At 43.3% G+C, this 72,089-nt stretch overlaps 2 protein-coding genes across 2 annotated transcripts in view; one reads left to right on the top strand and one right to left on the bottom strand.

Moving 5' to 3' along the window:
- VDAC2 (voltage dependent anion channel 2) overlaps nt 1-6,417 on the top strand; it is an 18,223-nt gene extending 11,806 nt beyond the window's left edge. The window contains exons 9-10 of the mRNA XM_032231736.1: nt 4,056-4,113; nt 5,864-6,417. Coding sequence (XP_032087627.1) covers nt 4,056-4,113; nt 5,864-5,955 — 150 coding nt within the window. The 3' untranslated portion in view covers nt 5,956-6,417. The remainder of the gene's footprint in view (nt 1-4,055; nt 4,114-5,863) is intronic.
- Nucleotides 6,418-19,143: 12,726 nt separating this feature from the next.
- Nucleotides 19,144-35,322, bottom strand: COMTD1 (catechol-O-methyltransferase domain containing 1). Its single transcript, XM_032232264.1, has 7 exons — nt 35,186-35,322; nt 30,384-30,526; nt 28,743-28,848; nt 26,709-26,827; nt 25,987-26,041; nt 23,334-23,467; nt 19,144-19,535 (listed from the first exon to the last, which is right to left on the bottom strand). Exons 1-7 carry the CDS (start codon nt 35,268-35,270, stop codon nt 19,383-19,385), a joined length of 795 nt encoding a protein of 264 aa, XP_032088155.1. The 5' UTR covers nt 35,271-35,322; the 3' UTR covers nt 19,144-19,382.
- Between the last annotated feature and the right edge of the window lie 36,767 nt (nt 35,323-72,089).

Genomic DNA, 72,089 nt, shown 5'->3' with positions numbered 1-72,089 from the left:
ACAGACACACAGATAGGCACAAACACACCCCTTCTGACCCGGAAGGCAGGACGGCAGGGGATGACGCGAGAAGGCAGGCAAGGTCACTGTTGAGAGGAGAGGGAGAGTTAAAGAGCCCCGTCCTTCTGCAGCGTTCAGCATCCGCGCAGCCCCACCGAGCTTGTTTTTCTCCTCCCCGCCACGTCGCTTCCTCCACCAGCACCAGTCCCTTCCCCCTCCCACTCCTTCAACGTCTCCCACCAGCCAGAAGCCTGATCCCCAGAGGCCTCCCTTGGGCCTTCTGCTTTATCAATTGTATCTTCAGCAAATGCTGAACACTGAAAAATATAGGCAGAAGATTACAGATAGTATGAATGTGTCCTGCTTTTAATGTTAAAATGCAAGGTTGTCTTCATCAACTGATTTATTCCTGAGAATGTCAAATAGATAAATATGAATGTGTCTCATAGTTGTGACAACTAGTAATAGTCAGACATTTAATACTTTAATAACCAGGGCCCTGCATATAATCAAAATAGTATTTTCCATATTATTATTTTTTTGGGGGGGCAGCAGCCAAAAACACCAATGCAATCCTAAATTGCATTAACAGGGGGATTCAATCAATATCATGTGAGGTACTAATACCAGTCTATAAAGCCTCAGTAAGACTGCCACACCTAGAATACTGCATCCAGTTTTGGCTATCACACTATAAAAAAGATGTTGAGACTCTAGAAACAGTGCAGAGAAGAGCAACAAGGAAGATTAGGGGACTAGAGGCTAAAATATATGAAGAACGGTTGCAGAAAGAGAAGAGAAGGCCCAGGGTGACATGATAGCAGTGTTCCAATATTTAGGGACTGTCACAGAGGAGAGGGTCAACCCTTTTTCCAAAGCACCTGAAAGTCACACAAGAAATAATGGATGGAAACTGATCAAGGAGCGATTCAGCCTAAGATACCGTAAATGAGAAATGAAAAATTTTCTGACAGTGAAAACAATCAACCAATGGAAGAGCTTGCCTTCAGAGGTTGTGGCCCACAACAAACCTTCTCCACTAACTTGCGAATAGCTCACAGAGGAAAGGAACATTATACAAGTATTTTAATATTGCAGACTTTCAGTATTATGATACTGATATTGTAGAACACATTTAATTAAGCGGGTACCTGGAATAAACATAACTTTGAGTTTCAAATAACATTGATTTCGTTGTTGTCTTGGGTGACAAATGTGAAAAAAATGCAGGTACTCAGGCATGAAAATGTGCTGCTCAAACACTATACTTTTCCACATAGACTGAAAATAAAATTGAGGGAACATTGCTCTGAACCTGCTTAATATTTGTCATGTGGAAATAACATGAATTTCTCTAAAATTATAATCAATATGGATTACGAACATGACTGTTCAAAGCACTTGTGCATCTTTCTAACATTTGGTAAATCTCAGTCACCAATAAAAGTGACATCTAAATGTTAAGCAGGGTCCTTGGTACTGAGTTTAGTTACGTGTTTCATTCTTCAGCTAACTTCAGGGTTAGTGAGTGTGGGGTTTGCTCCTTGTTCATATATAATAGCTTGCACCCTGTCAGTATTGATGAGGGTGTGATTCCTTAATTGTGGCATTTTCTAGTTGATTGTCTGGCATAAATCTCTACTTATGTGAGTGTAGGCTTCTGGAAAGGATGTGTTTTAGTTTTTTGTTGTTAGCTTTTTATTGTCTTTTTTGAATGGTGTGTATACATGGTTAATCCCTATGCATCTATTGATGTCTGATTAAATTAATGGTTAAATATCGGGTGTTTGGCAGCATTGAATTGAGATTTCCTGACATATGGACTCACTTTAGGTATGCCATTATCCTTTGAATTTATATAAATTAAACATACATGATTGCCATTGTAAATTCAAGGTGTAAGAAACTTACACTTTTCTATTCAAGCAATAGAAAAGGAGCTTTTTAAATGTCTGCATCTCCATTTTTAGCTGTGCAAATAATTTTTCCTGTTTTATATAGGAGTCAGGAATTTTGGGCCAGCCATGATGATTAGCCATCAAAAACCTATGGCTGTTTATCCTGACTCTATGAAGCATTTCAAAACTGCAGCCTGTAACTATTTCCAAACCAGGATCTCAGCTGTCCCCTCCTCCTCTCTGAAATTAGAGAACAGTATTCAAGTTAGCTAGCCAGACTGGTAGAAATCTGCAGGCTCTGCCTTGGGCATGTTCTGTTCAACCATCTGTTGAACACTTAACACAAATTCCCCATTCCCTTTACAGAGCAACAGGGGTACCAGTCTTTTTGGCAGTCCATTGTATCTGCTTTCCTCCTGTGACTTGGAGTCCAAAAGAAGAAGCAGAAGTGGTTGTACATAAAGCAGAGTTACGATTGTGGCCAGGTGGTGTTGGGTCAGGAGAGGATCTGGGATTTCCTTCTGCAGTTCAGGTGTTAGGATGAATTTCAAGGTTGCTTTATACAGTATAGAGCCGTGATGGCGAACCTATGTGGCACACAGAGCCATATCTGCCGGCACGTGAGGTGTCACCTCCAGCACGCGCCAGCTGATTTTTGGCCTTCTGGAGGTCTGGGGAAGGCTGTTTTTGCCCTCCCCAGACTCCAGAGGCTTTCCTGGAGCTTGGTGAGGGCGAAAATGGCCTCTCCCAGGCCCCTTTATGTTGGAAACGGATTGTTTCTGAACTTCCGATTGACCCATTGGACCCATTCTTTTGCACTTCCCAGGCTCCAGAGGCTTTCCTGGAGCTGGGGTGGGCAAAAACAGCCTCCCCTGGCCCTCTGGAGGAAATATCAAGCTCAGCTTGGAGGCAAGCAGTGCGCCACGCGTGAGGGGGTGCACGCATGCATTATGGGTGCTGGCACGCAAGCTATTGTGCATACGCCCTTGCATTTTTGGCACCCAATAACAAAAAGTTCGCCATCACTGCTATAGAGTTTGGCTGTCTTGTTCTATTAGCATAGGTTACATAAAGTCAAGATTGAAGGCTTTCTTCCTGAATTTAGAACAACATCCCCTGAACGTTTTTTGGGGACAAATAAGTTTATTTTGATCTACATTGTTTCAAAGAGCCATTATGTTAATGGCTTTTTTAATTGTGTGCTATTAAATCAAATAGCAAACATAAACCACATCCCTCCTGCGATTAGCAACTTAAGGAAACGTAGAGGAAGGACATGAACAGAGTTTTGAACTCTCTTTTAAAAGAAAAGTTATGGTGTATTTTGAAGTGGGAACCATCGGCTACTATTTTGTGCTTGGTTCAGCTCTCTTTTTGGAGGCAGAAGAGGTGTTTGTTGCTTACATTTGTTTGCATTGTGCATTCAAAGACTTTAATTAAAAAAAACTGGCTAATTTTTAGATTGAATCATTCAGAGTGGACTACTAGCTATGTAAAATGAGAGTTTAGGGGATGGAATATTTTGCCCATTTGGAGCTAAATATCACAAACTATTTCCTGTTTTAGAAAATTTGCTTTGGAAAACGATTAAACCATTCCCATGACCACAGGATAAGCACAGTCAGAGGAAAAGCAGAAATTTTCATCCTGGGAATTCTATCCTGGAAACTTTGAATGTTTGTGGCTTGCTGGTCAGCCTGCTTGAGGACTTTTAAGGGCGTCATTGGTGACTTATGTTACTATAAATAGGGGAAGAATCATGCTTCAACCTAATAGTAACTCCCCCATTGATAAAACACCACGAGGCATGCTACTCTCCTGCTAACAAGAACAAAGATATCCATAGAAATGAATGGGAACCTGAGCGCATACATCTCAGAATAGGTTTTTGGCCCAATCCAGATTATATTATTAACAAGCCCAAGAATAACACTGGCTGGAATTGATAAAGAATGGTATTTAACTGGCTCAAAGTTTATGAGATGTAAATACCCAGATCTTCATTCATGCATATCTAAAACAAGCAAATATGTGTGATGTTATATGTGTGCCTTGCAAATATGGTAAATTTCAACCTTTGCCCTGAATTCTGTAGGTTAGTTTAAATATGATAGAATTGAACGAAAGATGTTATTGTGCTTGTCCTTTGCTTTGCAGACAAAAGTGAACAACTCTAGTCTAATTGGAATTGGCTACACCCAGTCCCTGAGGCCAGGTAAATATTTGCTAAAATAAGACTGCACTTTTCACTATTACAGTCTTTTAATTTCTGTGTTCTAAGAAGCTCTGACAAACTGGATGTAGATGCTAACCAATGTGGAGGTGAAATAACTGTTAACTTATACGTAGGCTTAATATGCTTGTTAAATGCATCTCATACTTAAATATACTATATATTGATCCATCTGTTTGAAGGGTCTCCTTGTATTTAAAAAGACAGGCTGTTTATTACCAGAAACTGGGCCATCATTGTGTGAAGACCCAGCAGAGTGGATATTTTTTCTTCTAGGACCTTTTTGCTTTCTATTCTGTATGTCCTTCTATGTTTACACCTAAAACCATTAAAATGGTTGTTTATTGCTACCTAGCTTTTGCTATCTGAGATGATTTCTAGAACTTACGCAGCAGAAAAATTATTTACAGCTCTAGTTCATTATATTTCTGTGCAAGTTGCTCTGCAGGAGAACCCACAGCTGAAAAAACAGGAATGCCCTTCTTCTGTTAGAGAATCTTGCTTTATTTTAGAAGACAAAGGACTTCTGAAGTATCTTGCTCAGTACCTTGTTCCCTCTTGACTGAGAGGAGGAGGGATCTGTTTCCTGCCACACCCCAGAGCCCCCAAAATGGGGTAAATATTGGCAAGAGTATTTATATCTGTGAAAGAGACCAAAGAAAATATTGCAAATATTTGTGTCTCTGCCTTTTCAAGAATTTAAATTTTACATTCCCATTTCTAAACGGCTCATCCCCTTCATACAGATCAATAAATACCATTGCTTCAGAGTTTCCCAAAAATTTTGCATTTTTAATAAATGATTCATGAAACATTTAGAATTTGAAGTGCTCCAATTCATGCTCAGAAATTTGTAAAACTGTGTAAAAGAGCCCATTTCATTTTTCAGCTGCTTTGTTTTGGCCCTTCCTCCTCACTTTTTTGGGGTTGTGTCATGTTTACAAGCCAACACCGAGTCTCCTGAATATTTTGGTCACGTAGTCCCATATACCTCCTTCAGTGAATTGAGGTCATAATTCTTTTGGATAATCTGCCAGGATCCTCAGCAAGTAGTATATAAGGTAAAGGTTCCCCTGGATATGCGTGCTAGTCATTTCTGGCTTTAGAGGTGGTGTTCATCTCCGTTTCAAAGCCAAAGAGCCAGCGCTTTCCAAAGACGTCTCTGTGGTCATGTGGCCAGTATGACTAAACACCAAAGGCTCACGAAACGCTGTTATCTTCCCACCAAAGTGGTCCCTATTTTTCTACTTAACATTTTTTACGTGCTTTTGAACTGTTAGGTTGGCAGAAGCTGGGACAAGTAATGGGAGCTCACTCAGTTACTCGCTCTAGGGATTTGAACCGTTGAACTATTGACCTTTCTGATGGACAAGCTCAACGTCTTAGCCACTGAGCCACCACATCCCTTAAGTAGCATGTAGAGCTTAGTAAATATGTTGGCAAGGGAATATTTTATTGATAACCGCAGAGCTGGCATTCTTTCAAACAATTCTTTTGTATCCTCAAAGCGATACTAAGTTTTGCTTTTTTCCCTCTCTCTCGGGATGCCCCTTGAATGAATGAAAGGAACTTCCAGGCTGATGCAAGGGATGGAAAGAGAAAAAAAACAGCCAAAAAAGGGGAGGCTGGGAGGTTGAAGGGGAGGAATAGACTGACAGGTTTGGGCAGCAGCATCTGCTAAGGGGAAAGTTAAATGTGATGGAGCCTGCTTTTAATTGTGCTTTCTCTGCAGGTGTGAAGCTCACGCTGTCTGCCCTGGTCGATGGGAAGAACATCAATGCCGGTGGACACAAACTTGGTCTTGGCCTGGAATTGGAGGCTTAAAGGCGTGACGAAAACTGCTGCAGAAAATGGGATAGCGGAAGAATATGGCCTTAAAAATGTAACTCCAGTATGACTTGGAGGGGTTTTTTTCCCTCCTCAGTGGGATGCCCTAGAACAAGAGCTGTAATATTTAGGCAGTTCCTTGTTAGCTGGTTTTAGTTAAATTGGTTCTCTATCTAGTTCTCAATTCTGCATTAGTGCAGTAACTACATAATACATTATTTAAATGTATTTAACTGTTGGATGCGGTACCCACAAATAATGAAATAGACTTTATGAAACCTGTACACATGTGTGCATGTTATGTTTCTTTTAACACATGGTAGCCCATTGAAATAACAAATGGATCAATGGATGTTCTGAAAAGCGAGGCCAGCAATTTTGTTAAATCACCTTAAATTAGAATGACTTTTGGTATCCCAAGGCAATTCAGAATTATGAATAAACAAATACACACACATGCTCCTGCCTCCAGATATGTTAAGTTATTGAAATGTAAAGCTGAAACACCCCCCACCCACCTGTGTAAGATTTGCTTGTAAAGCTGCCTGTTGTTCTCATCACACCTTAGGTTTTCAGTGTTCAGGTATTTCTGTTAAGAAGTGCAGTTTGCTTAAGCAGTTCAGGTCCACTCTGGGGGCTCTTGAGGAACTGGGCACTGTTTGACAATGCTACTGTAGGCTTTGGTGGAGTCTTGGATTTAGATTAGGTGTGCACAAGAATTCAACCCAGAGTTCATGTACACAACAAGGGGTGGTAAGTTCATTCTGCTGAAGTTTATACCTTTAAAATAACCATAAGTATTTCTGTGTAGTGCCTAGAGGTTCACATGCATTATCTAGCTTGCTAGCCTGTTGAGACTTCCAAACTGCATATAACCCACAAAGCCAAGAGTGACTCTTAAGCAGTAAATTTGTGGCAAAAGGAAGAACTGATTTGTTGGTGGTTCTTTTAGCCATTCAGTTAACCCACAGCTACAGAATATGGACTCCATCCCTGAATTGATGGTGGGTATGAATGGCTTACCTTGGCCAGAAGTGATCAGGTCTTTCAAGCCTTGATTGCTAGTTTTTCCTCTAATTGTGGGCAGCTGCAGCTGAGTACTGATCTAAATACATGTGAGTTCATCTCCCAACTTTTTATTAACCAGGGTTGAAATCAGGAACAAACCAAATTAGGTCACTATTTAGCTCTGAGCTGCTTCTTTCGACTTCTCTACTCAACCCGAGTTCTGTTCACTATTACCTGAATTTTTGTCTTTATGGTCCATTGCTGTGTTTTAAATTAACCTCTCAGACTTGCACTATAAACTGGCCCTCCATATACTAGTCCTCTGCCATGATAGGAAAAATTCTTGTGTAAATTCCCAATCCTTTTCATCACAATCTTCTTCCCAGGTTTTGCCTTCTGTATTGGAGACTGCTGTGTATTTGCCTAAATGGGAAAAGATGAGAGTACTTCATATTCAGTTGTGTAATGTTCACTGCCACACTACTGACAGGTAGCTAAGCATTATCCCATTACTGCAGGAATGTGAGCTGGGGAGCTGAGAATAGCTAGCTGTTTAGAATTTACATATATGGTTGAGGCAAGCTTTGAACTAGGAACCTCTTTATGGAGTTTGGGAATATATAACTATTTAAAACGGAGCCACTTTGTTTCCATGTTTATTTCTAATGTCAAGGCTTTAAAAAAAGGGGGGGGGATTTCAACTTATGAGCTGAATTTCCCATAGCTGTGTTTGTTTTTCTGATGCCTACATTGACATGTGGTTCAGCAGGCATGAACCTGCTCAGAATGGCTTTGCACCTTACATGAAGTGAAAGCAAATAAATGACAGTTTAGTAACCGTGTGAAAAATGGCTTTTTTACCAGACAACTTTAGAACCAGAAAATCAGCTTCTCAATTGGCGTAGGAAATAATAATACATTAATTTGCCCCAGGGCCTGTGCAAAAGGGCTATTTCAAACTTGCTCAGAAATTGCATCAAGAAGGAAGCTGTAAAAGAAAAAAAATGTCATAGTCGAAATGTTTCTAATGAGGAAACTTGATTTCATGTCTCCCTGGTTTACAAATGGCCACGAAACGAGACACCCAAAGTGAGTTGAGGGGAAACAAGGCTTTTGTGGAGAACGTCCTTAAGGGGAAAAACCTTGATCTGGGGCCAGAGGAAAGAGGTGCAAGTAACAAAGCCTCCATTGCAGTTCATCCCTGTTTCTAAATCTGTTTGCGGGCACTGCCACAATGAAAGGATTTAATTACCATACTTTTCGGAATAGAAGACGCACCGGAGTAGAAGACGCACCAAGATTTTGAAGAGGAAAAAATTTAAAAATATTCGTACTCTGCAGACCTCCCAAGCTCTGCACGCTTCATTTTTTATGAAAAACGGGGCATGCAGAGAGTTTGAGAGACCTGCAAAGTACTCCTGGGGACTGCTCCCCCTAAAATGAGCAAAAAATGGTCCATTTTTTGGGAAAACAGGCTTGTTTTTTTGCCAAAAAAGGCATGCATAGCTTTTAGGAGGCTTGTAGAGTGCTCCTGGGGGCAGGGGGGGGGGAGGAGGCAAAAATGAGCAAAAAATTGTCTGTTTTTTGCTCATTTTTGCTCCCCAGCCCCCAGGAGCGCTCTACAAGCCTCCTAAAGGCTATGCACATCCACTTATATTAAGATGGGGGTTTTGGGGTGCCAAAAATGCTGCATTCAGTTCATAAGACGCACCCAGATTTTTACCCTCTTTTTAGGGGAAAATAGATGAAACAAAATCAAAATAGTTAGCCTAAAAATGGCAATAGTGCTTGCACAAGATTTAGCTACCTTCTTGGGTGTTGCACAAAGGACATTGGCAAAAAAATTGAAAATAAAGGATTATTAAGTCTAAATGCCAACTTGCATAAAAAGGCCCACACAATAAGAGACAGGGAACAGATTCAGTCTCCCAGTTTCCTAATTAATCAGTCTTGGATTCAGGCATTGTAATGGGTGTCCAACCTTGGCATCTTGTGGATTTCAATTCCCAGAATTCCCCAGCCTTAAATTTGCCAAGATCGGATACCTCTATATTATAATAGCAAGAAGGGCAGGGAGGTTGGGTGGTTCGTTTGTCAGGGTATGAGGTTTCCTCGTAGGCTACTGTGGATAACGTCTAGGATGGCAGGATTCTGTGATGGTAGAACTGTGATGGCGAACCTATGACACGCGTGCCACAGGTGGCACATGGAGCCCTCTGCAGGCACGTGCGCCTCCTAGGCAGCTGATTTTCAGGTCTGCCGCACATGCACGGAGGGGAGGGAGGCAGGGCGATCAGGGAGGCCTGCTAGGCCCAAAATGGGCTGCGGGGGAGGGTGTGTCACACATGCACGGGGGGGGCATGTGGGGTGTGTGTGCCCACACATTGCATTATGGATGTGGGTAGTCACAGTTGCACAAGCATTTGGCATGCAACAACAAAAAGGTTAGCCATCACTGGAGTAGGGAGTCGGAGTAGATTGCCTCCAAGGTCCCTTCCAGTTACAGTGAGCATCAATCCGAATTCTTTTGAATCCAGATTGGTGCTCTCCAGCCCTAACAGCCCTATACTGAAATGAGAGGCCATTTTGTCAAAAGTTGAATTCGATCCTTTCCCTAAGTGAAATAAAAGTTATTCCTGAGAGTCACCGAGTCTTTTGTGGAAAAACCAGTTATCAATAACAATTTTTTTAAAAAACCCTAACGGCCATACAGAAGCCAAGTCTGCTTTCAGAGTGGTCGTAGAACAGGACTTCAGACATTTCAGATGTGAGTTTTCTGCTTCAGGGAGAAAAGCTCAGAGACACGCATGGAGCAGGTTATGAAGTGTGGCAAAGAGGTGTCCCTCCATGACACATCTCAAAATTCTTCAATATTTCAACGTTTGAGAGGCTGCCACAAAGAAGAGGGAGTCAACCTATTTTGCAGATCACCAGAAGGCAGGACAAGAAGCAGCAAATGGAAATTAATCAAGAAGAGAAGCAACCTAGAATGAAGGAGAAATTTCCTGACAATTAGAAACAATTCATCATTGGAACAACTTGCCTCCAGAAGTTGTGGGTACTCCAACACTAGAGGTTTTTAAGAAGAGATTGGATTACCATTTGGAATGGCATAGGGCAATGATGGCAAACCTTTCTTGGCTCACGTGCCATAAGAGGGAGCGCAGGGGGGTCGTGCGCCGGCGTGCTGCACCCATAATCCAACGTGCAACCCCCCAGTGCACATGCACGCATGACAGGCACTCCCCCCCATTTTTTGCATGTTTTTTTCGCCCTCCCCAGGCTCCCGAGGCTTTATAGGAACCTAGGGAGGGTGAAAACAACCTTCTCCACTGCCCCCGAGACCCTCCGAAGGCTTCAGGGACCTTCAGGGCTTGTTTGGCCCTGTTGATTACCCTGTTTTCCTGAAAATAAGGCCTCCCTGAATAATAAGCTGTTGTGGCCCAGCAGGAGCCGTTGGAGCTGCCACCAGACTCCGACAGCGAGGGGCCCTATGAGTCAGCTCTGGAGGATGTGGAGGACCCCGGACAAGGTTCCGACTCCGAGCAGGGCGCAGAGAGGCTGGTTGGCCACCAAGAGGTGCCTGAGCCTTGGACCAGTGGAGAGGAGACAAGGGAGAGTGAGCCTGAGTCCAGCAGTGAGTTGTTCCTGGATGCCCGGCATCGAAGAGCTAATAGGCGTAAGGAACAGTTGCGCAGTTACAGGAGGTAATTGCACTTAGCTGGTGGTCATTAGGCTCCTCTCCAGACTATAAAAAGACTACTTGGGCACACGCCCCTCTTTGCAGAAGTCAACGCAGTATTGAATATCGGAGGACATTACTGTGAGCTTGGCAGACTGGATTGCTGCCAAGCCTTATCTGTGTTTATTGCTGCCCAAGCTTGTCTGTGCCGGTTTGCTGCCAAGAACCTGTCTGTCTGTTAATTAAATGCCGTAACTTATCTCTGGCTCGGAGTGTGCTTGGTGTGGAATGAGGGGGGTCAGAACAATAAGCCCTCCCCAAACATAGGGGGAGAGCCTTCCCTTTGGAATGAGCTGCCCCCAGAGCTTTGCATAATTCCCAACCTCCGGTCCTTCCGGCACGCCCTAAAATGTTGGCTTTTCCAGCAAGCTGGCTTGGCCTGAATAAATAAATTATTTAATTGTTAATTGTTAATTTCATTTCTAAATCTCATTGTAAATGTCTATTGTTTTTTTTTAAATATTCTATTTAATCTTTCTTTTAACTTTTGTAATACGTGTTTTTATGTTTACGCTGCCCTGAGTCCTTTGGGAGAAGGACGGCATATAAGTCCAATAAACCTAAACCTAAACCATATTGCAACACAGCAGCAGCCATGAGGTGATCATGCTCACCGCCTCCTGCACTTCAAAAATAATAAGATTTCCCCGAAAATAAGGCCAAGTGCTTATTGCAGGGGTCAACTGAAAATAAGACAGTCTTATTTTGGGGGAAAGACGGTACTTCCCAGCAAATCACCAATTTTGTGAAATTTGGCAGGGCACCAAAATCTCCCCACAAAGTAAGACAATGTTAGGAAGATAGCTTAAGGTCCTCTTGAGTCATAGAGAGCTGTTGCTTCATAAAGGAGAACTGGGATAATAAGATTGTTGACCAATTTGGGTGAGATAGCTACTCCTTTTTTTGAGGGGACTGCTGGCAGAGAAGCAATTGGGAGCTGATTGGGTCAATCGTACCATGGCTTAGCCATCAAAGAACTTGCAGGTAGTCCTCCCTTAAGGACCAGTTGCTTTTAAAGTGTTCAAGGTGTCGTTGCACTCTTCCCCTTAATCTTATTTGGCTTTGGAATTCCAATGGCTGCACATACAGCCGACCCCGTCACATTTTTCTTTGCACAAAAGAAATTAACGGCTGTTTCCTACAGGTAGAGCTGGAAAGAGATTGGAAATACTTTTCTTGCCGTGTTTAAAAATGAGCTGTTACTGGTTGGGACGAGGCCTCCAGGATGTAACAAGCAGAAATAAATAAAAAAGAATAAAGATTTTACCCAATGTGTTCACCTACCCAGAAAAAATTAGCAAATCATATAGCAGTGCCACCTTCAGGTGGTACATGGTACTTGCTTCATTCCATTTGCTAGTGAAGTTGGGCACCTTACGTGATGACACCCTATCCTATAATTCCTGGGGTTATGTTGTGGTCTGCTGGTGGCCTGCGGAGCTGGCAGCAGAGTCGGACAGTGAGGAGGTTGGGAAGGAACCTCCCCAAGACTCGGACGAGGGCTCTGTGTCAGAGGCAGAGAGCGGGCCAAGGTCATCTGGTAGTGATGTGCTGCCTCCGGAGCCTGACATCAGTGAGGCAGAAGAACAGTCTGAGCCTGTTCGCAGTGTGCGCATGCACAGAGCTGCCCGAAGGCAAGAACAGTTAAGACAAAAGAGGCGACCCGGGAGTAAGGCTGGGAGATGATTAACCCCTCCCATGAGACATAGAAGAGGAGCAAATGGACATGAGCTTTTGCAGGAAGCAATTTAGTTCATTCTGCTCAATTCAAACTCTGAGAAGCTCAGTTGGACTCTGTGCTACGTTTGGCCTTGCAAAACTAATTGGCAATTAGGTCTCTGGCAGCGTTTCAAGGGAGATAAAGGTGGGTGCTTATCAACATTACCCTGAAAGACTGTAGCAACACAAGCAGACATCTGTCGGACTCTTCACAGACTGTTTGTGAATCATTATGGGCTGTGAATGACCATAATTCACAGCTGTTTAAATAAAAGAGGGACTAAGAATGTGATGTATGCTTTCTCAGGAAGCCTAGGTGAGAACAGGTTACTTCCCCCAACAGACTAGAACAACATCAAGTGTGACAACAACACCTTGCAAATGAGGGAGCAGCTCCCTTGGAAGGCTAATCCTGTAAAGATTGGGAAAACCAGCAGGATTGGGAGCCCCAGTTCTACCCCATCTGTAGTTTGTAAAGCATCCTAGAAGTACATCAAATGCCCAGGTATCTTGTTCGAACCTTCACGTAATTTATGGACATGCAGGGAAGGGATATCATGAGAGTGCCTTACATTGAGTTATAGGTAGTCCTCATTTTGCAACCCCAATTGGGACCAGTGACTCAGTCCTTACAAGTGGTCACTAAATTAATCATACGACTGCAACTTTTACCCACCTCGGAAGGATGGAAGCCTAAGTCAACCTTGAGTCTGGTGAGATTTGAACTGCTGAACTGCACCTAGCAGTCGGCCGAAGTAGCCTGCAGTACTGCACTCTAACCACTGGGTCACCTCAGCTCCCAAACAGCCAGGTGGACCCAAATGACAGGGAAGGTTTTTGAAAACTGACTCACGAGAAAGCTGCTGATCTTATAGCGTCCCCACCCCCCACATTCTTGTGCCCATCCCAGTGCTGGGATTATTAACAAGAAGCGAATTGATATTTGCATTCTCATTCACTGGAGAGAAAGGGATTAGAAGAGAGCAAGCATGCACCCAATGAGATACACAGCAGGTAAGTGCTGGCCATTTGCCTGGCATGCTACTTAGGAAGCAAAAAAGCTGAACTGATTAGGATCTTGTTGATGTTAGGCAGCAGCTTAGAGCTGACCAGGTACTAATCAACTAATTAAGGTCAGTGAGCTGAGCTTGTTAACTTTCACTGAGTACATTTTAGGGACTTGCTGCTCAGTAGGGACAAGTACCTCAAGAAGAAATGGCTTATTTAGACAATCTGTCTGCTGTTGCTGGTGGGTCAGGCACAGGCCAACATATATGGATCAACTGTCATAGTGAACACATGACTGAGATGCTGCAAAGGTCACACATGTGACGATTGCTGCAAGGCTCCTGTTTTGTTATACCATAACTGCAAATGGATGCTCCCTGGGGTAGTTGCTAAACAAGAACTACCTGTAATGCATTGCAATTCAGAGAATTTTATCAGTGCAAATGTACAAGACCTGGTGATGTGGATGTCCAGTTTTAGGATGGAGCTGATTTGTGCTGCCATAGGACATGGCAAATGATGCTGTAATTCAATAGGGGGGAAATGGCCATAGAGACTCTTTGGGGGCTTTATCCATTTAGAATAGAAGAATAGAATGGAATAGGAATGAAATGGGATGGAATATTAGGGAATATAACAGAGAAAAGAAGAGAGAATAGAATAATGAATAAAGAATAGAATACAATGGAACGGAATAAGGAATAGAACAGAGCAAAATAGAATAAGGAATAGAATGGAATAGAATAAGGAATAAAATGGAACGGAATAGAATAGAATTGGAATGGAATGGAAAATTATAAAAGTAGAAAAGAATACAGAATGTAGAATGGAATGGAACTGAACGAAATAAAATAGAACAGAACAAGGAATAGAGTAGAATAGAATAGAATGGAGTGGAGTGGAGTGTGGAGTGGAGTGGAGTGGAGTAGAGTAGAGTAGAGTAGAGTAGAGTAGAGTAGGCAATATAATAGAATAAAATGGAATGGAATAGAATAAAATTAGGAATGTAATGGCATAGAAAATTTAGAATAGAGTAGAATAGAATAGAATACAGTAGAGTAAAATAGAGTAGGGAATATAATGAAATAAAATAGAATGGAATAGAATTAGGAATAGAACTGAACCAAATTCTTTATTGGCCAAGTGTGATTGGACACACAAGGAATTTGTCTCTGGTGCAGAAGCTCTCAGTGTTATTATTATTTCTTGCTGTTCCATCAGTTTACTGATACGGTACCTATCAATATCAGAGCAGGGGGTTGGACTAGAAGACCTCCAAGGTCCCTTCCAGCTTTATTCTAATTAACACAATCTATGTGCAGCCCTTTGACTCCTCTTGTTAATGGCAAGGAAGTCAGACAGGGATATCCACCCAGGCAAAGTGTAAGGATCACACTTTCTGTTTTTCGATCACCAGAAAAGGGAGGGGAACTCCTGACTTTTTATAACTCTGATTGTACAACTGGGCACAATTGTGCAATTCCTTTTACAACAAGGAAAGTTATTGCCTATTAGTAAGTAATGGTTTAGTTTAGTTTAGTTTAGTTTTAATTTATTTATATGCCGCCCTTTTCCCTGAGGGGACTCAGGGCAGCTCACAACTCAAGGGAGGGGAAATACAAACAAATAACAAAAAAACATAAAACCATACACAGTTAAAAGCACAACAGTCATACCATTCGAGTGGGGCAGCGAGTCGTTAGCCCCAGGCCTGTTGGAACAGCCAGGTTTTAAGGGCTATGCGGAAGGCCTGGAGGGTGGAGAGGGTACGAATCTCCACGGGGAGTTCGTTCCAGAGGGTCGGAGCAGCCACAGAGAAGGCTCTCCTCCGGGTAGTCGCCAGTCGACACTGGCCGGCTGATGGAATTCGGAGGAGGCCTAGTCTGTGGGATCTAATTGGTCTAGTGGAGGTAATTGGCAGTAGGCGGTCTCTCAAGTATCCAGGTCCAATGCCATGAAGGGCTTTGTAGGTGACAACTAGCACCTTGAAGCGTACCCGGAGATCAACAGGCAGCCAGTGCAGCTCACGGAGGATAGGTGTTACGTGGGTGAACCGAGGCGCACCCACAATCGCTCGCGCGGCTGCATTCTGGACAAGCTGAAGTCGCCGAATACTCTTCAAGGGCAGCCCCATGTAGAGCACGTTGCAGTACTCCAGTCTGGAGGTCACAAGGGCACGAGTGACTGTTGTGAGAGCCTCCCGGTTCAGGTAGGGGCGCAACTGGTGCACCAGGCGAACCTGGGCAAATGCCCCCCTGGTCACAGCTGACAAATGATGTTCAAAAGTCAGCTGTGGGTCCAGGAGGACTCCCAAGTTGCGAACCCTGTCTGAGGGGCATACTGTTTGCCCCCCAGCCTGAGAGATGGAACACTTGGCCAATTAGTAGGAGGGAAGCACAGCAGCCACTCGGTCTTATCTGGATTGAGTACAAGCTTGTTAACCCCCATCCAGTCCGTAACAGCCTCGAGGCCCTGGCACATCACGTCAATCGCTTCATTGAGTTGGCACGGGGCGGACAGATACAGCTGTGTATCGTCCGCATACTGGTGGTATTTTATCCCGTGCCGTCGAATGATCTCACCCAGCGGTTTCATGTAAATGTTAAAGAGGAAGGGGGACAGGACCAAACCCTGCGGCACCCCATACGTTAGGGGCCTAGGGGTCTATCTCTGCCCTCTGACCAACACCGACTGCGACCTGTCCGAGAGGTAAGAGGAGAACCACCGTAAGACAGTGCCTCCCACCCCCACCTCCCGCAGTCGTCGCAGAAGGATACCATGGTCGATGGTATCGAAAGCCGCAGAGAGGTCAAGGAGTACTAGGATGGAGGCATGACCTCCATCTCTGGCTCTCCAGAGATCATCGGTCAATGCGACCAAAGAGGTTTCCGTGCTGTAGCCAGGCCTGAAGCCGGACTGGAAGGGATCTAGATAATTGGTTTCTTCCAAGGACCGCTGGAGCTGAAAGGCCACCACCTTCTCGACAACCTTCCCCACAAAGGGGAGGTTGGAGACTGGATGATAGTTGTTTAGGACGGCCGGATCCAAAGATGGCTTCTTCAGGAGGGGTCTCACCACCGCCGCCTTTAATGCAGGGGGAAAGACCCCCTCCCGAAGGGAGGCGGCAACAACCGCCTGGATCCAGCCCCGTGTCACCTCCCTGCTGTTAACAACCAGCCAGGAGGGGCACGGGTCCAGTACACATGTGGAGGCACTTACAGCTCTCATGGCCTTGTCCACGTCCTCAGGGGTAACAGCCTGAAAATCAATCCAGTGATGTCCTACCAGATTATCCCTTAGTGCCTCAGCTGGTTCTGCAGAATTGGAGTCTAGGTCCGCCCGAAGCCGAGCAACTTTATCTGCGAGGAATTGGACGTAGTCCTCAGCTCTGCCTTGCAAAGGATCGCTCGTATCCCTCCTATTTAGGAGGGAACGGGTTATCCTGAACAAGGCGGCTGGGCACGACTCAGTGGAAGCAATCAGAGAGGCAATCTATGTTCTTTTTGTCGTCCTAATTGCCCGGATGTAAACTCTGATGCTAGATGTTAAAAGTGCTCGGTCTGACTTGGACTTACTGGATCTCCATCGGTGCTCTAGGCGTCTCTTTCGGCACTTCATCTCCCGGAGTTCCTCAGTAAACCAAGGGGCCCTCCTGGATCCACTGCCTCGGATCGGCCATAAAGGCGCAATCCGGTTAAGAGCCTCTGTCGCTGGATTCGTTTTCTTGGCTGAGGAGGGTGACATCAATGCTCAGCTTCGGAAAAAAAATTCCCTGTATGTAGAAATTAACCTGTGGTGTAGAGCCTCACCACCCATCATCCCCAAGAACTAGCTGTCACGATTTGGAAGAATATTCAGGCCAATGGGCAGCCTCTGATACCCTACAGGTAAGACATTGGCAGATAATGATTGTTCCTAAATACATCTCTTTTCAACTTAGCTTGGGAAGCAAATCTCTTTCTCCAGGACATGTTGTTGTGGCTGCCAGTGGAGCTGGTGGCAGACTCAGACAGTGAGGAGGTTGGGGAGGAACATGGGCCAGTCCTGGAGTCTGGGGAAGGATCTGATGAAGGCTCTGTGTTGGGGGCAGAGATGGGGCCAGGGCCATTGGACAGTTATCAGCTGCCTTCAGGAGATCAGTGGGGCAGAAGAACAGCTGGAGCCTGTTCCAAATGTGTGCATGTGCAGAGGTGTCAGGAGAAGGGAACAGTTAAGGAACAAGGGCTGACTCAGGAGTAAAGGCACAGTTGGACGGTGAATGGTCCCTCCCATAGGGAATAAAAAGGAGTGAAAGGGGAGGGGAGTTTGCAGGAGACAATTTGTTTAATTAGTGTGAAGATTTGCTCATGACTCTCAGAGGTATTATACTTGCCAAATATTTTCTTGTACAACATTGCATTTGGAAGAGATAGGCCTGGCAGCTCTCCAAGCCTGATAAGGTCTGTGGTTGTAAATTCACCCTTGAAAGACTGTTTGCCGGGACATTGCTGAATGTGAATGAGAGGAATTCACATTAGCTTCATAAAAAGGGATTTTGTCGGGACAAGGAATCTGCTTCGTGATTTTGCGAAGCCTAGGTCAGAACATGACTTCATGTGCGAGCTTGTGTGTGCGTGTGAAAAGATATCCAATTTTAAATAATGCAATTTTTAAAAGTAAGCATATTTTAAAGTTATTTGCATTTAGCTTAAAATAAATAATGTCTTTGCAACTTGCACAGAAATCCCGGGTATCACTTTGATTTTAGCAATGAGAACCTAACAAATTGTGTTTTTTTTTTTTTTTTAAGTACTCGATGTACAAGATGTAACAAAGGGAAAATCATGGAATAGTGACTAGGATGTTGGAATCAGCCTGGGAGAAATATCCAGGTTGGTCGCCTTCACTCAACCATGGAAGTGACTGGGTGACTTTTGATGCCATTACTCTCTTGCAGCCCAACTGAAATATAAACAGGAGCAATCACCCCACACATACTAGCTCAAGTTTCACAAGGAAATGTGAGACAGATATAAGATAACCTTTATTGTCATTTTCTTTTTCTGTGAACACACTGGCACACCTTAAAAAAGGAAATTTGGATGCCCGCTCTCAACAGGAAATAAGCCAAAACATTGAAAAATATGAAAATGGAAATACTGTATATCTATATATAGTAAATTTATTTATTTATACACCATTCCAATCTAGATGACTTAAGGTACCAGATAAAAAGCAGAAAACTGTTGCGTTCTAGTCCTACAAGGGAGGAAGTAGCTCAGTGGCTAAGACACTGAGCTTGTCAATCAGAAGGTTGGCAGTTCAGCGGTTAGAATCCCTAGTGCCGCAAAACAGAGTGAGATCCTTTGACTTGTCCCAGCTTCTGCCAACCTAGCAGTTCGAAAGCACGTAAAAATGCAAGTAGAAAAATAGGGACCACCTTTGGTGGGAAGGTAACAGCGTTCCGTGCACCTTCAGCGTTTAGTCATGCTGGCCAAATGACCACAGAGATGTCTTCAGCTGGCTCTTTAGCTTCAAAACGGAGATGAGCACCGCCTCCTACAGTCAGGAACGACTAGCACGCACATGCAGGGGAACCTTTACCTTTACCTTAGTCCTGCCTTAGCCATGAAAGCCAGCTGGGTGACTTTGGACCAGTCACTCTTATTCTGCCCAACTCACCTCACGGGGCTGTTGTTATGGGGAAAACAGAAGTAGGAATGTCCCTTGGATATGTTTGCCACCTTGAGTTATTTGTAAAAACAATTAAGACAGGATACAAATAAAGCGATGCTTAAAACTGAAAGGACATTTTAGGATTTGGTATTTTTTAAATTTATGTAATGCACAATGCCACCCTAAGCACATTTAAAGAAATAAGGACAAAATAGACAATTTCACATCTCTAAATGATTATCCCTGAGGACTGAGAGTGCTCAGCATATCCTACCTTCCTCCCCCTCCTTAACTATAGCTTAAATCCTAAAGTCATCCCATTTCCAATCAGGATCATGCTTATGTTCACACGAGGATCGTGGAAGATTTTTTCATTTAGCTGATGAATATGTTGGGCTGCGCGATCACTTTTGCCAGGTTTAAGTACTTTTCCCGATACCAAAACCTGTTAGAAAACAGAGAGAAAACCATACAGAGCATGCAAGATTCGTGCCATGTATTACAACACTGTTACATTGGAGACAGCCGTCAGAGAAGGTCTGGAAACCCAAATGTAACTCTTGGCTGAGGCTCATTAAAATAGCTACCTCTTTTCTCAGGACTCAGGCGCTCTACATGGGGCTGCCCCTGAAGAGTGTTCGAAGACTACAGTTGGTCCAGAATGCACCCGCGCGAGCGATAATGGGTGTATCTAGATACACCCGTTACACCTATCCTCCACGAGCTGCACTGGCTCCCCATAGGTCTCCGGACGCGCTTCAAGGTGCTAGTCGTTACTTTTAAAGCCCTACATGGTATAGGACCTGGCTACCTGAGAGACCGCCTCCTGCCATTCACCTCCCAATGACCAATAAGATCGCAGAGGTTGGGCCTCCTTCGGGTGCCGTCGACCGGACAATGCCGGCTGGTGGCCCCCTAAGGGAGGGCCTTCTCTGTAGCTGCACCGGCCCTGTGGAACTATCTACCCGCAGAGATCCGGACCCTTACTACTCTCCCGGCCTTCCGTAAAGCGACCAAGACCTGGCTGTTCCAACAGCCTGGGGCTGTTGATTATATCCAGCCCCACTTAGACTGAATGGATGGTGTATTATTTTAATAATTGTATCTTTTCTTAAATTTTTTAAATGCTTTTATCTTGCTTGTGAGCCGCCCAGAGTCCCAATAGGAGTAGCGGCATACAAATTTTATTAAACTGAAACTGAAACTAAACCGCGAGGATCTCTATGTTCTGCTGCAACCACGCAAACCTGGAAACTGTGCTGGCCGGTTCAGTGAGTTGCAGGCAATTGGGGCCTCTACAACTTGTTCCAAAGGGCTGCCTTGCCCTACCTTCCCATTATGACTTAAGTTTACAATCGGACCTTTGTTTTATGAACCACCCAGGCTAAAGCAAAGATTCCACAGGAAAGTTTATTGCAAAGTCAGTGCGGACTGCACTGCAACCTTAATCCTTCCTGGGGAGAAAGTAATCCATAGCAGAATTTTGCCAAAGGCAAAATTACAGAATAACAAAGCTGAAAGGGATCTTGGAGGTCTTCGAGTCCAATCCTCTGCTTAGGCAGGCAAAACTGTACCATTTCAGGCAAGTGGCTGTTCAGTCTCTTCTTTAAAAAATTCCAGTGTTGGAGCACCCACAACATCTGGAGGAAAGCCATTCCACTCCACTGGTTTATTGTTTTGTCAGGAAATTTCTCCTTATTTGTAAGTTGCTTTTCTCCTTGATTAGTTTTTATCTGTTGCTTCTTGTTCTACCCTCAGCTGCTTTGGAGAATAGTTTGATTCCCTCTTCTTTGTGGCAGTCCCTGAGATATTGGAACCCTGCTATCATGTCTCCCCTAGTCCTTCTTTTCATTAAACTTGTTGTTAGTTATGAAGTTGTGTCCAACCCATCGCAACCCCATGGACAACGTTCCTCCAGGCCTTCCTGTCCTCTACCATCCCCTGCAGTCCATTGAAGCTCACACCGACTGCTTTGGTGATTCCATCCAGCCACCTCATTCTCTGCCATCCCCTTCTTCTTTTGCCCTCCACCTTTCCCAGCATCAGGCTCTTCTCCAGTGAGTCTCTGAGTCTTCATTAAACTAGACATGCCCAATTCCTGCAACCGTTCTTCATTTTAGCCTCCAGCAAAACATCTAGGAAAGCAAATGTAGCATTGTCTGACCTGGACTCTGTGATTCAGGGCAGTAGCCCCCAGCCTGAGCAGAGGGTTGGACTAGAAGCCCTCCCAGGTCCCTTCCAACTCTGTTACTCTGTTCTGTGTCAGGCCTGCAGCCATCTTTTCCTTTGGATCTTTGGCCTGTCATACTTTCTATTATTCTACTATGCATTGTCTATTGTGGGAAAATGAGAGGGGGGATTGTAGGAGTGAGATGTGATGTAGCCATAACAAAATCCTTTCTAGAAAGCCAAGGTCATTTTTTGTCTCTGCACCTCTGCACCTGACTGGAACTGGATGGGTGGAAGCTGCCAGCATGGCAGTGGAAGACTGGACCATATGATGGACTTATGGGTGCGGGGGCAAGATCTTGAACTTTCAACTAGGTGGGGAAAATCAGGAAGCTTTCAGATTCGGGTTTTCCTAGATGTGCCAACATGGCTCTCTTAATAAATTGGAACTTTGAGCAATACTTTGCCTTAGACTCTGATTTAGGGTGCTATTTGGAACCCTGACATTCTGTTCTTTTGAGCAATTGGCCACTTCTGTGGAGAGATCCTTTTTCATGGACTGAAGGGGATCTGTGCTGCCTGCATCCTGCAAATGAAGCTTCACTTGTTTGTGCCCAGTGCCGGTCCATGCACCAAGAATTGAGGACTCCTTGTTATGAAGGCAGTGAAGGGAAAACGGCCTCAATTTTCAAGACTCTGTCACTGTAGCCTCTTTCAATCACCAGTTTTGCTGGTTTGTCTGTTTCCTGACCTGGTCCTGCCTCGAAGGGCTAATACAGCTGCAGTTCAAACTTGTGACCTGTGACACGCATGCTATAGGTTTGGCAGCATTCGTGCAACTGCTGCCAAAAAAGTCAACACAGTTTTAGGCTGCATAAACAGAGGAATAGAATCAAGATCCTGTGAAGAGTTAATACCACTTTATTATGCCTTGGTAAGGCCACACTTGGAATCCTGCATTCAGGTTTGGTCGCCACGATGTAGAAAAGATGTGGAGACTCTAGAAAGAGTGCAGAGAAGAGCAACCAAGATGATTAGGGGACTGGAGGCTAAAACATATGAAGAACGGTTGCAGGAACTGAGTATGTCTAGTTTAATGAAAAGAAGATGACTAATGACTAGACATGATAGCGGTGTTTTGATATTTGAGTGGCTGACATAGAGCGGAGGGGGTGGGGGTCAAGCTATTTTCCAAAGCACCAGGATCGCAATGCTTGCGTTCTGATATCTCAGGGGCTGCCACAAAGAAGAGGGCGATCTCCAAAGCACCTGAAGGGAGGACAAGAAGCAATGGGTGGAAACTAATCAAGGAGAGAAACAACTTAGAAGTAAGGAGAAATTTCCTGACAGTTAGATCAATTAATCAGTGGAACAAGTTTCCTCCAGAAGTTGTGAATGCCCCAACACTGGAAGTTTTTAAGAAGATGTTGGATAACCATTTGTCTTAAGTGGTGTAGGGTTTCCTGCCTAGGTAGGGGGTTGGACTAGAAGACCTCCAAGGTCCCTTCCAACTCTGTTATTCTATTCTATTCTATTCTATTCTATTCTATTCTATTCTATTCTATTCTATTCTATTCTATTCTATTCTATTCTATCACAGGCCTAGAGGTCTGAAAGTTTCTAAAAAAAGGAGATTCAGGGAGAATATTAAAAGGAATTTCTTAAGATTTGTTTTGCTTAGAAAAGTGGAGGACTCCTCCATCCTACTGGATGGATTTACAAATAGGTTTGTTTTAGGGTGGCTTAATGAATCCTTTTACTGAGCATGAAGTTGGACTATTTGACTTTTAGATGATCTAGCATTAACTTAAGATTATTGCCATTTAGAGGATCTTGCAGGTCTGGAAAGAACTGGTTCTTCTGAAGGAGAAGAAAAGTTAGATTCCAAAGGGTAGTTTTGGATTTGGGCCTCAGGCTGAACCTTCTACTTTTTCTTGAGAATATGCTTTATGGCCGATCCCTTCTCCCCTCTGGCCAGTGACCCAAAAGAAGGTTAAAGAAGAAGATAAAACAGGTTCTAATCCAGAAAAACCACCAAGATCTGCTCTGCTCCCACTTTTTCCGAAGTACTTACGTTGTCAAGAACTAATATCTTCCCTTTTTTTATGAGCCGTAAACATTTTTCGTAGTAATCGTTGTAACTCTCTTCGTCTGCATGGATGAAAGCAAGGTCAAAGGTTCCAGCTTCACCATTGGCTAGAAGTTCCTCTACATTAAAAAAAATCAAAATAAGTTTTGGGTTTTTTTAAAATGCAAAAAAATTCCTTCCGTCCACCTTCTCTCTGTCGTTGTACTCTTATCTGCACTGGTTGAAAGGCAATATTGCAGGCCAATTCTGCTGACAGCCTGCAATTCGATTCATTTCCTTCCTCCCTCCCCCATCCATTCATCCATCCATGATGCACAGTGGTTACAATGCAGTATTGCAGGCTAATTCTGCCAACTGACTGCAGTTCGATCCTGACCACTCAAGGTTGACTCAGCCTTCCATCCTTCTGAGATGGGTAAAATGAGGACCCAAATTGTTGGAGGCAATGTGCTGACTCTGTAAACCACCTAGAGAGGGCTGTAAAAGTACTGTGAAGCAGTATATAAGTCTAAGTGCTATTGCATTCGGACAAGTCCAGCCTGCAAAGGGAAGGGGATGAGGAACGATGAGAATCCCGAATTCCAGTTTCCTCTTAAGCCAAACCAACCTTGCTATTCAGACACGATTCTATTTGTGAAACCACAAGTTTTGGGGATGGAGTTCCAATCACTTCCATAGGTGCTTTTTCAGGAGGCAAACTGGACTTTCCTGTTTTTTCTTTTGAAGACGTTTCACTTCTCATCCAAGAAACTTCTTCACCTCTGAAGGATTTATATTCCTTGCAGACGATTGGTCATTTGCAACCTTTTAGAGGCTCATTGAGGTCACTTGGAGGTTTATCTCTGTCCTCGGGATCACCTGACTAGCGCAAATGGTTCCTGTAGTCTGCCATTTTTTCCTCTGGAAATCCATTCCTACTCACACACCATTCCGAGGGTCTTCATCCCAAATTGTATAGCTGTAGAGATTCTCAGTCATCCAGGTCATGGTTGGCCCAAAAGTGCTTTTTCAGGAGGCAACTGGACTTTCTCATTTTGTCTTTTAGTGACTCTGAGGACACAGATAAACCTACAAGTGCTTCAACAACCTTATAAAAGGATGCAAATGACCAGCTGCCTGCAAGGAATATAAATCCTTCCATTCCCCACCATCAGCCAGAGCTGAAGAAGCTTCTTGGATGAGAAGCAAAACATCTTCAAAAGAAAAAACAAAGACAGTCCTGTTGTAAAGGTTCCCCTCACACATATGTGGTAATTGTTCCTGACTCTAGGGGGCAGTGCTCATCTCTGTTTCTAAGCCAAGGAGCCAGCGCTGCCCCAAGATGTCTCTGTAGTCATGTGGCTGGCATGACTCAATGCTGAATGCGCACAGAACACTGTTACCTTCCCACCAAAGGTGGTTCCTATTTTCCTACTTTCATTTTTACATGCTTTTGAACTTCTAGGTTGGCAGAAGCTGGGAACTCACTCCGTTAAGCAGCACTAAGGATTCGAATCACCAAACTGCCGAACTTTCTGATCGACAAGCTCAGCATTTTAGCCACTGAGCCACCCTAGGGGGAACAATATAACCATCTCTCTTTTTTTGGCCTTTCTTGAGGTCTAGAAACATCAAAGGCATTTTTGCAGGGTTGAAATATGATTTCGCGATTTGCTGCTTGCCCTGATGAGTTTTAAATGCCGTTTTCATTTTCCTTGACATGCCGACTCTCCCATGCAACGGCATGAAAGCAAAGCCTTCAGGTGTCCTGCATCTTGGGAGAATTCAGGAAGGGTTGATTGCATCAAAGGGATTAGCAAAAGGGCCTCCATCACTTTCACCAATGTCGAATAATTCCATGCAAGTGAGAAAGGGAACATTTTACCAACATTTTCACGTTGACTATGAAAAAGATGGAATTTGAAAGATTTTGGGCAACAGAACTGAAACTGCTGATCTTTTTAATTGACATGAATTTCAGATTCTCTGATTTTTCTTTAAAAATATGGAACAATTCGTCTCATTACAGATAGTCCTCGACTTACGACAGTTTGCTTAGTGACTGGAGTTACAGCAGCCTTGAAAAAAAGTGACTTAAGAGCATTTTTCATACTTATGACTGTTGCAGCATCCCCATGGACACGTGGTCTAAATTCAGACATTTGGCAATTGACTCATCATTATGATGGTCGCATTGTTCCGGGATCACGCCATTCCCTTTTGTGACCTTCTCTCAAGCTGAGTCAATGGGGGAAACCGGATTTACTTAACAACCGTGTTGCTCACTTAACAAATGCAGTGATTCACTGAACAACTGTGGCAAGGAAGGTCACTTAACGAACATCTCCCTTAGCAACATAACTTTTGTACTCAATTGTGGTCGTAAGTCGAGGACTACCTTAATGATTCAGGAAGTCTCTCCCTCAATTTGTTTATTACTTATTTGTTGCATTTATTTGCCACCCATCTCACAATGATTCGCTTAACAACTGTGCCAAAAAAGGTATAAAATGGGGCAAAACTCATTTAACAAATGTTTTGCTTAGCAACAGGCAGGCAGGGAGCGTGATGGGCCAAAGCAAGGGAGGGTTGATGCCTGAACAGACCCCACCCCCCCAGGCCCCCAACCCTTGCAGTCAGACCTCTTGCTTCCACCTACCTAATGTTTCAATGGCTGGTTTTATCCTTAGATCGATCTTACGTAGCACCCCGGCCTGGAAGGAAAGAAAACAGATCAAAGGTTTCATAAGGAAGGGATTGGCAACGTTTTGAGGTCCCAGATGCTCAGCCTCCCCACATTGTGTGTGCATTTGTGTGTGTGAGGAAGTTGGGGAGGAACTTGGGCCGTTCCTGGAATCTGGGGAAGGCTCTGTGTCAGAAGCAGAGATAGAGCCAGGGCTGTCCGACATTTCCCAGCTGTCTTCGGAGTCGGAGATAAGTGTGGAGGAAGAACAGCTGGGATCTGTTCCAGATGTGCGTATGTGCAGAGCTATCAGGAGAGGAGAACAACTGAGAACAAGGAGCTGACTCGGGAAGAAAGGCACACGTGGACGCTGAATGGCCCTTCCCTGGCTGGGGAATAAATAGAAGGAAAGAGGAGTGGTTGTCATAGGAGACAAGAGTTCGTATTTCTGAAGATTTTGCTCATGGACTTTCCTGCCACAGAGATTGCTTACCATTACTTAATTTGCAGCCTTTTGGCTGGGAGCTCATGGCCTTGCAATTATCGCAAGGAACTGATAAGGTCTGTACTGCAGTTAACTCCTTGAAGGACTCTTGCCTGGACTGTTCGTGGGGGTGAATGCCATTAATTCACAGAAGCTCAATAAAGAGAGGATTTTCGGGACAAGGATTCTGTTTATTGGTTCTGCTTTACTCTACCTCTTTCCACACTGGCTTTCCGATACTGGCCAAATCTTCATTTATCTCGCAGGCAACAATTCTGCCATCCTCTGGTAGGACTAGAGCCATGCTTAAAGTATTGTACCCAGCAGAAACTCCTATGGAGAAATTACAAAAAAGACGGTTGAAGGGTGTTCCAGTTTCCGAATGAATGAGAACATACAGGTAGCCCTCCACTTACAACTGCAAAATTTTCATTGCTGAGAGTTTTTTTTAAAAAGTGAGATGTGCTCAATTTTACAACCTTTATTGCCGTGGTTGTTAAGCAAACCACTGCGGTTGTTCAGTGAATCACACAGTCCTTAAGCAAACCCAGCTTCCCTCATTGACTTTGTTGTCGGACGTCGGCTGGAAAAATCACAAATGGGGATCATGTAATGCTGGGACACTGCACCTGTTGAAAATACAGGCCAGTGTGTCCGAATTTGGATCTCGTGAGCATGAGGATAGCAATAGTACATAGACTTATATACCGCTTCACAGTGTTTTACAGCTCTCTCTAAGCAATTTATAGAGTCAGCCTATTGCCCCCAACAAGCTGGGTCCTCGTTTTACCCACCTTGAAGGGATGAAAGGCTGAGTCAACCTTGAGCCATCAGGATCGAACTGATGGCAGTGGGCAGAGTCAGACCGCAATTCTGCATTCTAACCACTATACATCATGGATGGATGAATGGATGAAGGAAGGAAGGAAGGGCAATAGCACTTAGACTTGACTTATATACCGCTTCATTGTGCTTTACAGCCCCTCTCTAAGCTGTTTACAGAGTCAGCCTATTCCACCCAACAAGCTGGGTCCTCATTTTACTGACCTCAGAAGGATGGAAAGCTGAGTCAAACTTGAGCCACCAGGATTGAATTAATGGCAGTGGGCAGAGTCAGCCTGCAATTCTGCATTATAACCACAGCACCACTATGGTCTAAAATGTGAGCACCGGTCATAAGTCACGCTTCAGAGCCATAGTAACTTCAAGCAATCACTAAATCAAAGTCAAGGACTGATTTCATACCCCATTCTTCTTAACAGCAAAGTAGTATCAGCTTTCTCCTCCAACACTCTAAATCAGGGGTGTCAAACTCAAGGCCTGAAGGCCGAATCCAGCCCGTGGGGTGCTTAGATCTGGCCCACGGGGCTGCCCTGGAAACAGCGAAAGACTGGTCTGTGGAGCTCTGTTTTTAGGTTTATTGGATTTATATGCAGTTTTATTTTGCTGGCAGAGGGTTGTAGGAGGCTAGCAGAGGGGCAGCCGAAAACGGAGCTGGGGAGCCCATTTTCTCTGGCATAGCATTCGACCACTACATGCGCCCCCAACATGAGCTGCCCACACCCACCCTGGCCACCCCTACTCCACCCACCCTGAGGTCAAACACAACCCTGATGCAGTCCTCAATGAAGTTGAGTTTGACACCCCTCCTCTAGCTCTTAAGTTTTGAGGAACCCCGAGTAGACACTCATCCTCAGAAGAAAAGGATGGTGTCAACCATTCCACTCAGTCATCTAGCAAAGAAAGACTCCTGGCCATTTGTCTTTGCCAATGATTGCAGAAGTAGCCACGCCAACAATGCAAAGTAAATTAAAGTAAGTAAAGTTATCTGTAAACGTCCAGTTAAGGTGCTTGCATATTGTTTAGGGGACAGGTTCTCGGTTCCCAGCTCTACATGCAGATGGTTGACCTTGGCTGGCTGAAGCTTCTTAGAAGGTTCAGCCAGGCTTCCATCCGCCCCCCCCTTCCCTTCTTCCTTACAGCCCAATCTTTCTCTCCCCTACTCCACCCTCGTTGCTAATGTCAGGTTGTCAGTTCATGAAGCTTGGACAGGAGAGATGCAGCCGTGACAGACAGTTTAAAACAAACTGCTTTTCCGTTTTATTTTGCCAGAGTGTGGGAGTTTGAGGGAAGGGACCAGTTGTAATCTGAGTACCAGCGGTAGAAGATTAGACTGTGACCTGTAAGATGGCCGCTTTATTGTGGGACTAAATCCTGAATCTTCCTGGTTGTAGGCAATCTCACTTACCTATCTCAATTACCTTTTTTGCTCCAACAAGCCTGATCAGGTTTGCCACCAACTGGGCCTGATCAGAAGAGATACGCAGCTTTTTGCCAGGAGTAGAAGATGCAGCCTAGAGAAAGCAAAACAGGGGCCCACATGAGAAACTCTTCTGCAATTCCATGAACGCCCTCCCTGAACGAGCCTTAGCATGTCTGGCAGGGAGGACCTCTGGAAACTGGGAATTTCTGCATGACCACTCTCTATCCCACAATTCAATTTATTGTTTAATGCAGACCCCGAGCCCCAGGCCACACCCGGGCTCTCCCTCCCTCCCTCCCCTGACTTTACTATTTTTACAAACAACTCAAGACAGGGAAGGCTGTATGTATGTATGTATGTATGTATGTATGTATGTATGTATGTTCTAGCATAACTGTGGAGCACCTGGGCAATTTCAACCAAACTTGGTACACAGATGACTTGCCCTCTGGAAACAAATACTGGTGAGGTAAGACACCCCTGTGAGTATCTGTGTGTTCCAGCATAACTCTGGAATGCCTGGACTGTTCAGGAGAGCAAGCGCGGCTTCCTAGAGCAGCAATTGTTTGTGATGTCAGTTCCATCACAGCTTCCTCTGAAAAGCCAGCCATGAGGTTCACCCTCCAGTGGACCAATAGGAAGCGCCTGATTGATTTGGGACAAAGTTACAGGATCGTAGACAGGGCAGGAAAGAGGAACACATGGGAGGGGGGAAGGAAGAGGGCAGGGTCATATATATATATGTCTAAAGGTAAAGGTAACAGTTCCCCTGCACATGTGTGCTAGTTGTTTCCAGCTCTAGGGGTGATGCTCATCTTCGTTTCTAAGCCAAAGAGCCAGTGCTGTCTGAAGATATCTCCGTGGTCACGTGGCTGGCATGATTCAATGTCGAAGGTGCACAGAGCGCTGTTACCTTCCCACCAAAGTGGTCCCCATTTTTCTAATTGCATTTTTTACATACTTTCAAACTGCTGGGTTGGCAGAAGCTGAGACAAGTCACGGGAGCCTACGCGGCACTAGGGATTCAAACCACCGAACTGCCGACCTTTCTGATCAACAAGCTCAGCATCTTAACCACTGAGCCACCACACCCCTATATGTGTGTGTGTGTGTGTGTGTGTGTGTGTATGTATGTATGTATATATATATGTCTACAACATGACAAAAACCATGGACAAATGGTTGATGGAGTTGGTTGAAATGGCAAAACCAACAATTCTGATCAAAGAAAAGAATATAAGTACTTTTGTTTCCACATGGAGACTGCGTCTGAACTTTGTGGGAAAGCATGAAATTCTGATTTTGGGTTTTACCGATTAGACTGATAGATCTTTATAGAAATGACTTGTTTATATTATTGAGAAAAAACAAAAAGTTCTGATTAAATGTTCATGCCTTATTTTACTGCAACAGAGAGTGTCAGAAGTCAATGTGTTTTTTTTCTTCCCCCTCCCCTCCCCTCCCTCACTTCTCTTCCCTTTCCCACCGCTCTCCTATTTATTTTGGTATTTTGTATCGTGTTTTATCTTATAACTCAATAAAAAAAAGTTAAACTAAGTCAACACCAGGCACACAAATACAACTGCATGAGTTTTATTTAATGATCCATTGACTCCTGGGACTTACCAATCTCAGCTTCTTCAAAAGAGGGTGTTCTCGTACCGAGTGATCCAGGACGTATTTGTGCAGGTTGCCACTCCCTTGCAAGAAGCTGCAGGAATGCCCGGAGGTGCCAAAGGCAAATAAATCCGGCCCACGGTATCTTCTGCCTTTCGAAAGCAAATCAATCCATCCTCAGTCATATAATAAATGCTTTTAATATTTGTTAATATTTCATTCAACCCATGGGACAGCTTTTCATTCAGACGTTGTGGGAGCTTCATCCCTGGAAGCTTTCAAGAAGAGACTGGACTGTCATCTGTGAGAAACATCTTCATCAATGATTTGGATGAGGGAATAAATGGGGAACTCATCAAATTTGCAGATGACACCAAGCTGGCAAGAATAGCCAACATTCCAGAAGACAGGCTTAAGATACAAAAAGATCTTGACAAACGTGAATATTAGGCACTATAATAAAATGAAATTCAATGGTGAAAAGAGTAAGGTTCTACATTTGGGCGAGAAAAACAAAATGCACAGGTACACTATAGGTGGTACCTTGCTCAACAGTAGTAACTGTGAAATGGATCTTGGAGTCCTAGTGGACAACCATTTAAATATGAGCCAGCAGTGTGCAGCAGCTGCCAAAAAAGCCAACACAGTTCTAGGCTGCATAAGTAGAGGGATAGAATCAAGATCACGTGAAGTGTTAATACCACTTTATAATGCCTTGGTAAGGCCACACTTGGAATCCTGCATTCAGTTTTGGTCACCACAATGTAGAAAAGATGTGGAGACTCTAGAAAGAGTGCAGAGAAGAGCAATAAAGATGATTAGGGGACTGGAGACTAAAACATATGAAGAAAGGTTGCAGGAACTGGATATGTCTAGTTTAATAGAAAAAAGGTTTAGGGGAGACATGATAGCAGTCTTCCAATATCTCAGGGGTTGCCACAAAGAAGAGGGAGTCAAACTTTTTTCCAAGGCACCTGAGGGTAGAACAAGAAGCAATGGGTGGAAACTAATCAAGAAGAGAAGCAACTTAGAACTGAGGAGAAATTTCCTGACAGTTAGAACAATTAATCAGTGGAATGACTTCCCTCCAGAAGTTGTGAATGCCCCAACACTGGAAGTCTTTAAGAAGATGTTGGATAGCCATTTGTCTGAAAGGGTATAGTTTTTCCTGCCTAGGCATGGGGTTGGACTAGAAGACCTCCAAGGTCCCTTCCAACTCTGCTTTTGTATTGTAAATGGTGTAGGGCCATGATGGCAAACCTATGGCACACGTGCCACAGGTGGCACACGGAGCCATATCTGAGGGCACGTGAAGCATTGTCCCATGTCAGCTCCAGTGTTCAAGCGCACATTGGCCAGTTGATTTTTGGCCTTCCAGAGGGTGGGGGGAGGCCATTTTTGCTCTCCCCAGGCTTCAGGAAAGCCTCCGGAGCCTATGGATGGCAAACTGGAAGTTTGGAAACAAACTTCCGGTTTGCCCATTAGGGCCGTTTTTTGCCTTCCGGTGGCTTCAGGGAAGCCTCCAGAGAGAGAAAAATGGCCAACCCGGAAGTCTGTTCCCGAACTTCCGGTTTGCGTGTTGGGCCATTTTTTGCCCTCCCAAGGCCCCTAGAAAACCTCTGGAGCCTTGGGAGGGTGAAAAATGGCCCAATGGGACTACAGGAAATCCAGAGGCTTCTGTGAGGCCTGCTCACTTGCACAGGGGGTGGGGAGCGAAGGGGGGTTGTGTGTGCATGTGCAGGGGAAGGGCATTATATTATGGCCGTGGACACGCACTTGAGCGATATCGCGCACCCTTTTGGCACCCGAGTAGAAAACGTTCGCCATCATTGGTGTAGGGTCTCCTGCAGGGGGTTGGACTGGATGACCTTCAAGGTCCCTTCCAACTCTGTTAATCTGTATCTGTACCTATCTTTAAAATGCTTGATAAGAACACATTGAAATAAACTCAGAAGAGCGGCTGTCAGGAACATCACTCCTTGTTCACACAACATACTTTTATCCTGGTTTCTAAATTTACTTGGGGGGCGGAGTTGAAAGTCATAGATCATAGGGCTGGAAAAGATCTTGGAAATCTCCCTTGCTCAAGGTATGAGTCAAAAAAAAAAGACAATCTGGAATCAATTAACTCACTTTCCGCTGTTGTAGCAATACGATAGAGTTCATCCATGATAATAAGCTGTTAAAACCTAACCAAAACTAACACCAAGTTTAGTGTGCTGCGTGAATCTTTTGCTATAGATACGCATGAGCGCTTAAAAACATGTACATGTCATCCTACCCAGAAGAAAAAACTTTATCACAGGGGTGTCAAACTCCAGGCTGGTGGGGGAGGAGGATCCGGCCTATGGGGTGCTTAGATCAGACCCCGTAAGGCCGCCAAGGAAACAGTAAAGGACTGGCCCACAGTGCCTGTGGCAGCCAAAATGGAGCTCTCAAGGCCCTCCCTTGGGAGCCTGTTATCACTGGCAGAGCGCTCGGCCCACCACAGGTGCCCCCAACATGAGTGATGTTGAGCTGGCCACTCCCATCTCCCCCCCCCAGTTCAAACACCACCCATCTTTTAAATTTCATCTTCAATGAAATCGAGTTTGACACCCATGCCTTATCAGAAGATTAAGACGGATGGGACAACGGTGAATCGGTGAATCTTGGCTTAGGGAACTAAGTAGACTAATTGGGGCTTAGCCCAATCTACTCCAATCTTCCTAAGCAGAGGCCCAGTTTCCTGTCACCGTGACGTTTTGATCACAGCTTGCCCCAGACAAAGCACCCTTGTCGAAAAGTCTCTTCCTATCACTTGCAAAAAACAACACCAACAACCCGCTTCTTTTGATCTGATTCGGCTTTGATGGCCATTCAGACACAACAATCACCTTCTCATCAAAAATACCCAAGTGGGTTGCCCCAAACGCCTTCCAGCACTTTAAAGATTGCTCCATGTGGCACTAAAGGCCTTGCATTTCTTGGTGGTCTCCCATCCTGCTTAAGTTTTTTTAAATTATTTTTTTAAAAAATTATTTTGGACACATCATCATCCATTAAACAGTGTGTTGTCTGGGTACAAATGTCCCTGTACATCAAGATTTACAATATTCATTGCATTGATAATTCTCTAATCTTACAATATTAATAATCAGTATTATAACTCTATTCATTTCCCCTCTTAACACATTGTCTTAATGAAACCATAATATGTTATGGTCATTTTAACAATCCTATATAATAATCATCATATTGTTTACTTCTCTATCTTAACATACATTCTTTATTTCACTAGTCTCTATTTTTCACTTCTATTTTTATTCGCTTAAATTTTTAAAGTTAGTTAGGTATCTCTCTCCAAAGGATGGTTGAGCTTGTCTGGATCACGCAGCTAAGAAATTCCAGGACACAGTTCGAATCAGAGACAGTTATGAGACAGGAAATGATGGTGGGAAGAAGACCCCACCGTTAAATCCCCTCACCCACTTTTTATCAAACTTGGCCACTTTAATGTGGGGTGGACTTCAACACCCAGAATTCTGTCTCAGCCAGAGATTTAGGATAATTTTGGACAGGCTGCAGAATTAAAAAGTTGGAGATCTTGCAATCTAATCCCTTCCTCCTCCCCAGTTTAGGCAGAGGGGTCCTGACCCCTTCCCTTGTCCCAAAAAAGGACAATAAAGAATGTTATTTCTGCACCAAATCATGTACCCCAAACTGTCCAAGGAGCTGCTGATTCAGTTCTACACAGAAATTATTGAGTCTGTCATCTGCATCTCCATAACCTGCAACCCAAGAAGACAAACACAAAATTCAGAGGATAATTAGAACTGCAGAAAAAACAATGGCTACCAACCTGCCTTCCATTGAGGACCTGTACACTGCACGAGTCAAAAAGAGGGCTGTGAAAATATCTACACACCTCTCACATCCTGGACATAAATTGATTCAACTTCTACCTCCAAAATGATGCTATAGACAATTTTTTCTTGAACACCATCACTCAGCTAAACAAATAATTCCCTCACCTCTGTAAAACTATTCACTAAGGCTGCATTACTATTAGTCTTCTCATCGTTCCTATCACCCATCTCCTCCCACTTCTGACTGCAGGACTGTAACTTTGTTGCTTCTATTCTTATGATTTATATTGATATTGTTTCCTGATTGCTTATTTGTACCCTATTACTATCATTAACTGCTGTACCTATGACCCTTGACGAATGTATCTTGTCTTTTTATGTACACTGGGAGCATATGCACCAAAGACAAATTCCTTTTGTGTCCAATCACACTTGGCCAATAAAGAATTCTATTCTATTCTATTCTATTCTATTCTATTCTACTTCCTATTCCTATCCTATCCCTATTCTATTTTCTAACCAGCCCCGCTTTCAGCGCTGGCCAGTTCCAGGCTGCAATGCCCCCGAGCGTCGCTAGGCGGCAGGAGGACAGATGTCTACCTGCCCGCCTCCTTTCTCCATTAGGTCGCCCACGGGGGCAGCCCCATTCCCAAAGCGACCCTAAACCCGGACGATAACTGGAGGGGGGGGGGGGGTTAAGGGAAGCAAAGTCGTGAACGGGACAAGCTGGGGGTGGTGGTGGAAGCTCATCTCGGGGGTGGGAAAGTCCTCCTCAGGTGGGGATTCCCCTTGCCCTCCCACCTCCCAACCCCGCCCCTGGCGCTAGGAGGGGGGGGGGCTCCCTCTTCCACCCACGCGGGCGCCAGGTTGCCGCTTCCCATCCCCCCGTCCCTTTCCTCCGTGTCCGCGAGCGCCCGGGATTGCCCCTTTCCCGGAAGGAGGCTTCCCCACGTGTCGTCTTACCTGCGAGGAAGCCCACCGCCAGCGCCGCCCCGACGGCCGCCGTGCCCCCCAGGAGGGTCTCGCGGGAGAAGCCGGAGAAAGCCATGCCCCAGCAAGGTGGCAAAGCGGGATCCGCAGCGAAGCTTGACCGCTTTCGGAAGACCCGCCCGTCACGTGTCCCGAGGATGGCGAGCGGCCCCTGCAGGCGGCTGAACCCGGGACTTGAATTAACTTGGGACTTGAATGTTAACTCCGTTGCGCAACGAGGACTAGTAGCCTGCGTAGTGGGGTCGGTCGGGGGGGGGGGGAGACCTGCCGAATGTGGGGTGTCCCGGACTGGCCTCTTCCCAGATGGATCCAAAGGTGGGCAGCCCAGAAGTAGGTGACATATCCCGGTTCTAGAGGAACGTATGAATGCGTCCTGCTGACCGATTCAGGACGAAGAACGGCTTTGCAGGTGGATTTTTGCGCGGAGCTTCCTTGGCAACTTTGTATTTCTGGCGAGCCTGGGATGGGAGGAAGATACTTGTTGGCAAAACCGGGTCTTTGTTCCTGAAGTTAACAGATTAACAGAGTTGGAACAGACCTTGTAGGTCATCTAGTCCAACGGTATCGCTTTAACCAACGAGAAATGATGATAGATTATAAGGTAGGCCAGCACTAAAGAGGTGGACCTGCTTATCCCAAAGGCACAGTGGACGAAGATTTTGCCTGGAAATAAAAGCAATAAATTAGATTAACAGAGTTGGAAGGGACCTTGTAGGTCATCTAGTCCAACCCCCCACCCAAGCAGGACACCCTACACCAGTGTTTTTCAACCTTTTTTGTGCAAAGGCACACTTTTTTCATGAAAAAAATCACGAGGCACACCACCATTAGAAAATGTTAAAAAAATGTAACTCTGTGCCTATATTGACTATATATAAAGTGTTTTTCCCACGGCACACCTTACACTATGTCACGGCACACTAGTGTGCCGCGGCACAGTGGTTGAAAAACACTGCCCTACACCATTTCTGACAAATGGCAGTCCAATCTCTTCTTGAAAGTCTCAAGTGATGAAGCTCCCACAACTTCTGAAGGCAACTTCTGTTCCATGGGTTGATTGTTCTCGCCGTCAGAAAATTTATCCTTATTTCCAGGTTGAATCTCTCCTTGGTCAGTTTCCATTCCTTGTCTGGTGTTCGAGTGCTTTGGAAAATAGCTTGACCCCCTCCTCTCTGTGGCAGCCTCTCAAATATTGGAAGACTGCTATCATGTCTCCCCTGGTCCTTCTTTTCACTAGACTAGCCATGCCCAGTTCCTGCAACTGTTCTTCATATGTTTTAGTCTCCAGTCCCCTAATCATCTTGGTTGCTCTTTCCACTTTTTCTAGAGTCTCAACATCTTTTTTATAGTCTGGTGACCAAAACTGGAGCAGTACTCTAAGTGTGATTTTACTAAGGCTTTTATACAGTGGTATTAGGAATCTTGGAGGTCTTCTAGTTCAACCCCCTGCCCATGAAGGAGACCTTACACCATTTCTGACAGATGGCAGTCCAGTCTCTTCTTGAAAGCTTCCAGTGATGAAGCTCCCACAACTTCGGAAGGCAATTTCTGTTGGGCAACTTCTGCCCAAATGTGGCAAGAAAAGTCGTTAAAATGTGGTAAAACTCACTGAACAAATTTCTCACTTAGCAACAGAAATGTTCGGTTCAGTTGTGGTCGTAAGTCGAGGATTACCTGAACTCCTTTTCTCTCTCTGCGCAGGATTTCCTGTGGGTAGGTTTCTGAACTTTTGCTTTGACCCAAGAAGGAGATGGAACAGGGCCTGGAATTGTTCCTCCTGGGTTTTAAAATATGCTTATCTGGAATTTTGGGATTAGACAGGGAAGCTAACTGGGGCAGAGAAGTGAGAGGGCTGCCTATTTACATTGCACCCCATTTTATTTATTTATTTATTTATTTATTCATTCATTCATTCATTCATTCATTCATTTTACAAAACACAAGATTTTTAAAAAAGATTTGGGCATGTCTGGTCTAAGGAAGAGAAGGAGTAGAGGAGACATGTTAGCAGTCTTCCAATGTTTGAGGGGCTATTACAGGGGGATGGACCTGTTCTCCAAAGCACTTGTGGGCAGGACAAAGAAGTGATCAGTGGAAGCTTGATCAAAGAGAGGAGCAACCTAGAACTTAGGAGAAATTTCTTGACACTGGAACAAGTGATCAATGGAACGGCTTATGGGTCTGGGTGTTCCATCACTGGAGGTTTTTAAGATGAGATTGGACAGCTATTTGTCTGAAATGGTCTAGGGCAGTGACCTTTTTGGCCCCACTGTCTGTTTTATTGTCCTTGAAGTTTTCTTGGCGTGGGTTTTCAGAACTGGTACACCATTGCCTCTTTCTTAGGTCTGAGAGAGTGTGACTGGCCCAAAGTCACCTGGTTGGCTTCATGCCCGAGGCAGGATTCGAACTCACAGTCTCCGGGCTTCTAGCCTGATAGCTTAACCACTACATCACACTGCCTCTCTCCTTATCTGTTATTAGCCGATAACTAGCTGATGACCCGGGTATTTATTTATAGGGGGAAAATGTTTGGACCAAACATAATTTCTAATGTTTGATTTTCCTCCTTTACAGAGGGAGCTGCCTTGTGGAGCACTGTGAAGCCGTTACAATGGCAACTCCCCTGTGCTGTACAGTAGAAACCATTGAAAAGCACAACAGGCTGTATCTTAACAGAACACACACCCTGAGGGGTGTTAGGGGTGTCTTACCCCCATAGTATTTGTCTCTAGAGAGTAAGTCATCTCTGTACCAAGTTTGGTTGAACTTGCTCGAGGCGTTCCAGGAAAACACACACACACACAAACAACACACACACACACACAGATTAGAAATGGCCACATTCAAAATGGAGGCCGTGGCCTGTTCTTGAACTATGGGAAGTCCGAGAACAGAGCTATAAATCGATCTCCCATGTCCCCAACGGAGGCAAATCTTGTTTTTGAAAGAAGATTACCTCAGATAACCAATGCCGACATCTCTGCCTCAATGCTAAGCTGCTGTTTGGTGGGTGGCTGCATTCTGCTTTTCGTATTTTTTTCCAACTGTACTTTAAGGCTGTGCAGCCTCCTAGCCTTCTCCCTGCTTTTTTTTTTTAAAGGATAACCTTTTATGCAATATATTACTCTAATCCCTGAAAGCTGATCTTATACATTGGATAATAAACTGGCTGAGTCGTTGCAGGATTTTGCATAAAATTATAAATGATCGATGAATGGAAAATTAAAGATTGGAATACTGCCCTACCAACAAAATTTACAGTCCTTGTAGAAGAAAATATATCTTTTTGAAACATCAGGCTAAGCAGAACCATTTTCTTTAGATATTATCTTGTAATTTATATGACGAATACGGCTCAGGCAAAAGCTACTTCCCTACCCCACATTTCAGTATGAGATATTTAGGAATCCCCCCCTCTCTCCCTTCCTCCCTCCCTCCCTCCCTCCCTAATGAGGCAGCTAAATATTTAATTGCTGGGTCGTGCCCGTTAGATTATTTAAAAAAAACCATTTATAAACATATTTCTTCATGAGGACTAGAAGAGCGGTCAAAATCCAGCCAAAGTACAGAAAAAGATGGGTTTTCCTGACATCTTGTGGCCAGCATGATTTTTGCAGCCTTGATTAATGGGTGTGCCTAATTCATGTTTTTGTGTTTGTGCATGCAGCATTAGCTTTATTAAAATGGTTTTTACAAATGTTCTTCAACTATACATTCTTCAACTATACATTCTCCTCACACACCCATCGGTATATTTTCGTAAATTATGCTTTATTAGGGTTTTCTTTTTTAAAAAAAATGTTCAGTCCAATTTCTAAAGAAGCCAACTTTTCCGCTGATAAAAATTGGATTTTATCATTAAGGTCTGTACATCATTCGACCTATTCTGAACAATCAGAAAACTAGAAATAAAAATGAAAAATGTCCGACAGCCAAAAATATCCCAAGTAGAAAAGAGAGATTAGTGACATTCTAGCAAACCAAACCTTAATTTGGGGGAAGAGAGAAGGGTCTCTGTGTCTGTGTGCGAATGACCATAAATCAGATTTGCAACTATCTGGCTCCATCCTGTGGCGAATCTCAGTTACTGCAGCAAAGAAAACACATTTGAGTTAGTAGGTGGTTTGGAATGGCTCAAGGCCAGGCTAATGACATCATATATATATATATATATATATATATATATATATATATATATATATATATATATATATATATATATATATATATATATATGTCAATATATATATATATATTAGACTTTTTACAACCCCTGGTAAGCCCCAATTATGGGAGGAAGCTAACTGCTTCCATCATCTGTCCTTCGGCTCGTCACAAGAGTCCATCACGACAGAAACCCAATATTTTTACTGTTGCCTTTGTTATATTTGTGTTTTTTTATTTGTGCTGATAAATAAATAAAGGGAGACTAGTATAGATCTATTTCAAGCTAGTATGCCTAGTGTGCAATATAGCCCAGGTTCAAATCCCAGTAAGGGTATGGCTAGCTGATGAGAGCTAAATAGCTTGAAATAGATCTATACTAGTCTCCCTTTATTTATTTATCAGCACAAATAAAAAAACATTATATATATATATATGTGATTTTTACAACCCCTGGTAAGCCCCAATTATGGGAGGAAGCTAACTGCTTCCATCTTCTGTCAATTGGCTCATCACAAGAGTCCATCACGACAGAAACCCAATATTTTTGCTGTTGCCTTTGTTATATTTGTGTTTATTTATCAGCACAAATAAAACACACACACACACACACACACACACACACACACACACACACACACACACACACACACACACACACACACACACACACACACACACACACATATATATATATATATATATATATATATATATATATATATATATATATATATATATAGAGTGATAGAATGCCCAGAGATTTGTATGGAAAGGACAGCAATATGCTGAAGAGTAAAAGTGAAAAAATATATATCAGCAAATACTAATGTCAGCAAAAAAATAGGTGGAAAGTAAGTTTAAATGCTATGAGGATGTTGAAAAAATAACAACACTTTGTTTTGAGCAGGGGATTGTACTAGAAAATTAGAAAACAAAGAAGAAGGGATCAAATTATTCTCCAAAGCACCAGAGGGCAGGACAAGAAACAATCTAAACAAGAATCTAAATAAGGAGAGAAGCAGCCTGGAATTCAGGAGAAACTTCCAAACAGTGAGGACAATTAACCTGTGGAAGGGCTTGCCTTCGGAAATTGTAGACACTCCATCACTGGAGGTTTTTAAGGAGAAAATAGACAGCCACTTATCTTAAATGGTATAGGTTTTCCTGCTTGAGCAGGGGGCTGGACTAGAAGACCTACAAGACCTACAAGGACCATCCAAGGGAATGGATGGATGATGTGTGGATGGATGCATGGATGGATGCATGGATGGATGAATGGATGGATGATGGGTGGTAAAGGGACTGGACTGAATTCCAGAAGACATGCAATAAAGCCTCTCTCAATTTTGGAATTCTGAAGCCATAGTCTGCACATTATCAAGCAGCCTAGATTGGAAACACTGGTTTATCACCAGGAAATCACCAGATCCATGGGAAAAGATTGTCCCAGTGGACAAGGAGAGAGAAGATTAAGAAGAGGACAAAAGCAGATGATGGAATGGAAAAGCAAGTACCAACATCCAATGGGATCAAATCCCCACCTCCTTTTTTACCTGTAAAAGCAAAAAATAAATAAATGGGATTTTGATTCTGCAGTCACAGCCAACATTTTGTACATCATCTTTGTGGACAACCCTGTCTAGTAGCCTAAAATTTTGGAATTTACTCTGAAAACAGTTTTGATTTCTAGAAATCTAGTTTCAGACATAGACGCGTGTGTGTGTGTTTGTGTGTGTGTGTGAAGGTTTTCGATCCTGTTTCAATTTTCCTCTGTGAAGGAATTAATCAACAGAAAAGCGGGAGTTATGGATGCTCCATCACCTCGCTCCTAAGTGCACAACGGCTGTGCTTTCTGAGCCACGAAACACAATCTTGTGGGGTCGTTCTTTCCCCTGCAAAAGCCTTAATGAATTGAATGAGAAACATGCTGGAGGACATTCCTGGTTTTCCTCAGCCTGGCTCATTTCCATGGGATCTGTCCCGTCCCGTCCCGTCGCCCCCCGCCAGATCCTCTCTGGATAGATCTATAAAAATGAAAGCTGTTTACTTGTCTCTTCCAACATGGGATTATAAAGCCCATTATGGTTAAAAAGATGAAAAATAGGTTCTCGTATGGTACATGACTGTAGAGATAGAGGTCATATAAAGGTTATGTAGAGGCCGTGAGCAGCACACTGCCACGCCTCAGTAACTGTTTACCTCAAATGTCTATGAACTCACCTAATTAGCACCACCAGGCAGTACCAGGAACCATCTAGATATGTGAGACTCTACCCTGGCTGGGATGGGAGAATATGCCAATAACAATGCTGTTGCCATATACGCTTTGTTGCTTGTGAAAAACTGTATAAAAAGCAATAAACTCTGCGAAGGCAGAGAGACATTTTGGATACTCTGCTATGATTAGTTTCTGAATCCATCACATGACAAAAGTTTGGAATCCATCCTTCTACAGGTTTTGTAGATACCGTATTTTTCAGACTATAAGATGCACTGGTGTATAAGACACACCAAGATTTCAAAGAGGTAAGTAAGAAAAAAAAGTTTTTGTCTTCCCCGGCTCCCAGGAGCACTCTGCAGGCTTCAGCAGGGCTGGGGGAAGACAAAAATGCCCTCGTTTTTGCAAAAAACGAGCGGTTTTTTGCAAAAATGGGAAGCTCCTGAAGCCTCTGGAGGGCCTTTGGGTGGGGGGAGAGGCTGTTTTTGCCCTCCCCAGGCTCCTATAAAGCCTCTGGACCCTGGGGAGGGTGAAAAAAGCACACCAAAAATGTGGGAGGAGCACTGGTCATGCGCACATGCATGCTGGAGTCATGCACAAAACATTATGGGTGTGGCACGTCCACGCATGACCCCCCTGCGCTCACCCTGCTTTTGGCACACGAGTAGTGGTGGGTTTCAAATTTTTTTAGAACCTTTTCTGTAGGTGTGGCCTTCTTTGTGGGAGTGGCTTGCTGACCATATGACTGGGTGGGAGTGGCTTGCCAGCCATGTGACTGGGTGGGCGTGGCGACACTTGTAAAATGTGGTGAAACTCACTTAACAACTCTCTTGCTTAGCAGCCAAAATGTTGGCTCAGAAACTCTGGCATTTGAAGCACACAAGTCTTAAAGTTGTCAAGTTACAAGATCCTTGCACTCCTAACCTTTAGGAAAAAAACCCAGGGGTGTTCAAACTTAACAGCTTTAAGACTTGTGGACTTCAACTCCCAGAATTCCTCCTGTCGCTCTTCATCTTGATGCTGTCCGGATGGGCGGGGGGAGGGAGCTGGAACCGGTTCTAAACGGCACTGTAGGTTGGACTCGACAGCCCTGATCCATGATGAGGAGAATGATTTTATCCACTTCAGAAAGAAAAATGGTCAGAGGCTAAGCTCACCCAACACACTAATCCTGATTATGGGATTAGACCATTTTCTGGGTTCACACCACATACAGAATGATAACCTGACAAAATGTGGAGACAAGATGTGGAGACTCTGGAAAGAGTGCAGAGAAGAGCGACAAAGATGATTAGGGGGCTGGAGGTTAAAACATATGGAGAATGGCTGCAGGAACTGGGTTATGGGTTAACTGGGTTAAAGAAGGACTAGGGGAGACATGGTAGCAGTGTTCCTATATCTCAGAGGTTGCCACAAAGACGAGGTAGTCAAATTATTCTCTAAAGCACCTGAAGGCCAGACGAGAAGCAATGGGAGGAAACTAATCAAGGGGAGAAGTAACTTAGAACTAAGGAGAAATTTATTTACAGTTTGAACAATTAATCAATGGAACAATTTGCCTCCAGAAGTTGTGAATGCTCCATTCCATTCCATATTCCATTCCATTCCACTCCACTCTATTCTAGTCGTCTATTCTATTCTATTCTATTCTATTCTAAAATCAGTTGATTCTCCACTACAGAACATGACATTGCAAAACCAAACCAAACAAAAATGAATGTGAATGCATTGTAACATATTGTGGACCTGCTTAAATGTGTTGTGTGAATGTAGACAGAAGCTAGGAAGCTTGGCTCTTTCTGTAAAATGGAATGCTCAGTTTTCTTGACTTATGACATCTGGTCACATATAATTTTGGCTACAAGTCCAAGATTTTGGCTAGTGGCCAAGACTTAAGAGATTCTTGACCAACTTTGGAAGTGAAATCCCATTTTCCCATTGATTGAACAAGCTTTGTAAATCTTTTCTCCCCAAATGTGACTTTTTTCTCCTCTGTTTCAATTTCATCTTTCAGCTTCCTATTTTCACTAAAAGAAAGCCACTTTTTTCTACTTTCTTTCTCCCCCACTTAGAATATTCCGAATCTGTGTGTCAGTACATGCGCTGGAGAGTTAGCATGCTCTCCAACTCTTTTTTTTTTTAAAAAATTCTCCTTCAGAGTGCATAATTGCTTCCATATCCTTTTGTGTTCACGGTGCCGAGGGGAGAAAAGGAACTTGCTAATCTTAACTTTCATTCTTGTCACAATGAATAATGGGAAAGCTTCCTCAATGCCTCCCCCCCCATTGTTTGCCTGTTTTCAGCATGAGGCTTGGCTCGGTTCCCCCCCCCCCGCATTAATGAATCAGAAATTTTGATTCCTGAACTTATTCTTTGGAATTTATTCCAAAATCAATTGTCTACAATCCCTACAGCAGTTTCATTATCTCTTTTGACCAAGCCAGGATGGACGGATGGACGTACGGATGGACAGACAGACGTTGCAATCCTGAACTATACTAATATTCTCCTTTACCAAAGTTAAGCAATATTAAGGTGTTTTTTTTTTAAAGTTGGACCAATATTACAAGTTGGGGGCAAATGCTAAAAACCCCAGTATCTGCATCTTTTTAAATTTCCAGCAATTTGGGAAATGGTCCCTGCAACCTATTCTGTAAGATGTTTCCTAAATGTGCATTATGGATGCAAACAAATGCTACGGCTGCTTTTTAAAAAAAAATTCATTCTGTGGGCCTCTCTCCCCCTGCCATTTCCCAAATGTGCATTTTGCAGGTTGACAAAGGAAGAGCAAGCTATAGAAAGCCTCCTGATGGTTTTCTTTCTTTCTTTTTTTTTTTTTTGGTGAAATGTGGATTTCCAGCCAGTTGAAAGGGACCACCGGAACACCTGACATATCTCCACGTTTTTTTTTTTAAAGCTTACCCATTCTGGAAGGATAACTGACAACCCTTTCAAAGAAGATGCTCCTGAGTACTTAATAATAGCAAATTAACAGCCTGACAATAGGCAAGGCACTTGCTCAAGCATTAGTAAGAAAACAGAGTGACATCTTCCTTGAAAAGCTACTCGGATGCCACTTAAACTTGTCACATTGCAGAAAATAGAGCTGCAAATTGTTAAAAAAAAAATCAGCCTGGCTCATTATGCAAGCCAAATGTCTAATTTTCTTAAATTGCATCCATTTTTCCACATGTTAAAACAAGAGAGCTTCCTTGATAGAAAAAAATAATGACAAAAGAAAGATTGGAGGTGATCTTAACTCTTTCGGGATGTGGAGGATTTCAAGAGTTCAGAACAGAGTTATTTACTCAGCGTGGACTGTAGTGCACATGTTAGCAACAATATCCCTGTAGGAAGTTAAAACCCACCCCTCTCCTAGAAAAATGAAATATCCTGGAGAATGTTGGAAAAGGCAGAATATTATACTTCCCTGGATAAGAAATGGAGAAACATGTTTTAAGGCAGGAAACAGACTCACTCTTAATAGTCCCCATCTTTGTCAATGGGCCATTAAAAGGCCTGACCTAGTCTATTCTACATAACAAAGATCTTTCCCCCTTCAGATCTAGAGTGATGGGATTAAGGCATGATAGGATTAGCCCTCTACCCATCTCACCACAGGGCACCTGGGAAGAAGCAAGGCTCAACCAAACCTGGACTCAAAACACAGCCTAGAGAGTTGCTCCTGCATGGCCCCATGGGAGTCTGACAACCAATCAGAAGACAAGCTCATGTTCAAAGGCCAGAGAGGGCATAAAGCCAGGACCTTTCAGCATCCCTGCCTCTTTTCTTCTTCACCCAACCTCTGGAAGCATGTGATCCCCCTTTTCTGTTCAGGAGCTCAAACCATGTGGTCCTGACCACCATTAAACCATCTTTCCAAGCAGCCTCCATGTTTCCTGTGTCTTTTTCCCCACTTGGAGCTGAACCCAGAAGGACATTTCTTCCAACGTACCAATTTATGGGAGCGTAATATGTTAAGGTTTTTATAAAAACTGCTGTTAACTTTTTAATGCATCCTGAGAATGTTTCTGCAGGTCCTTCCAAGTTGATGGAATATACTTGCAAAATAGTCCTTCATTCATCACAGTTGGATTTATTCTGATTTAATTGATTTGTTTGGATTGGATTTACAAGGTCACCTCTGGATTCCCAATCCTAAAGTCTTCTTCTCCAAAGCAGGGGTATCTAACCGTGCAACTTTAAGTCTAGAGGACTTCAGCTCCCAGAATTCCTCAGCCAGCTTTGCTAAATGTAGGCAAGAAGAGGTGATGCTTTAGAAATGTTTTTGGTATTTTTTATTTCACAGCAGACGAAAGACGTTTCTTCCAATGTTCCTGTCGTGCTTGCTGAATGAGGGCTAAAGGGCCACAACGAATACTCAAAAAACAGTGTTTTTAAGATAATCCTACTGCTTTGGAGATGCCCACAAGAAATTAGGATTGCTTTGACAGCGGGACTTCATTTTAACTTTCTGAAGAGACAGTTTATCAACATGATAGATCAGCTAGCAGAATTTTTGAGACTTAAGCTATTTGTTGTCATTGATAAATGTTACTAATCCAAGCTGGGTGTCCGGTCGGTGCATCATCTTCTTCTTTACATCAGTTTGAAAAAGATGGGCTCCTGAAAACACAGAAAGAGTAAGGGGGAAGTAACTGGGTAGGATGTCATTTCCTTAAGAATCTTTCAAAGATGGTCTTGGCTAGATCAAATATTTCCTGAAATTAAACTCTTTCAGGAATATCAAGTCAGGTATTAATACCACTCTATAAAGCCTTAGTAAGACTACACCTAGAGTGCTGCATCCAGTTTTAGACACCACACTATAAAAAAGATGTTGAGACTTTAGAAAAACTGTAGAGAAGAGCAACCAGGATGATTAGGAGACTGGAGACTAAAACAAACAGTGAACAGTTGCAGGAACTGGGTATGGCTAGTCTAGTGAAGAGAAGGACCAGGGGAGACATGATAGCAACCTTCCAATATTTGAGGGGCTGCCACAGAGAGGAAGGAGGTCAAGCTATTTTCCAAAGCACCTGAAGGCCAGACAAGGAACAATGGATGGAAATTGACCAAGGAGAGATTCAACCTAGAAAGAGGGAGAAATTTTTTAACAGTGAGAACAATCAACCCATGGAACAGACTTTGCCTTCAGAAGTTGTGGGAGATTCGTCACTGGAGACTTTCAAGAAGAGACTGGGCTGCCATTTGTCAGAAATGGTGTAGGGTCTCCTGCTTGGGTGGGGGTGGGGTTGGACTAGATGACCTACAAGGTCCCTTTCAACTAATCTGTTTCATCTAATCTGACCGATCTGATCTTTTCAACAACTTTGACAGAATGTTTAGGACATGGATCCAGCCAGAAATTTTCAAGACTTTTCATCTGTTTCCTCTGGGTGAATTTGTTGAGAGAAGTTGTTCTTAAGCATCAACGCACCCCACAAAGCCAAAAATCTCATATGTTGAAATCAGACCTAGAACTTTACACCCTGGATTAGTTTGGTAATATTTTTCTATTGGTCCTGAGAGATTTTTCTTAATTTGCCAGCAGAGTGACATAGAAATTATACCAGGAGATGTTTTTCTATGATTGCCTGCCCTATCCCTCTTTCATTAAATAAAAGATGAACATGATAAAAAGTCTATTTTTCCCTTTCTTGTTCATTTTTAATCTTAACTGGTAAAACCTTCCTTTCTCTGATCCCAACACCATCTAAGCTTTCTCCTTCAGTTCATTTTCTTTATCACCTAATTGATCTCTATGAACTAAGAACTGTTTTCTTTTTTTTAAAAAAAAAGTTGTTTGTTTATAATAATAAATATTATTTATTTTTTGTTGCAAATTTTTAATTATTTTATAAACCAAAGTGGTGCACGGCTTTCCCCTTTAACATCTTCTCATGCACACAGTTCATTTTACATCATACTTCCATTTCCAGTTTCAGCCATGTTATTTCGTTTCCATATCCTCCATCTTAAATTTAATTTCTTCTTAATACATAAATAGAATCATCATTGCCCCCAAAGCAGTGGTGGGTTTCAAATTTTTTTAGAATCTCTTCTGTAGGGGTGGCCTGCTTTGTGGGAGTGGCGTACCAGCCATGTGACCAGGTGGGAGTGGCTTGCCAGCCATGTGACTGGGTAGGCGTGGCCAACTTGTAAAATGTGGTGAAACTCACTTAGTAACTCTCTTGCTTAGCAACCAAAATGTTGGCTCAGAAACTCTGGCATTTGAAGCAAGCAAGTGTTAAAGCTGTCAAGTTGCAAGACCCTTGCACACCTAACCCTTTAGAAAAAAAAACCAGGGGTGTTCAAACGTGATAGCTTTAAGACTTGTGGACTTCAACTCCCAGAATTCCTCCTCTCGCTCTTCATCTTGATGATATGCGGACGGGGAAGGGGAGGAGGGAGCTGGAACCGGTTCTAAACAGCACTGTAGATTTGTGGAACCTCTTCTAAAGAAGAGGTTAGAACTGGCAGGAACCCACCCCTGCCCCAAAGCTAACCAAATTTATCATTTCATTTCCATCTGTTGTTTCTATTTTATTATAGATAGCATATAAACTCAAAATCAATATTTATATAATAAGCATTTCACTTAGTTATCCACAATTAATACTATCAATAGAGTTCCCTCACATCACAATTAGCTACATAGCATAAATAATATCAACACATTTCATTTTTTTCTGCTAGTTAATTCCTTTCTTTCCCTTCCTCCTTTTCTAACCATTTTCTCCTGGTCTCTCAGAGATTTCACTTCTTTTATGTTCTCTTCTTTCCACTCATTCACCTAGCTTCTTTAAAAAAAATATTTTTTTTTGTAATTCCTTTACTTTTCCCCCCCTTTTAATTTTATTGTATTGGTAACTTTCCCCAGGTTTTCTTCCAATCTTTCCTCACTATTCCCATCTTTGTTTTTTGGGGGTGGGGGGGGTGGGTGGGTGGGACCATTCCCTGAACTAAGTTGTCAGGTTTCCAAAAAAAAAAAACCCCCACTCTAATTGATTCATGAGCCTCTGACCAAACTTCAAAGGAAAATTAGTCATTTATTAGGAGCACTGTTTTCTCAAACCTCTCTCACATCCCACTTTCTAGGGCAGTGATGGTGAACCTTTTGGGCACCAAGTGCCCAAACCAGAATGTGTGCATGTGCGTGCATGCAGACGCTGGAGCCCCAGAAACTTGGAGACCAGTTGGCTGGTCTTTGCGTGTGCTGGAGTCTCAGAAACTCAAAGACCACCTGGCTACCTGGCCTTCTGGTTTCCAGTGAGCATGTGCGCCAGCCAGCTGGTCTTCACATGTGCTGGAATGCCATAAACCTGAAGACTAGGTAGCTAGTGGGCAGTTGGTCTTTGGGTTTCCAGGCTCCAGCATGCACAAAGATCAGCTGACTGGAAACCAGAAGAGCAGCTGGTGACAGCACACATGCCCACAGAGAGGGCTCTGTGTGCCACCTCTGGCACGCATGCCATAGGTTCACCATCACGGATCTAGGGTGGTTCTCTAACACAGGGGTAGGGAGCAATAACCCTTTTATGGCTGGTGGCCTTCAACTCAACTGGTGGCCTTCAGCTGAAGGAGTTGGGAGTTGAAGTCCACAAGTCATCAAGGGGGGCATCGTTCTAACAGATGTAAATTATGACAAAGGAGGTGTCATGCCTGAAAGGGATCTTTCTTTTGGACTTCAGGCCTGCCACACTTTCTACTGTCTATTTTCTATTGTGGGAAAATGGGAGAAGGGATTATATGGAGTTGGGTTATATGTAGCGTGACCCTTCAAAACCGTGCTCGACTAAGCCGCACCCGATTAAACCGCGTCGCTGACGTCATCAACAGGGCGACAACAGCCAGCGCGGAGAAAGAAGGGTGCTTTAAATAGCGCTTTGAAAGCAAGCCGATTCAACTTAAGGTAAGGGTTAGGGTTAGGGTTAGGTTTAGGGTTAGGTTAAGGGTTAGGGTTAGGTTTAGGGTTAGGTTAAGGGTTAGAATTAGGTTTAGGGTTAGGTTTAGGGTTAGGTTTAGGGTTAGGTTTAGGGTTAGGTTTAGGGTTAGGTTTAGGGTTAGGTTTAGGGGGGGTTAGGTTTAGGTTTAGGGGTTAATTTTAGGTTTAGGGTTTACAACGTGCTTCTGTCTCCGCGCTGTTGTCGCCCTGTTGATGATGTCAGCTACGCGGTTTAGTCGGACACGGTTTAGTCAAGTGCGGTTTTGTGGTGGAACCTATATGTAGCCATAATAACATTCCTTCTAGAAAGCCAAGGTCATCCTTTGTCTCTGCACCTGAGCGGAACTGGAGGGGTGGAATTGCCAGCATGGCAGTGGAAAATTGGACCATGTGATGGACTTGGGGGTGTGAGATCAGGATATTGAACTTTCAACTGGATGGGAAAACTGGGAAGCTTTCAGATTTGGGTTTTCCCAGATGTGCCAACATGGCTCTCTTAATAAATTGGAACTTTCAGGAATCCTTTGCCTCGGACTCTGATTTACTTTCGGATGCTATTTGTAACCCTGACAGGAGGAGAGAAATGTTTTAAATATATTTAACAGATTAACAGAGTTGGAAGGGACCTTGTAGGGTCATCTACTCCAACCCCCTGCCCAAGCAGGAGACCCTACATCATTTCTGACATATAGCAGTCCAGTCTCTTCTTGAAAGCCTCCAGTGATGAAGCGCCCACAACTTCTGAAGTTGTTTTGACAATTTGCAATTTCATCTGGCAAGGATCAGGGTGCTCTTAATAGTACTGAGTTGTAAATAATTAAAAAAAATCACCCATTGAAAGAAGTGGTGAATTTAATTGATTGATTTGAGAATGAATCTGGCCTCTGATTGAGAGAATCTGATATAAATCACAGCAACCTGGTGAAAATCACTACAGTATGTTTGAGTCATACTGTCTGTCTTTGAAAGCTGAAAAACGTGATGAGGGATTGGTTGGGAAAAGTTGATCTTAGGTTTAAAAGGGAGGCCTTCATACAGAATGTAGCACATCCAAGTATTGGTGGGGTTACAATAGAATAGAATAGAATAGGAATAGCATAGAATGCAGAACAGGATAGGACATAACAGAACAGAATAGAACCGAATTCTTTATTGGCCAAGTGTGATTTATCTCAAGGAATTTGTCTCTGTTGCATATGCTCTCAGTGTACATAAAAAGGAAAAAAAATACATTCAAGGAGAGAAGTAACTTGGAATTAAGGAGAAACTTCCTAACAGTGAGGACAACAGTGAGCAGGGGGCTGGATTAGAAGACCTCCAAACTCCATTCTGATTGATTGATTGATCGATTGAATCTCCTCCTGTGAAACGTGCTTAAAAAGCTTGACTCTGGAGCCCAGTAATCCAAGGAGTTTAACTTGCTAAAACCACTTGGCCATGGAGCAAAGTCTGCATCTTGTTTAAATTTTTTATAGCTGACAACGTTGTTTTCCAGGCTATGATACAATTTGTCATATTTATATATTTAGAAAGCTGAAAAAGATTGCCAAGTTTTTAGAATTTAATGTAAACATAAAGTACCCATTGCATGCTTTGCAAATCACCATTCAGTTAAGAGGATCCATGAATGATTAATGGTGCATCTATACATAATATATAATTAAATCATGGGCTGATGGAGTGGAATTTATTAATTGTGAATACACATGTGTTACCACAATCCAAATGTATTTCTTTTTATTTTATTGGCACATTGCTCAGTCATCTGTGCCTCTCTGCTTTGTCACATTATTCCAGAACTATAACATCCTGTTCAAATTATCTGGACATTTGGTTACACTGTTTATTGGCTGATGGGAACAATATGTACTTAGCAGGAGGAGTTAGTGTAAATTACTATACAAGGAATGTTAGCTTAGTGCTGTGCACTGCCTTGTTAAAACGATGCTAATAAAGCATACTGACTTCTTAGAAAAATAGGAATAGGAATTTTACTGAAAACAGGGAAACTAAAAAGACAGGGCCTCTAGGAAAACATATGGCTTATGATCTGCTGAGAATCACACGACAGCTACTTCATACTTGGTGATTCAGTCGATTACCTTCTGAGGTGGCTGGAGAAAAGTGGATTTCTCCATAACGGTTGGCTTTAAGACACTTAATCCTGTCCATATGCAAGAAGTGAAGAGAGTCAAATAATGACTACAAATAGAAGTTAGACTAGAATGTAAATCTCAAGAGTCAGAAAATTCCTGAATTTTCTAAAATAACTTCATGGGGCCCACTAGATACCTGGCTGAAGTTCTTGTTCTGACCTAGGCTTCCCCAGCAGCACGAAGCTGAGTCCTCATCCTGATAAACCCCTTTTATTTAATTTACAGTGAATTCCTCTCCAGCAAAGTCCTGGCCCACAGTCTTTCAAGATAGTTCAGAATTACCGACTTTTATCAGGCTTGGAGAGTGACCAGGCCAATATCTTTCAGACACCACAATACTTGGCAAGAATGCAGGAATGGACTAATTGTCTCCTGCAAATATCCCTCCCCTTTTATTTTTCTTTTATTCCCTATGGGAGGGGCCATTCACCTTCCACCTGTGGTTTTACTCCCAAGTTGACCTTTGTTCCTTAGCTGTTCCCTTCTCCTGGCAACTCTGCACATGTGCATACTGGGAACAGGCTCCAGCTGTTCTTCTGCCCCACTGATGTCCAACTCTGAAGGCAGCTGATAACTGTCAGGTGGCCCTGGCCCTATCTTTGCCTCCGATGCAAAGCACTCATCAGAACCTTCCCCAGACTCCAGGACTGGCCCATGTTCCTCTCCAACTTCCTTACTGTCCGAATCTGCGGCCAGCTTTGCTGGCTGCGGATGGGCCACAACAGTTCTCCAGAATGTAATAATTGTGAGTTGTGCAACGTGAACATGATGAGCTTGAAACTATCTCCCAGGTCAGATGCATAATCACTCTCTACACAGAGGCAGAAAGAATGGAGAAGTTTCAAAAGAGCTTCCAGGCAAGTCTTCCACAAGCAGGAGGTGCCTCTGAACAAGATATGGTTCCCTGGTGAGTTCCATGGTGTCAGACTCCTGTGAGAGAGTTGTACGTCATAAGCTATCCATTCTGTGGGGCCCTTGGTGTTCTCTGAGCTTCCTTGTTTTCTTGTAGATTCTTCAATGGAGTATGGCTTCCAGTTGCTGCGAGTCACTTGGCTCACACTACCATGCTATCCAGAGTGCACCACAAGGAGGCGAACTAGCTGTCTAACAACTTTGACATCAAGACACAGTGGAAAGCCAAATGGGCTGCTGAACACGCAGGCACAGTTACGTAGATGACCCTATATGAAAGGTGCCAGGTTTTGAGTTTCCTCGCCAGTTGTGATCAACTCTGAACAGGATCCACACCCAACCTGGTGTCTGCCAGGACTCATTGCTTAAGTGGGGTCTTGTCTCTACCCCTCAGTGTGACTGTGGTGCTCCTTGACAAAATATCCACCACATTGTGTTTGACTTTCCATCAAGAGCTTACATCAGCCCAATGTCTGATTTTTTCAACATAGAATATAGAATAACAGAGTTATTCTGCTTAGACAGGAAACTCTACACCACTTCTGACAAATGGATATCCAACATCTTCTTAAACACTTCCAGTGTTGGAGCATTCACAATTTCTGGAGGCAAGGTGTTCCACTGAATAACTCTCAGGAAATTTCTGCTTAGTTCTAAGTTGCTGCTCTTCTTGATTAGTTTCCATCCATTGCTTCTTGTTCTGCCCTCAGGTGCCTTGGAGAATAGTTTGACTGCCTCTTCTTTGTGGCAGCCCCTGAGATATTGGAACACTGCTACCATGTCACCCCTCGTCCTTCTTTACATTAAACCAGACCTACCCAGTTCCTGCAACCGTTCTTCATATGTTTTAGCCTCCAGTCCCCTAATCATTTTGGTTCCTCTTCTCTGCACTCTTTCTAGAGTCTCCACATCTTTTTTACATTGACCAAAACTGAATGCAGTATTCCAAGTGCAGCCTTACCAAGGCCTTATAAAGTGGTATTAACACTTCACGTGATCTTGATTCTATCTCTCTGTTTATGCAGCCTAGAACTGTGTTGGTTTTTTTGGCAGCTGCTGCACACGGCTGGCTCATATTTAAATGGTTGTCCACTAGGACTCCAAGATCCCTTTCACAGTTACTACTGTTGAGCAAGGTGCCACCTATACTGTACTTGTGCATTTTGTTTTTCTTGTCTAAATGTAGAACCTTAACTTTTCACCATTGAATTTCATTTTATTAGATAGTGCCCGATGTTCAAGTTTGTCAAGATCCTTCTGTATCTTAAGCCTGTCTTCTGGAGTGTTGGCTATTCCTGCCAGCTTGGTGTTATCTGCAAATTTGATGAGTTCCCCATTTATTCCCTCATCCAAGTCATTGATGAAAATCAGTGGTGGATTGCTAATTTTCTCACTACCGGGTCAGGTGCGCTCCTACACACACTTGCATGCACGTGCAACGCTGCTGTGCATGCACAGAGCCATCTGGGTGAGTGTGTGGAACCTCCTGCTGCTGCTACTACCAGTTCGCCCGATCTGGGCCAAGCCGGGAGCAACCCACCTCTGATGAAAATGTTGAAAAGTACTGGGTCTAAAACAGAGCCTTGGGGTATTCCACTGCATAGACCACCCTATCCTTGAATGGCTGGGTGGACTGGACATTAACATTTGAACTACTATAAGTCCATGTATTTGCCGTACACTAAACAAAATAAATTCTTGCAGATATTTCATTACCAAGCTACCGGTGGACAAATGTTATCTAGTTTGGCAATGCAAGTCTACAAGTAAACAACCAAGCTCAAAGAGCGCCAAGGGCCCCAGAGTTTCAATCCAGAGCTACAGATATTCTCTTCCATTGGTGTTGTGGCCCAGCAGGAGCAGTTGGAGCTCCCGACAGACTCCGATAGCGAGGGACCCTATGAGTCAGCTCTGGAAGATGTGGAGGACCCTGGGCAGGGTTCAGACTCTGAGAAGGGACCAGAGAGGCTGGTTGGCCACCAGGAGGTGCCTGAGGCATGGAGCAGCAGTGAAAGTCAAAGGGAGTTGGTCCCTCTGCCTGGCAGAGAAGGGCAGAGAAGCAAAGACAGCAATTACGGAGACAGACTCATAGGAGATAATCAGGCCCAGGTGGTTGTCAGTTGGCTCCTCCCAAGAGAGTATATAAAAAGAGACTTTGGGAGGAGACCTTTTGCAGGACACAACCGTTATACTAGGCTGGAGAAGCTCTTGTGTGTATCTCTTATCTGTGGGAGTCTGGGTTGCTGCCAAAGTCTTGTCTGTGAGTAATTACTGTGAATAAAGCGTGGCTAACAGTAAACTTGTGTCAGCGTGACTCACTGGTTGGAGGGGGCATCAGAACACATTGGCATCCATTCTGTGTAGAATCAAGACCAAGACTAAGAATATTGCTATTCTAAGCAAATTCTGAGGCTGTCTGACAATGTTTAATTGGTTGCAAGACCGTTTTTTTTTGTTTCTACCTGAAACACTGGCTGTACAAGACCATGGACCTGGGGAGATGGTGGTGGTGGTGGGACATCATTTGGGACAAAGATGTCCGAACTGTGGGTCAACAACTTGCATTGCTGCAGAAGCATGAGGGTGATCTATTGGCAGTGGTCACTGTGTGGATAGGATGAAAATTCATGGCAGCTGATTATTGTTAGGACTGTGAGTTCAGATACTTTCTTTTTAATGGCAGATCAATTTGTTGAGGTTTTAGCTGATTCACTGACAAAAGCAAATTTGAAACAATGCAATTAAAGGCAGGCATATTAATTTTTAATTTTTAAAATTAATTTTTAAAAGCTTGGTTGGCTCTGGGGTGTCATTACAGAAAATAATGAAAAGGCAAACATCAACTGTAGCCAAATAGGGATAGCTTTTTATTTATTAAATTCCTTTCATTGAAGCTATGAACATCTGACTTGGTACGGGCAAGTTTGAACTGAATTGGCCTAGAGTTCTATTCATTCTACAGTAGGTCCTGTGCAGATTTCTTTTATACCCAACCTAGAATTAAAATAAAATCTTAAGCCAAGGACGGCAAACCTTTTGGGCACCGAGTGCCCAAACCAGAATATGTGTGTGTGCTGGAGCACCGGTGTGCACCAGCCACCTGGTTTTCAGATTTACAGCATGCGGATACGTGCTGGCCAGCTCATCTTTGCATGTGGTGGAGCGCCATAAAGCCAAAGACCAGGTGGTTGGCATGTGCATGGAACATCAGGCAGCTGATCTTCAGGTTTATGGCACTCCGGTGTGCGTGAATACTAGCTGGTCAGTGCACATGCGTGCACTGAAACCAGAAGAACAGCTAGCGGTAGCATGCGTGCCCACAGAGAGGGCTCTACGTGCCACAGGTTCGCCATCACGGATGTAGGCATTGCATTCTTGAGTAGCTCAATGCAGCGAGAAACATTCCTGAGATACGGAAATTTTTTGAAACTTTCTATGTCACATAGTCCCATTTCATAATCTAGATTAAGTTTCCAAATGCAAAGCTATAGTTATGTAAATCAGAAGCAGTTTAGATCATTACCGAGATTGATGGGCGAGAGGAAATGTTTCTATTATGCCTCAAATTATGCTCAGCTCCATGCTTGGAAATTCACAGAAGGAAGGGCAATTTCGATGGACTGTAAAAAGCTCATGAACAGGATACTTGCCATTAATGAGTTGCAATAGTGAACAATTTATCTTAAGATTGTTGCAATGGTACTTCCTCTTGTTTTTAAGAATTGCCACTGTTTCTCTTTTGAAAACAAGCTACTGATCTTTAAGTGGAGGCGGTTTGATGCTAGATCACACATAAACAAGCCCAGTTTAAAAAATAAAAATCCCAGAAGGGATAAATAAAGCATGGGTCGTGAGCCGATAAACTCACTTGCTCCATCATTCTCTGTCTTGTGCCTACAGACATTCACCCATGTAGGCTAAATTGCTATTATCCTTCTCATCTTCTCATATTTCTTATCTCTCATCTTTTCTCATCTTATCTTTTCTCATCTTCTTATCCTTCCTACGTATCTTCTCCAATGGTGGGTTGCTACCGGTTCGGCTGAACCAGTAGTAGTTTGGAAGCCTGGGTCACTGGAACCAGCAGTGATCCAGGCCTGCGACGCACTTGAACTGGCCTATAGTGCCATCATCTTGTTTTCTGCTTCTGCGCATGCGCGGAGAAATGTTTATTGCTCTGCGCATGTGCACGGTGCGCCCACGAGTGAACCGGCAGTAGTGACTGCCAGAACCCACCCCTAATCTTCTCCTATTGGTATCTTATGATTTATCACTTGTTTGTATTTTATGATTAATGATTTTAACTATGATTTATAATCTATGACCTATAATTTTGTTGTTTGTATGTACATTGAGAGCTTATGCAATGAAGACAAATTCCTTGTATGTTTAACACACTTGACCAATCAAAAATTCTATTCAATTCAATTCAGTTTAGTTCTGTTCTGTTCTGCATTCTACTCTACTCCACTCCACTCCACTCTGCATTCTATTCTATTTTATTCTGTATTCTACTCTACTCCACTTTACTCTACTTACTATACATTCTAAATACATTCTATATTCTATTCTATTCTGTTCTGTTCTGTTCTGTTCTGTTCTGTTCCATTCTGTTCCGTTCCGTTCCATTCCACGCACTTCACTGCACTGCATTGCATTGCATTGCACTGCACTCCACTATAAAGCAGTACAGGTAATACTTGACATCTGGTCATTAATTTAATGACTGTTCAGAGTCACAATGACGCTGAAAAAAGTGACTTATGTCTGATCTTCCCGCTTATGACTTGCTGCACTCCTGTGGTCACGGGTTCAAAGTTTATGCACTTGGTAACTGGCATGTATTTATAACCATTGCGATGTCCTGAGATCACATGATCACCTTCCCAGCTGGCTTCTAACAAGCAAAGTCAACGGGGGAAAGCCAGATTCACTTAACAACCACAATGACCCACTTAATGACTATGCAAAGAAGTTGGGTGCAACTCAATTCATGACCTCCTTGCTTAGTGACAGAAGTTCACATCCCAACTGTGGTTGTATGTTGAAGACTGTCTGCATGTTTATGCCTTTTTAACACCAGAATAGCTTTTGAGTTATGACAAATTCATTGTAGAGGTTATACATTTAGGCAAGAAAAAACGAACTGTATCGGTATAGACTAGGTGAAACATGGCTTAAGGCCAGTAACTGTGAGAGGGATCTTGGAGTCCAATTGGACAAATATGAGCCAGCAGTGTGCAGCAGCTGTCAAATAAAGCCAATGCAATCCTAGGCTGCATTAAGAGAGGGTTAGAATCAAGATCATGTGAAGTTGTAGTACTGCTTCACAAAGCCTTAGTAAGATTATACTTGGAATAATGCATTCAATTCTGTCACACCAATATAAAAAAAGATGTTGACATTCTGGAAAGAGTGCAGAGAAGAGCAACAAGAAGGATTGGGGCATATTCGACAAGAAGTTTTTGTCAGCTGGACAGACGTGGGGGATGTGGGCTCTGAAGAGCCTTATGTGAACTCTGTCTTGCAAACCTACTTCGGGGGTCCTTTTTTGGATCAGAAGAAGGCCAGTGTCTCATCAGACACAGAGAGTGGCAACAGGTTCCTTGCTGGTCGGAGATTTGCGTTATGAATTGGAGTGGGGGTGGCAGCCTGCAATATGGCTGACAAGATGCTGACTTCCAGTCAAAAGCAAATGAACAGGAGTGTGAGGAAGAGATAAAAGACTGATAAGAAAATTTATCTAACCCACAGCCATAAATCAAACCTGGAAAAAGCAAAGAAATATTGAGAGCATAAATAATATTGATGATCAGATCGGGATTTTCTCAAAAGATAGAAGGAAAAGGAAAATGGAGGGTTGAAACACCACCTCCCCCAAAAGCTATTTCTTTGTAACAAATTTGGACAGAAAGGAAGAAAGCAGAGAAGTGAGAAATCCACTTAAATATAAATTCTAAATTTGGTTTGGGATTTCAAATAGAAACCAAACATTCCGAAGGATTTATTTCGTTTGAAGCAACTCCCAAAAATCAAGGAAAAAAAAAACACCCCTTCTTACTGATAACTGATAACCTAACCCTGACTCTGCGGGAAGTTTTAATTAACCATCTGCCATAAATCAGAATTTGGAAAAGCAGGAGGCAAAAGAGAAACGTACCCAAAACTGGCTGTTTGCAAGTTTGTTATGTTTTGAGCATCTATGGTAGACCGGCGGTGGCAGGGGAAAGAATAATAATAACAGAGTCAACTGGGAAATGCAAGGTTTTTTCTTCTTCTTTCGTCCTTTTATTTTCTCTGCAAAAGATTAAGATGGCCCCAGCTTCTCTTCCAGTTTCACAGTACTTGAATTATATTTAAGATGGACCAGAACCCTGAAATAAGACTTGTATAACTAACTGCAATTTTGGAACTGGGCATTAAGGAAGAACAAAAGACCAAGACGGCTCCCATCGCTCTTCCCCACAGCAGTTGAAGTAGACAAATTTAAGGTGGATCAGAACTCTGAAATAAGAACTGTATAACCAACTGTAACTTTGGAACTGGACATCATGGAAAATTGGGAATTTGAAGAACTACATGAAATTATAAAAAATATGCATAAATCATTAAAATCAAGCCTAAATAATATTCTGAACCTAGAGAAACAGATATCTAAAGAAGAATTCAAAGAAGAAAGGGGGCGGGGAGACAATGAAGGGCTAGAAATGGAGGGAAATAAAAAGCAGACAAAAACTCCATTGGTTTTTGCAGTGGTATAGGGAAAACTGTAAAAAGGGGGTGGTGGTGTCCCAACAAAAGGGAATAAAAAGAAGGGGGCAAGACAATGAAGGGGTAGAAATGGAGGGAAGAGGTTGCGGTTGTTAGTGGCATAAGGAAAATTGAAGTAGACATTACGCCCCAACAAAGAGAAATATAAAATATATTTTTGATGGTGGCCTGGGGAAAATTGAAGAGAGTGGATGTGTCAAAACAAAGAAAAGGGAGAAGGCAGGAACGGAGAAGTGGGACAAAAGACTTACTAGGAAAAAATCAGACAACTAGAAATTGTTATATGGGAAAATATAAAGCTAAGATAAGGGTTTTATTCCTAAATATGACAATAAATTGGAGCTGCTAATTGGTTGAATATAATAATGGAAAGATAATTAAACAAAGGTTAAAATATATGGAATATGGATAAATATGATATGGGGAGGTTGTAAAGCAGAGGTTTGTGACTCACTTTTATACATGATAATTAAACTGAGTAATTGACAATATGACAATAGAAGGATAACTAAGCATGGGTTAAAATATATGAAACATGGACACATATAGAACTTTTAAGATGATGACTAAAGTGAGCTATTTACCGCTTGTTATTCTATATAATAGATTAAGGGAATTGTAATGAACATTGAACAGCGAGGATTGCCATGTATAGACAATTAAGGGTTATCTAATCCAGGATATGGAAAAATGGAGAGGGAACATGAAATATACCTATTAAGGGAAACTATTTAGATTTAAAGACAGAACCACAAATTGGAGGCATGTAAGGATGTATAATTATATAAAGATAATGATGAGACTAGCTGGGAATTGTAACCAGGTCTACATCTCAGCCAAAATTAGGCTGGGGTGGGATTAAAAGCACAATGACTATATATGTATACTTTTTTGTTCTATTTTTTTAAAAAAGGAGGAGAATACTTGTTAAAATTAAATATGTACATCGAAAAGGAATTATATATACCATCAACATAAAATGGAGCTTGCTCAGAACTTGAAATACACCAAGTAAAGAAGATGAAGAGTGGGAAGCAGAGGAGAGAGGTAAGGGAAGAAGTGAGAGATAGGAGAGGGGGCAAGTGGGGAAGAGGAGGAGAGAAATGAGGAGTGGAAAGGGGAAAGAGAGAGGCGAGAGAGGAGAAGGAGAGAGGAAGGGAAAGTAGAGAAGGGAAGGATGACAGAGGGAAGAAAGGTAGGGAGGAGGAGGAGAGAGGGAGAAGAAAGTGATGGATAAGGTACAAATATGGTGTTGGACAGCAGAAGAGCCAATAATTATTTTGGGAGTTGATGGTAAGATGAATTGATGTAAATGTTTAATAATACAATATGACTTTGGCTAAGTAATAGTATACATGTGATTATATGTTATGAAAATGAAAAAAAAAACTTTTTGAAAAAAGAAGGATTGGGGCACTGGAGGCTAAAATATATGAAGAATGGTTACAGGAATTGGGTTTGTCTAGTCTAGTGAAAATAAGGACTAGGGGGTGACATGATAGCAGTCTTCCAGGATTTGAGGGGCTCCTACAAATGGAACATGATGGCTCAGTGTCTAAGACGCTGAACTTGTTGATCAGAAAGGTTGAAAGTTCGGCGGTTCGAATCCCCATGTAACAGAATGAGCTCCCGTTACTTGTCCCAGCTTCTGCCAACCTAGCAGTTCGAAAGCAGGTAAAAATGCAAGTAGAAAAATAGGAACCACATCTGGTGGAAAGGTAACAGTGTTCCATGCATCTTTGCCATTTAATCATGCCAGCCACATGATCACGGAGTTGTCTTTGGACAGCGCTGGCTCTTCGGCTTTGAAACGGAGTTGAGCACCGTCCTCTAGAGTCGGAAATGACTAGCACACATGTGTGAGGGGAACCTTTACCTTTACAAAGACAAGGGCATCAACCTATTTTCCAAACACCAGAAGAAGGCAAGGCAAGAAACAACGGATGAAAACTAATCAAGGAGGGAAGCAACCTAGAACTAAGGAGACATTTTCTGACATTGAGAACAATTAACCAGTGGAACGGCTTGCCTCCAGAAGTTCTGGATGCTCCATCAATGGAGACTTTTAAGAAGAGATTAGACAGCCATTTGTCTGAAATGATATATGAGTCTCCTTCTTGAGCAGGAGATTCGACTAGATGATCTCCGAGGTCCCTTCCTTCTTTAAATAGCATGTTCCCTCTTTTGAGCTGGATTTTTGGCTTTCAACATTGTGACACGGCACACAACTGAATGGAATGTTGGTTTTTATGTCCTTTTCCTAAAACCCATCCATCTAAATGATTTTTTGTTGTTGGTGGTGCTGTCCAACAAAAATATTGTGACTGGAACTGATTCAAGAAAGTCATGCCCTAACATTGATTTTCATGGAAATCGACGTTCTGTTAGCTCAGCTTTGTGAATGAGAACATGGACGACTGGCAAACTGAACAAACTTTATTTGGATAATTTCCCTCCGTGCTGCTAGGTCAGGTCTCATGTTATTTTACTTATATCCACTGCTGTTGAATGAAAGACAAATTCTGAACTCCCAAGGAAAACCATGCAGTGTTAGCAGCTGTCCTCACATCATTATTTATTGGCATAGATGGAAAATGAACGAGAAATGGAAGATGCCGAGTTGCAGGGAAACAATCTCAAGGTTTGGAATCCACGCTGTTTTCCCCGTGGAAACTAGTATCTTTCTTTTGCTGCTCAAATGATCCATTGGGATCATGTCCAGATCTAGGGCTAATTTCCACTTTGGGCCCTTCACTCTAATTTTCAAACAGGGGTTGAATCTTGTATAAACTTTATTTTCAAGGGTCTTGCAATGCGTTCAAGGAAGATAATTCAATATTTTGTGGGCTCTAAGAATAACAGAATCGAGATACTTCCCAAATCAGTGTTTCTCAACCCCTGGCAATTTTAAGATGTGTGGACTTCTACTCTCCCCAGCTCAGCTCCACTCCGCATGCATGCATACCAGCTGATCTTTGGGTCTCTCCTGAGCATGTGTGCGGGGAGGGGCGCATGTGGGAGATGTGTGCACATGCGCATGGTGTGTGCACATGCACGGCGTGGCGGAGTGAGCACGGGGGGATGCGGTGTACCCCCACCACAGCTCATTTTTGCTCCCAGGAGGCTGCAGGGAGGCCTACAAGGCCCAAAACAGGGCATGGGTGGGCTGCACATGCATGCACTGGGAGCGGGGGAACACGGGAAGGTCACACACATATGTGCAGGGGGGGCAGGGCATGCAGGGGTGGTGGTGGTTGTGGAAGTCGCACGCACATTGCATTATGGGTGCAGGCACACGTGCATGTGCTATTGCTTTCAGCACATGACGACAATAAGATTAGCCATCACTGTCCTAAATTATGCCAAGCCAGATTGAAAAACACCTAGACAGTTTTTAAGTGCGGTTGAATTGAATTAAATTCTTCATCATGCTGCCATATTGCTCCTATTTGAACAGATTATTTTCATGAACAAGTTCAGGATTGTTCTACGATTCTTTTTAGCCACTAAGCTATAATTATTTATATATCATTTAAGTAGAATTGACAGAAGTATCTAAATACACACGTGTGTTTTCCCCATTATATTTCTTCTTTCAATTTGGAAAGTATCCTTATGAGAAGATTGTATTTTAAAACTGTGAAGCAGATTTTCTGTGACATTCCAACATTCCTCCTGGTTTGTTGAAATTCTTAATATATACATTTTGCAATAATTCAAGACATCTTTTAGTACAACAATCACCCCGAGCTGTTTTTATATCCCTGCCACTCATCATGTAACTGATCTCATGACTTCTGTTCTTGTGAAATGAATGTAAGTTTACTGTCAAAGTGCAGCTGTATTTTAAAACCTAATTCCCTTAACAGCATCATCACCAAAGGAGCTTTCATTTAGAATTAAGTGAGGCCTTTTCTTATGCTTTTGGGAAGAGATTCTGGATGTGTAAACCACCTGGCAGTCAGAAAGAATGTCAGAATAGTTCAGCTGCTGCAAACACTATATTAAGGGGGGGGGGGAAGTGTGGAAAAATGGTTCACTGACAAAAGGGCGAATGACAAAACCACGCCCAACTAAACCGGGTGACAAAACCGCGAGTTCTAAAGCACTCCAACGAATGAGCGCTGAATCGCGGCGACAACACCGCGGCGACAGAAGCGCGCTGTAAAACTAACCCTAACCCTAACCCTAAACGTAACGCTAACCCTAACCCTAAACGTAACGCTAATGCTAACGCTAAACCTAACGCTAAACCTAACCCTAAACCTAACCCTAAACCTAACCCTTACCTTAACTTAAATCGGTTTTCTGTTGACGCGCTGTTGTAAAGCGCCCTTCTGTCACTGTGCTGTTGTTGGCGCGCTATTGTTGTCGCGTTGATGTCGCGGTTTTAGCGACGCGGTTTTGTTGGCACGCTTTTGTCGTGCGCGCTTTTGTCGGGTCACATGGAAAAACTGCTTTACCTGATAGGGGAAAAAAAGTAAAAATGATGGCAGTAGAAAATGTTTTTCCTTGCATTTCCAATTTTTAGAGCTGGACTAACATGAGTCTCAGGTTTTATTTCTATAATCAGTGGTGGAATTCAGCCAGTTTGCACCTATTGGGGAGAACTGGCTGTTAACTTTCTAAACAATTTGGAAAACCGATTGCTAGAAGAAATCTCATTTTGTTTTTTTCCACTTTACAGGGCTAATCCTGTAAGGAAGGCAAGAAGGAAACATTCTGATGTTGTTTCTAGCCTAACCTTTATTTCCCTGTTTACCGAAACTGCCTCTTTGGTTAACCTTTATTACATTGTAACAGCTAAGGCGAAGTGCCCATCGATGTGAGTGATGTTGAGTTGGTCATGCCCATCCAGTCACGTGACCACCGAACCTCACCTACCCACCTACTCTACCTTTTTAGGGCAGAGAACCGGTTGTTAAATTATTTGAATCCCACCACTGTCTATAATTATCAGGCGTTTTCAGCTGAGAAACTGTTTTGATGAACTTTGACTGGATTAGAACAGGCCCAGAACTTTCTCCGGCAACCAAAAAGAACAGAGATGGTGAAGAGAAAGCCTTCTAATTAATAAGTGGTTGGTCCAGTCTGCTAAAAAAACAAGGGATGAAATGCTACCGGCTCGGGCTGGTTCATCCGAACCAGTGGTAAAAAATGCTAAAAAAAGTTAAAAAAAAATTCTGGTGATCGCATGGCATAGCTAATTGTTGCACAGCTGATCATTGGAACTTTTTTTTACTTTTAAAGCATTTTTTACTACCAGTTTGCCTGAACCGATATTAAAAAACTGCTAAAAAGAGTTCCAACAATCAGCTGTGCAACAATCAGCTGCGCCGCATGATTTATATTCACTAGAAAGCAGGAAATTCTGCTTTCTAGCAAATCTAAATCGTGTGGCACAGCCGTTCCCCCCTTGCTGTTATACTTAACCTTTGCAGACTCAGAAAAGGCTTCTTAGCATCTGTGTGTGTTTGGTGCACTTGTGTATGAAGCGCTCATGCGTGTGCACAGCAAAAATAATGAGCAAAAAACTTTTTTGCTTGTTTTTGCCCTCCCCATTCACCAGGAGCACTCTGGAAGCTTCCTAAAGGCTATGCACGACCATTTTTGTGAAGGGTGTGTGTGTGTGTGAGGCCAAAAAATGCTGTATTCAGTGTATAAGATGCACCCAGATTTTCACCCTCTTTTTTGGGGAAAGAAAGATGCATCTTATATTCCAGAAAATATGGTAGGTAGAAATCAGTTCCAGTTCAGAGTGAGTTGGTTAAGGAAAGGGGTTGGCTGTCCAGAGATGATCCAGAGAAGATAGAATTATGCAATTGGTATTTGTTTGGCCTTTTCCCCTAAGGGAAATCACGTTAAAGCAATGAAGAGATGATGACAGAACAACCCTTATCCACTTGAAATATCCAGAATTAAGTGAATTCAATCCCAAAATATTCATGTAGACTGATTGTCTTGACATTATTATGGAATTTTGCACATTTATTCCTTGAGAATTATTGGAGTAAATGTGAATTCTAGAAGATGAGGGATGAGGCTATCTGTTCAGAAGGTGGAAAAAAGATCTAAGAAACTATAGACTGGTCAATCCAAATGGATAATAGTGTTCTGACCGAGGCTTCCCAAGAGCATGAAGTAAAACTCCTTGTCCCAACAAAAAACCCTTTTATTAATTTACTGTGAATTCTGCTCATTCACATCCAGCAAAGTCTTTCAAGGGAGGATTTACAGTCACAGACTTTGTCTGGCTTGGAGAGCTGCCAGGCCGATATCTGGAAAACCTGGCAAGGAGTCTCGGAGAGTCACAAACCAATTAAACGAACTAATTGTCTCCTGCAAATTCCATTCCCCTTTCACTCCTCTTTTATTTCCTCTGGGAGGAGCCATTCATCGTCCACCTGTGGCCTTACTCCCAAGTTGATCCCTGTTCTTTAGCTGTTCCCTTCATCTGGCAACTCTGCGTATGTGCACACGGGGAACAGGCTCCAGCTGTTCTTTTTCCTCACTGATGTCTGACTCTGAAGGCAGCTGATAACTATCAGACGGCCCTGGCCCCATCTCTGCCTCTGACACAGAGCCCTCATCAGAGCCTTCCCCAGACTCCAGGACTGGCCCATGTTCCTCCCCAACCTTCTCACTGTCCGAATCTGTGGCCAGTTCTGCTGGCTGATGGCGGGCCACAACAAATACCAAAATTCTAAAGCAGATTATTAAGTTATCTGTTCATGAGTCTTTGAAAAAGAATCATTAGTAATTCAGATTTCCCAGCATGATTTTCCTTCTAGTGATACTACCTCTTTCTTTTGATTAAGATTATTGTTTGCTAGATTTTTGGGGAGGCTATTGACAATTACTTGATCTCACAAGTGCATTTACCAAAGTCTCCCTTGATATTCCTGTTTGCAAGTTGATACAAAATTATTATATTTCTAGTCTGTGGATCCACATATTGGTTGAAAATGGTGCCAGTAGATGTCAACATGAAGAGAAGTGCCAGTATAGCCTTATAAATCCTTCTGTCCCAGGCTTTATGCTACTCAACACTTTCATAAGTTGCTAGGACAAAATGATAGAGTTAAATCTGTCACACTTGCACTTGGCATGAAGTTGGAAGGGAGACTTAACACTGTAGCAGAAAGAATCATGATCGATCCAAATCTTGACAGGTTGCACTGCTGGTCCAAAACTTCCCAAATTCAACTGTGTGAGATTTTTGGAACAGCCAAACGAAGAAAAGGAACTTGCTGTCTTTTAACTGATTGCAAACTGAACGCAATCCAGACACTGGTATGTACAGAGAATGGTGATGTTGCAAGGAGTGATATGGGTGAGATAAGTTGTGGCATTTCCACGATGACTTTGTGATGCATGGCTCTTCATTTGCTCTTCTGCAGAAGCCCATTCATCCAGCAGAGACTAAATAATTCATCCAAAGAAAGAGAGTATTAAGATCACAGAAATGCAACTGTATCAGAGTTTGTTGCAGAAAAATCAAATCCAGAAAGCACACACAGATAACTGATTTAGCTGGATTCGTTAACTTCCTTATATACATAATAACAGATGAATAAATGTACAATATCATTAGTAGATTCTTTCAATGTGGTAGACGTTACAAGCAGAACACAAGTAGGAGAGAACAGTTAGTTTCATTTCAGAGTTCAGAGCAGACAGAGTAGTTTCAGTTTCGATTCTCAGCACAGACTCAGATCTGTTTAAGCTCTCATTGGCTCATTGCTATGCCTATTCATTGGCTGACCTTGTTACCAGATCTTTCCCAGTCATGAATATTCTAACAAACCATGTCCATTCCCTTGGCTTGAATGGCTTCTTCCTTATCCAGATGTTAACCTTTTACCGATTGAATATGTTTATTTAATTCAAATAGGAGCAAGGCAGGAAGTGATGTTTCACCTAAACCTAAACAGTGTTTCCCAATCTTGACCTTTGAAGATGAATGGACTTCAACTCCCAGAATTCCTTAACCAGCCATAGTGGCTGGGGAATTCTGGGAGTTGAAATCCATGCATTTAAAATAGCCAAGGTTGGGAAACACTGACCTAAAAGAATGTCAAATTTGTTACAGCTCTTTAGAAGGCCAGATCCTGAAGAGGAAACTCAGAGACTTTGGGCACCCAATGAGAAGGAAGGACTCCCTGGAGAAGAGCCTAATGCTGGGAATGATTGAGGGAAAAAGAAGAAGGGGATGACAGAGAATAAGGTAGCTGGCTGGAGTTACCGAAGCAGTAGGTGTGAGCTTAAATGGACTCCAGAGGATGGTAGAGGACAGGAAGGCCTGGAGGAACATTGTCCATGGGGTCACGATGGGTCAGACACAACTTTGCAACTAACAACAACTGTCAGGATGTCTATGGTAGGAATCTATTTTTAAAATGCTAAAAATAACAAGAAATTTAAAAAATGTTTCCTGTTCCTGTTTCTTTAAAAAGGAAAGAGAGACTGTCAAAATGGGATTCTATTAACACTTCCAAAATTGTGGACTCTCAATCACAGCCCTGACTTGACAAATTATTTCCAGGAAGATGGAGGTGACGTGAACTGAACAAGCTACTCCTTCACTGCAACAAAATGTTAACTATCTGGGAATATATTTATCTTTATTTGTACATGGATGACACCTAGATTCTCCATATCATAAGGATGGTGTATGTGTGTTTCTGTATTCCTCTATAAATCTCTTACAGCTTTTCCCTGTAATTTCCCAAAATTGATTATTCTCTTCCCTGATTAGCTACTCTCCACCCTTCACACCTGTCTCTGTAAATTGCAGAAAGGCCAGTATTTCCGTGGGAGAAGAGATCATTATAAACCTACAGGGAGATTTATTTATTCGCTGTAAATTAGCAGTCCTTCTGAATTTTGGTTTTCAGTCAACTCTTTTGCGTTGACATCTGAAATATAGTGAATATTGGCTGCCATATATGATGGCTGACAGTCTCAGATGCATTTTATGAGTGATTGAAATATTCTTTCCAATTTTCCAGAGATATACAATATGTGTGAATCTTAACTGTTACATTTTATGTGCCTATCAACAGTCACAAGAATATCTGGGCGTTTTGTGTGGGACCTTGAGCAGAACTGAAGAGCGAATATTGGCAATTATGAATTCATTTCCCTGTCTTTTTATATACTTCCCTTAAATCAGTTTTGTAGTTTCTTATAGTAGTTCCAAAACCTGAAATCAGTTAGTTGTGATCTGATTAAACCTCTGTTAATTATTGTTTTTTATTTTAAATTGACTTGCAAAGTTTCTGTTTGGTTCACTTCCATAAACTCTGCGTGGTCATTCTTAAAAAGTTTTAAGAGTAAGAAAAAATCCAATAATTTAGTATATCAAGAATGGTGAACCTTTTTTTGCCTCAGGTGCCAAATGTACAAGCATGTGCGCCCATAATTTAATGCTTTCCCCCACACCCTGTCCCCTGCAAATGCATGTGTGACTGACCCCGCTGCCCTGCACATGCGCGCACGGCTTTCTTGGAGCCTGGGGAGGGAGAAAACTGCCTCCCCTCACCCCCAGAGACCCTCTGGAGGCCAGAAACAGTCTGTTTTATGACCTCTGGTTGGGTGTTGGACCGTTTTTCACCTTCCGGAGGCTTCAGGAGACTTCCCTGAAGCTTCCGGAGGGGGAAAAACAACCCAATGCACAAACCAGAACTCCGTTCCCGAACTTCCCGGTTGCCCATAGGGCCATTTTTCTTCCTCTGGAGGCTTCAGGGGAGCCTCCTGAAGCTTTCAGAGGGCGGGAATGGACTCCAACCTGAGTTTTTGGCAGTGGCTGCTCTGGGTGCATGCTCTATGATTGTGGGCCACCTGCCTGCAGAGCATACAAACATAGAGCATGCGCCCAGAGCGGCCACTGACAAAAGACTCAGATTGGAAGCCGTGGAGAAAGCCAGATTGGGATGGTGGCGGCGGCGGCAGTGCCCTGGCTCTGTAATGAGAGCTGGGCCATGCATTGTTGGGCTGCAAGGTGGGTGAGCGAGAGCGGAACAGCTGCTCACACAACCCCCCTCTCTAGCCGTGCAGAGCGCCATTCACTGGCATTTGGAAGGTACCAAGCCACGGGAGCTGGGCGGCGGCGAACAGGTGCTCACACGGCTTGGCAATACCCCTAGGTCAGTGAATGATGCTGTGCCAACTGCAACGGGTGTTTGCCGGGTGGCTGCTCATGAGCGTGGTCGCTTCATGGTTGTTGTATTGTGCTGCTGTGACAGTGCAACACAGCCATTCGCCCATGAGGCTGTGCCTGGCTCTTTGGGAGCCCGCTTGCAAGAGAGCAGCCACCCGGCAACCCCCCTCTTCAGCTGGGCACAGTACTGCTCATCAACCTAGCGGTATCCCGAAGATGCCAAGCAATGTGATCACCTTTGCCTCCCCCCAGGTTCCTGTGGCTTGGCACCTCCGGGATACTGCTAGGTTGGTGAGCGGCACTCTGCCTGGACGGAGGTGGGGTTTTTTCCAGGGGACTTATATGTTGTGGGGGGCTTATATTTTTGCCCACCAGAAAAATGTGGCACGGCTGTATTATGAGGACATGTCGTATTTTTGGGGAAACACGGTAAATATGAGAGGAAAATGGATTTCTGTTCTTTTTTCTAACTTATTCCATTCTTATTCTTTAATATAAAGCATGACAAAGATCAAATAAAAATTTCAAAAGCAAGGTGATGGGAGGACAAAGAAAGACACAAAGACATAAAATTATCCGCCTAACCTGTCTAAGCCCTTGTATTTTTCTTCTTCAGGTGGCCTCTCTTGTCGTCAAGGGTGTGGTAGGTCAGGACTATGATGTGGGAAGCCTGAGAGATGCCTGCTGTCAGTCATGGAAACTCATGGGAAGACTATAGGCCAATCCATGTGCTTTTCCATTCCCTTCCAGAGCTGCTTTTGTGGAAGTGAAAGGAAAAGAGATCTCCAATCAAGTTACCTGGAGCTCGTAGGAAAAAGGCAGGCTATACATCTCGTCCCTCACAAAAGTAACAGGTTGAGGGATCGTGCACATGTTGCCGCGGATGCTGACATACAAGATGCTACTAGGGTCGATTTAGAAAAGGGGATGAATGTGTGGAAATATAAAACCAGACAACCTTGAGCTCCCAGTCTGAAGCTCCTTCTTCTCTTAATTTCTGAAGTTAGGTCTGAGTTCTTTCTTCAAAGGATTTGGGAAAGCTTGAAAGAGAGTATGGAATTTGCCCTTGTTCTTGGCATTTCCTACCTCCCTCCCTCCCTCCCTTCCTCTGCTTTTCTCCCACCCTCCTTCCCTATCTTCCTCCCTCCCCATCTTCCTCCCTCCCTCCTTTCCTCCCTCCCTCCCTTCCTTCCTCTGCTTTCCTCTCTTCCTCCCTCTTTTCCTTCGCTTTCCTCCCTCTCTCTTTCTTCCCTCCCTCCCTCTCTTTCTTTCCTCTGCTTTCCTCCCTCCTTCTCTCTCTCCTTCCCTCTGCTTCTCTCCCTCCCTATCTTTGTCCCTTCCTTCCTTCCTTCCTTCCTTCCTTCCTTCCTTCCTCTGCTTTCCTCTGCTTTCCTCCTGCCCTCTTATTTTACCTTCCTCCCTCCCTTCCTTTGCTTTCCTCTCTTCCTCCCTCTTTTCCTTTGCTTTCCTCCCTCCCTCCCTCCCTCCCTCCCTTCCTCTGCTTTCCTCCCTCCCTTCCTCTGCTTTCTTCCCTCCCTCCTTTCCTTCCTCTGCTTTCCTCCCTCCTTCCTTCTCTCCCTCCTTCTGCTTCCCTCCCTCCCTCTTATTTTACCTTCTTTTCTCCCTCCCTCCCTCTGCTTTGCTCCCTCCCTCCCTCCCTCCCTTCTGCCTTCCCTATCTTCCTTCCTTCCTCCCTCCCTCCCTCCCTCCCTCCTTCCCTCCCTCCCTATCTTCCTCCCTCCCTCCCTCCTTCCAGTGTTGGGACTAGGAAGTGAACCCGGATTCTGTTATGCCTGATTGCTATAGGAGAGGTGTGCAGATAGGGCTGAATAAATGCTCTGAAAATGTTGCACTCACCAAATGGCTCTAGATGTCCTATTTCCAGACACTCAGCATTATATATTAGACAGGAGGCCTGCTTGAACAGTAAAAGAACACGTCACTATATATCCCTGTCAGATTAAAAAACTAATTTGAAAAGATTAATGTATTCTATTCCTGTTAGCCCGAATCAGATACCGCTGTGCCTACAGCACCACAGCCGCCTGATTATTGAATTTTTATGGCCTTGTAATTAATTGCAGATTCCCTGTTTTGTTCTATTTCTTTTTCTCTGACATTTTAATTTCAACAAAAAGCAGCGGTCTCTATGCAGCCTCTCTCAAGAGATCGTAATGGCCTATAAAGCAAAATGACTTATAGATATGGCACCCACTTCAGCTGGCAAGCCAGCCTTCGAAAACCTCGCTGATCAGGCAGAATTTAATCCCCTCCGTCCTTTGCTGTACTTATTTCTCGCCTATTAAATTGCAACCCGGCTGTCTTGACTAACAAATGGAGGTAACAGAGTGCCGTCCTCTTGCAATACGTTACTGTAACTGCACGTACATTTTGGTCCCTTAAAATCCAGTCCATTTCATCTAATTGGCAGTGAAGAAACGCCTGTAGGAATCCACCTATCAGAACCTACCTCCTGTTCTGACCAAGCCTTAGCAGGAGAAAGTAACAGACTCCTTGTCATGAAAAACCTCTCTTTATTTACC

The sequence above is a fragment of the Thamnophis elegans genome, chromosome 15, assembly GCF_009769535.1.
Source record: "Thamnophis elegans isolate rThaEle1 chromosome 15, rThaEle1.pri, whole genome shotgun sequence".
Taxonomy (NCBI): Eukaryota; Metazoa; Chordata; class Lepidosauria; order Squamata; family Colubridae; genus Thamnophis; species Thamnophis elegans.
This window is presented reverse-complemented; position numbering and strand designations above follow the sequence as displayed.

What these genes read in the sequence shown, in the direction of transcription:
- COMTD1 (XM_032232264.1), bottom strand. Translation starts at nt 35,270, where the DNA reads ATGGCTTTCTCCGGCTTCTCCCGCGAGACCCTCCTGGGGGGCACGGCG. An exon ending in GGCGGTGGGCTTCCTCGCAG is followed by an intron (nt 30,527 to 35,185) that starts GTAAGACGACAC and finishes TGCTTTCGAAAG; the next exon opens with GCAGAAGATACCGTGGGCCG. An exon ending in AGATATTAGTTCTTGACAAC is followed by an intron (nt 19,536 to 23,333) that starts GTAAGTACTTCG and finishes GTTTTCTAACAG; the next exon opens with GTTTTGGTATCGGGAAAAGT.